We start from the raw sequence: 68,099 nt of genomic DNA on the forward strand, positions 1-68,099 counted from the left end.
GCTCGTTCGTTAAGAAACGAACACGAGCTTATTTCAAACAAACTAAATTTTAAACGAACCGAACACGAACACAAGCTTTGTTCGTTCGTGTTCGGTTCGTTTACACCTCTAGCTCCATCCTACTAAATGCTAGAGGTTAGAAACAAACATGTAGAACTCCAAGATAAGTAATGAGGTGTTTAGAACTTCTAGGGTGGTTGTTTCCATCACCAATACTCTAGGAATAGTCAACAAGAAAATCTTATGGCTAGATCTTAGGCTTCTAAGGAAGAAAGACTTGACCTCAACAAAAAGTGAGGTCAATAGTAATTATTACTCTCGACATCCCAAATCTGCTAAAAATATTTCTTTTTAAAAATTTTGCAATGCATTGAGCATCATAGCGAGGCAAAACTACCGCTTCTATCCACCTTGAAACATAGTCCACTACCATTAAAATGTATAAAATTCCGTAAGATGGTATAAATGGTCTCATAAAGTCCAAAGGCCAGATATTAAAAATTTCAACCTCTAAAGAAAAACTTAGGGGCATTTCATTTCTTCTAGACATTGTCTGCCCACTGACATCGATCACATGTTTTCATATAAGTGATACATCTTTAAATATTATAGGCCAATAAAATACAGATTGTAAAATCTTATATGTAGCTCTATTAAACCCAAAATGTCCCCCAAAATCAAGATCATGATATTTTTTAATAATTTGCTAAGTTTCTTCCATAGGTACACATCTCCTAATAATTTGGTTCTTATATTGTTTATATAAATATGGGTCATCCCAGAAGTAAGATTTTGCATCATGCATAAATTTCTTTTGTTGTGGGTATGTCAAACCATAGGGTAAAATATTATTAACTATGAAATTAACTTTGTTAGCATACCACGAAATACTCCGTTTAGTTACAATCTATAATTTTTCATCGGGAAAATGTTCATTGATTTCATTTTCAAGATTTACTGAATAATCCTGTTCAAGCATATATTAATGATCAGCTATTTGATTATTAGTTCATTTCTTATCTACAACTACAAAATCAAATTCTTGCATCAAAAGGACCTATTTGAGTAACATTGGTTTTGCATCCTTTTTCAACATCAGATATTTAATAGCAGAGTGATTTGTATCCACAATACATTTAGTTCCAATAAGATAAGATCTGAATTTATCAAAGACATATATAATTGCAAATAACTCTTTTTTCATTATAGTATAATTAATTTGAGTTTCATTAAGAGTCTTACTAGCATAGTGTATTACTTTGAAAATTTTATCATATTTTTGTCCTAAAACAACCTCAATAGCATAATCACTCGCGTAACATATCAACTCAAATGGTTTCCCCAATCGGGTGAAACAATAATATGAGCGATAATTAATTTTTATTTTAACAATTTGAAGACATTTATGCACTCTTGATTAAAATCAAAATAAAGCATTTTTTTTCTAAAAGTTGGCACAGAGGCTTAGTGATTTTTTGAAAAATCTCTAATGTATCGCCTGTAGAAACCAACATGACCTAAGAAACTCTTACCTCCTCTCACTATAGTAGGAAGTGGTAGTTTAACAATAACTTGAATTTTTGTCAGATCTACTTCCATACCATTTTCAAAAATTTTATGTCTAAGTATAATTCCTCATGCAACCATAAATTGTCATTTCTCTTAATTGAGAACTAAATTTATTTCTTTGCAAATTTTTAGTACTTTTTCTACATGATTTATACATGACTCAAATGATGTACTAAACACTGAAAAGTTGTCCATAAAAAACTTCAATTCCTTTCTTACGTCTCCGAAAAGGGACATCATGCACATTTGAAAAGTTGCAGATGCATTGCATAATCCAAAGGGCGTGCGTCTAAAAGTCTTGTAAGGACTAGTGAATGTGGTCTTTCTTGATCCTCAAGAGCTATAGGAAATTGGTGATAACCGGTATATCCATCTAAAAAGCAAAAATATTTGTACCTCGCTAGCCTGTCTAATATTTGATCCAGAAAAGGTAAGGAGAGTGACCTTTCCTTGTGTCTATATTCAATTTTCTATAATCAATGCAGATTTTTCACCTAGTGACTTGTCGAGTTAGAATTATTTCATTCCTTTAATAGATACAGTTACTCCTTTCTTAGGAACACAGTGGATCGGACTAACCCAAGCACTGTCTGAGATAGGATAAATAATTCCATCATCTTACCACTTTATAATTTCTTTCTTTACAACTTCTTTCATTATTGGGTTCAGTCTTCTTTGAGGATTAGCCATCGGCTTATGATTTTATTACATTAACACTTGGTGCATACAAATGGAAGGACTAATACTTTTAATGTCATATATCGTTCATCCAAAAGCTTTCTTATAATTTTCCAAAGTTTCCATTAATTTTTGTTCTTGATCTTCAATTAAGTCTGAGGATATTATAACAGGTAATGTAGATGAGTTCGCTAGAAAAACATACTTTAAATGCGCAGGTAGAACCTTTATCTCTAATTCACGAAGTTTATCAATTAAATGACTAAAAGATTTACCATTTTCACTAGTGTCCAACAACTCAAAATTTTCTGGAAAATGATTTGTTTTCTCATTAATTTTTTCAATTATTTTATCTTTCAGATCAGTATCTTCTTCGTACTCTAGTTCTGAAACATTCATCATCTCTTCCCATTGTTGGATATTTCATCGATTTTGATATATTAAATATAACTGCCTGATCATTGACTCTAATGATTAACTCACTTTTTTGGCACATCTATCATAGCTCTTCTAGTAGCAAGAAAATGTCTCCCTAAAATGATTGAAATTTCATTATCTTCCTCCATATCTAACACAGTGAAATCTACAGGAAAGATAAATTTATCTACTTTTACTAACACATCTTTTATAATTCCCTTCAGGTAAGTGATCGATCGACTAGCTAACTGAAGCGTTACAACCATGAGATAAATCTCTTCTCAACCTAACCTTCGGAAAATAGATAGAGGCATAATGTTAATGCTAGCCCCTAAATCGCATAGAGCTTTCCCGTAAATCTCTCATATTGCACACTTTTCACTAAGGGCAATGATCTTATTATCTTTAAACTTTCTTTTCTTATTAAGAATATCCTTCATAAACTTCACATAGCTCGAAATCTGCTCAAGGGCTTCAACAAACGGTATATTAATAGTTAGTTTCTTGATTATTTCCAGAAACTTTAAAAATTGTTTATTCAATTTCTATTATCGAAGTCTCTAAAGAAAAGGAGGTGGTGGTGGTTATAAATTGATCTTCATTGGAGAAATAAGTTTTTCTAAGTCTTGAGGAATATCTCATCTGACTTTTCAATTTATCTTCTTTCTCAACTTCAATCGCGTTTTGAACACTCGTCTCCAATTCTCTTCCACTTCATAGTTAAACAACTTTAACTTTCTCTTGGTTCTGGTCATTAGGATTAATTTATGTATTGCTAGGAAGAATTCCCTGAGGCCTATTACTAAGTGCGTTAGCAATTTGTCCTAATTGATTCTCAATATTTCCAATTGTAGCTCCTTGACTTTGTAATTGATTACCTATATGTAACATCACTTCTTCTATAGAAAACTTCTTTACCTTAAATTGTTGGTTACTATTAAATCTTGTAGAATAAGTTGGTCTATAGTTAGTACTACCCTGGTTGTTCCAATTTCCTAATGGGCTCGCTTGATTGTTCCTCCATTGTTGGTTAACACCACCAGAATTATTATTCCAGTTAAAGTTATGGTGGGTTTTCCAACCTGGGTTATAATAATTAGAATAAGGGTTAGTAGGTTTATTGTTAATTGCATTTAAAGTCTCAAATGTAGGAAGGTTAGAATCAATCATTTGTCCTAATGAATTTTCTTCAATTACTGGAGGTGTTTGAGATAAAATCATTCCCAATTGATCTATCTTTCTTGATATTGCAACTACTTGAGATGCTAACATAGAAATAACATCTGAATCATGAACATTTGCTATTCTTTTAGGATTTACCTTTTTAGAAAGTCATTGCAAATTATTAGTAGTCATTTCTTCAATTAAAGAATATGCTTCATCAAAAGGTTTGAACCACCAACAACAATATCGATAATAGATCTAAGAGGTTCTATTAACCCATTATAAAATGTTTGAATTAGTAACCAATCGGGCAAAGAATGATGTGGACACTTCCTAAGAAGTTCTTTAAAGTGTTCCTAAGCCTAGTATATTGATTCTCCTTCGCACTATCAAAAAGATGTAATATCATTTTTAAGCTTACAGTCTTTGAAGGTGGAAAATACTTAGCTGAGAATTTCAGTGTTAGGTCACTCCAAGTTCTAATAGATCCAGGTTCTAATGAATTCAACCACATTTTAGCTTTATCTCTTAAGGAAAAAGGAAGAAAACCTAAGTCTAATAGCATCTTTAAAGACACAATTATACTGAAATGTGACACAAAGTTCTAAAAAACTTGTAAGATGTAAGTTAGGATCTTCAGATGGAATTCCCTCAAATTGGTTATTCTATACCATCTGAATGATAATAGGTTTTAATTCAAATATGTGGGCTTCTACGACAGGAGTTTGAATACTACGATGAATTTCATCTGTCGTAGGGTTAGCATAATCTCTTAATATTTTTTGCATATTCTCATCAAATTGATTTTCTAAATTATTATGTAAAGTATTTACTATTTCTTGGAAATTATAAAGTTTTTTTTTTTGTTTTCTAATTTTTCTAATAGTTCGCTCTAACTCAGAATCTTAAAGCACTAATCCTTTAGATCTCGTACTACGCATACACCATTAAAGATAAATAACAAAAACCAGCAAAACACATAAATTAAAATAGTACACACACACACAAGCACGTATATGAACAACACTAGAGTTTTTCTATAATAATTCTATAGTACAAATAAAAATTTTCCCAAGTCAAAAGGTTTCATTGCTATCCTTGGTGACGACACCAAAAAACTTTACCCAACCAATTACGCAATTATTTAAGTCCTGAACGATGGCCAATAAGCTTGACCCAATTTATATTAAGGCTAATGAGCAAGATTAAATATTATATAAAATTAATAAAATGGTTCACACACTAGGGGTACTACACAAATATACGTAACGTTCAAGTAATATAGGGACCTAATGGAGTCATAAGTATCGATCCCACAGAGATAAGCAAAACTCTTGTAGGCTGACTTTAGTAAAACCCTCTTTAAACTGTAGTAAACTTACTTAGTAAATGATGAAGTTTTTTTGTGTATTAACTAATCCTACAAAATTTAAAAGGAATGCTAAGTAAGCTAAACAAATGCAGAATACAAATGCAAGACAATCTAAAAAAGCTAAAATGTAAAGTTACCATTAAGCAATTCTAAACTAACAAAGTACAAAAGAGTTCAAATTGCATAAAACATCATTCCCCTTGCAATGAGTTTATAATCAGTGTAAAAATCTAATAATTTTAACTAAAATTAATGTATTGTGTCAAATAAAAGCATAATTATACTTTACCCTCTCTTGAGTGCATAAAGAACATTGGCTAATCTGAAGTTAAGTCCCTGACCCCGTGGTTAGGCTGGGAAGATACCAGCTGTCACTCTAGAGTTCCCACGTACCCTTCACCTGAAGGCTAACATCTCTCTTTAGGTTCCAAACATCTGGATCAAATTAGAAATTTTAGTCTGTCCCTCTAAACTCTCCAATTTACACTCATCAAAACTTATTTCCCTATTTATTTGCACTTAATCTCATGGACTACATTTTCATCCATGAGACTAAATGTAATTCTTACTATGTTGAGGAAAGCATAACCCTTTTGGGTCATTATGTTTCACAACAAATTTTAACTAATCAATTGGTAAGATCAATAAGTAAATTAAGCATAGAGTTAAGCATAGAGTTTAAATCATGAGTTTAAATCATCACAATTTATGGAATTAAAAGCACTTCTACTAAACTTTATTCTTACACATAATTATTCTCTTTATAAGGAGAAAGACAAAAGAAACCACTTAAATCTTAAGAGGAAGACACAACAACACATGGATTTATAGATAAATATAAGTTTACAAAAACAAGATTAAGTAAAATAAATAAAATACAAAACTTCTATCAAACTCCTTTCCAAGAAATCATTTTAGTTCCTTTGAATCACCCACTCTCCTTAAAATTTCGCTCAAATCTCACTTAGAACTGTAGTGAAGAAGATATCTCTCACTTCTCTTTTCCTCCAAAGCTAAGCAAGCCACCAAGGAAATTCTTCAAGCCTCCAAGAACTTCCAAACCCTTCTCCCTCTCTCCCAAAAGCTCTTCCTCCAAAAAACTCTCTCTTGGACTCTTCAGAAGTCACTTTAAATAGAGCTCTCAAAATCATCAAGAGTCACTTCGCACCCCTTCAACATTTATTGAACCTTCTAGAAAACCGTTTCTGGTGCCTAGGTGCCAAACTCTGGCTCGTAGGGGTCAAATCCTAGCGCGTAGGCGTTAGGTCAACTTTGGTCTTTTTGCTTCCTTTGACTCCAAATTGCTTTATTTTCATTCCGTTTGCTCCAATTGCTCTATTTATTGTACTTGCAACCAAAAACATCAAAAATATCTTTCATTAAAGCGCAATATAATTAAAAATAAGAATTAAATGTGTAAATAAAAGTAATATATTTTAGCATGTCACTCACAGCTAATGCAACTCCCAACGTTGGTCTCTATAGACAACGAACGTTTACCACATTTCATGTAGCTACGAACTTCGACCTCTAAGACCTACGGGTGTGATCACATTTTATGTAGCTACTAACTTCGACCTTTGTGGCCTGTAAATATTATTGCGGCCTATGTGACAAACTATGACCTATGTGACTCCAAGCCCACATCTCTCAACTCCGGCCTCTGCGGCCTATGGACATTATTGCAAATCATCACTAACAACTATGACTTACATGACTCACAACTCATGACTCTCAACTCCAGCATTTGTGAACTACAAATATAATTACAACCTACCAATATGACATACATGACAAATTATGGCCTGCTTGACTCACAACTCATGCGTCTATAAACTCCGGCCTATGTGACATACAAACATTATCACAACTAATGCAACTCTCAACTCCGGCCTCTACATCCTATAGTGGTTATCATAGTTTATGCAGCTCCAAAATTTGGTCTCTGTGGTATACAAATGTCATTGCTTCTCCCCACTATGACCTATGTGACGAACTACAATCTACGTAGCTCACAGCTCACATAGCTCTCAACTCCGGCATCTACAGATTACGAATGTTAATGCAGCTCACAATCACGGCTTACGTGACCAACTATAGCTTGCATGGTTCATGTCTCATGTAGCTCTCAACTTCACTGCTCAGTACTATGACTTTCGTGGCCAACTACATCCAACGCGGCTCATAGCTCACACACTTATCAACTCCGGCCCCATCAACCTGCGATTGTTATCACACCTCTCCATTCCGAGCTACGTGACCAACTATAATCTAAATGGTACATGGCCTACACAACTCCCAACTTCGGTCTCTACAGCTTGTGGATGTCTTCACAACTCACCATTGCGGATTATGTGACCAATTACAATCTACACAGCTCATAACTTCTATAGCTCTCTATTACAATCTTTATGACCAACAGATAACCCAGAAGCAACCATCTACCGCCTACATGGCCAATCATTATCATAGCTTTCAACTACGGCCTTTACGACAAACTGGATCTACAATCACCATTTACAACATTCACGACGAACTCGTCTTCATAGTAATCGACTAGGACCTTCACTACTCGTTATGACTATTATTGCTAAAATATCATTGTACATTAATTTTATAATTCATCTTCCCTCACTCAGGAGCAGAGTGAGCATTTTTTTCTCACTATAAAAAAGTGAATTATTTTAGACCAAGCTCCAAGATTTTTTCTTTCCAAAATTTTCCACATAAAATGTAGATACATCTCCTCTTGCTACTCTTTTATTATCTTACTGTTTGCTAAACTTTCATATAACACTAAGACTCCAAATAATCACTCTACACCGGGAATCTTCTATCACACATCAACAAGCAATATTGAAACCTTACTAGAAATGCTTACAAGATCCTATATAATAGAGAACAAACAAAAATTTGAAGAATAAAAATAAAAGATTTATCTAGAGAACTTAATGCAGATTCCGAACGGTCTTCCTTGTGCAAACTAATTTTAACAATTTACTCATAAAATCTTTGAAGCTGCGTGAATAAAGTACCAAAAAAGATTAAAAATTACTTCACGAGACTCGTATATACGTGTGACTACTTATAAGATCCACTTGTATAATTGTCTTGACTTATTATTTAGCATAAGTCATGGCTAACCAACCATGATCAGTGATTTAGTAAAACCACCAATCTGATGGGTAAAATCACTGACTTGTGGGATAAAGGCACATGCTACAAAAAAAAATATTTAAATACTCTACATTTAGCATTTTAACTAACAAGTATTTGAAATATATTATTCCCATCATTAATTCATGTAAACGATGAACTTAAGGCCCAAAAAACTTAAAAAAAAAAACAAGGATAAACTTAAATAATTACCAGATGCAAAAGCCTTACATAATAATATCTACATGAGCCAGAATGGCAGTCATTTTAACCACATAGTTAAACCTCAACATCAAATTGTTTGAGCAGGCAGCCATGGCAGCCAAAACTAACCAGCTAAGCATAACTAAAACATCCAGACCACAAGACTACATCCCGAATTCTCAGTTCAGAAAGCTTAGCCAAACACCTCAAACCTCTGTTTCAAACTTAAGACAGATACCCATACTGAAAAGTTCCTGATATAAAAGTTTTGCACCATATGGAACATTGATTCTCACAATATTTTCTGCTGATTTGCAGAACACACAGTAAGGTCCTCTAATCTTCCGACCACCCAACACCGGCCTCTGTATGACGTTGGCAGCCCTCTTGCAGATCTGACATATGTGCATCTGAGAGAAATCGCTGAGTGTGAACATTCTCTCGTAGAGGTTTGCGGCTGCCCCATGGGCGAGCAAGCAATCACGCTCCATCTCCCCAAATTTAACACCGCCGAATCTCTTCCGGTCGGCCACCGGCTGCCGGGTGAGTGGATGGACCGGGCCGGTGTTCCGATACTTCACCTTATCCTCCGCCATGTGTATCAGTCTTTGGTAGAAGGTTGGGCCCATGAAGATCATACTCTGCATCAGTTCCCCTGTGCGGCCATTTATAACCTTTTCGCTTCCCCATCGACAAAACCCGGACCTGAATACAACAGGCGCCAAAGTCTAGCTATTTGTAATTAAGACGGGTGGAAACCTATACCTTAGAAGTTCAAACAAGGAAGACATACATACATGCCACTCAATTCTTATGTATTTACATATCTAGCACCTAAACTTTAATTTTTAGATATATTCCACTTTCTCAATACAGGAAAAGGTCCATTCACTTTTTAAAAGTTGAAAATGTGATGCTTTTGATTCGATATGAAAGATTTGAGTGGTAAAAGCGTAAAAGGTAAAGTTTGCATGCTATATATGTATGCAGGGCTGTCAACAAGCTCATTGTTCGCGAACAACTCGTGTTCGACTCGTTAAGTAGCTCATTTTTGAATTGTTCTTTAAATAAGTGAGCCGAATATGAATACTTTTTTTGAGCTTGAATTATAAATGAGCCGAACACAAACAACCCTTTGTTCCATCATGTTCGCCTCATTTTAGCTCAAAATAAAGAAATTATATATAGTATTTATATAATAATATATTATATATATTAATATCAATGTTTAAATCGCTGCAACTCTTGTGGCCATGTGATTGTGTTTTTTATCGCATAGAAATGGTGCAGATTTGAATCTAGCTCACTCTATCCATTTTTCTAATTAATTTAAACAAGTTAAATCGAGCCGAACATAAGCTGAAAACAAACACGAACATTTTTTTCGAACATTTTTTTGAGCCGAACATGAAAAAAATGTTTGTGAGCTATTTTGAACATGACCCACTTCAAATAAAAATTAATCAATGGCCCATTTACACCCATAATAGTATGCATGTAAATGGCCCTTCAAATAAATATACAACAAAGTAAATATAGGAAATCCATAAATCACAGGATCTACTTTTATTATGATTAAGGAATTTATCGAAAAATCGACATCATACCGTTGCAGCTGATCATATATGACATCAACGGAGGGGGTAGAGAAAGGAGTGGCATATGTTGTTGAACCTCCGCAAGCAATTCCTTTCCCAAGAGCAGCTTCAAGCAATTGACCTGGTGTTTGCCGGGTGGGGAAGGCGTGTGGGTTGATGACAATATCAGGTACTATGCCTTGACGAGTGAAAGGGAAGTTCTCCTGGTGCTCCAGTAGACCAATGACCCCTTTCTGGCCATGCATGCTTGAGAATTTGTCCCCCAAACGAGGAGAACGAACCTGCAACCATAAGAGAATGAGCTACAGTCATTGTATGATGAAAAGTTGAGGTTAATCAGAGCAATCGTAATCATTTGTATACTTTTCTTTAGCAATAACGTGCAAAATCTATTCATCTTCCAAATAAAAAATACAGAACTTTAATTTTCATTGTAAATGCTTTAAATAGCCTAAATGCGCTCCAGAAAATGATCTGACAAGGCCAAATGCCTTGGTTTTATATGATTTCTTAGCTAACGGTTTCACCACACCTTCGTCATGTTTGATTAACATGAACAAATAATCACTCACACGTGCGGATTTAAAACAGAAGACAACCCCTCCACCCTCGTAGTCATGTATACTCGAAATTTTCCTTAAAAAGAGGATAAAGCTTCAGCCATTTAAGGGCATGTAAGAAAAAAAAAAGATTCATGTAATTATTGATGCACGAGCTAACATATGTCAAGGCAATGTTCTTATGCTGAGTGATAGAAAGAAGAATTAAGGAATGTTAATAAAAGGAAGGAAAATTTACATAAATACCACACTATTCATATATATTACATATCTAACATTTAAAGTTTGATATTTACACTTATAACACCTTGATGTCATAAACCCATGCATGAAAAGATGCATCTCACTTTTTAAAAAGATAGTGATTGTGGTATTTTTTATGTGATATTAAAGATTTGAGTGGTATGCCTGTAAATATGGTGATTAGGTGTTATATATGTAAGACGCACGAATTGTGTGGTATGTATGTAAATACCCCTAAAAGGAAAAGCAAATTTATTTGGAACACCAAGGAAATTTTTATAAACGATTGTGAAACAAAAAGCATCTAACTTCGATTTTTCTTCCTAATCAAAGTTGCATTAATTTTAATTTTTACTTATAACCCCTCAAAACCTAACTTTATTCCATTAATATGACACAGCTGATGGCTTTGTTGGATATAATATCTTGCTCTTCACGGCACCTCTTTCATGCTCAGCTATCGGAAGCAAACAACTTCCCGTAAACGAGGACTTGAAACGAAAGACAACCGCCGTCCCTCTCTACATAACTATCAAATTACTCAACATGATTTAAAAACTGAAATAAATAAGAGATTTTCCTAAGATAGCCACATTATCCTACATTATTACTTGGAAAACAAAAATGCATTTCTCTGCCCTCCACTCCAGTAAATGTTATGGTGAAGATAAGGTTTAGAAGACATAAGGCACCGCATACCCAATGCAAAAGGCCAGAACAATGTTTATGGTGAGGAGTTTATATACATTGTTTTATGGAGGTAAGAGGACGAAAGAAGGGAGAATAAAAGAGAAACTTCACATTGTTTACCTCCAGAGACTTGGTGGAGCATTGACCCCTGATTAGTCTGCAGTACCGCAGATGACTCACCCAGACGCCTTGACTAAACAAGCATGGTTGTGCACAACCCAAAGCTTTATTGTATAGTGAATATATCCCTTTATTAAACAAGCATGGTTGTGCAACCCAAATGAGATTATAGATAAGACACTACCAAGATATTTAACACTCATTTTGTGAGGAGTTGTTTATATGAGGTTTGAGGTTTCTTATTAGCTCAAGGCCCTATGGTTAATTACCCATCTCGATAACAAGAGAGCAGTTTCGATTAATAGCAGGCGTTGATTACTCAGCGAATAATGGCAGCACTTCAGAGTTTTATGTTATGAAATTGGTTAAATTTTTAGATTATAAGAATTTATCATTTTGCGCTTAAAAGCATATTGTTAGGGGAATGATGTGAACCCGATCAAGATCTCATGACTCCATCTTGGGCTATTTTGAACCATGGTTTACTTAGTCCAAGGAGGTAATCAACCCAACCTGACCGAAGGATCCTAGTCAACAACAATGGGTTACTTTGTCCAAAAGCATCTTATAGACCAAGGGTAATGTTTATCTAAGAGGACTACTTTGAGTCAAGCTTGGATAATAGAAAGTTTTGTTTCATATCAAATATATCATATGATTCATGTCTCACAGAGCAGAGAGTCGTTGAAGAACCAACAAGCCACAACCGTGACCGTAATTTAATGATGTCATTTTTGACAACAACCAGATCAGAGGGAACAAGTCTTAATCAATTTTTGTGGAGCGAGCTCGCTAAGCCACGCAGACAGAAGGCACGGGCCACGTCCTTACTGGTGTTGATTGATTTGAGAGTAAATATAGTAGTATATTTAATATGATATTATCTCTATGTAAGCTGAGGTCAATCATAAATTTATCGTCATTGACAAACTAGTGCGGAGAGGATAAATTTTTATTTATTAAATTTTTATGGTTTTTTTTAATTTTAATATTTAATAATTTTTATGAATTTTAGAATTTTATTAATTTTTACCAGAGTTGAACCATGTCATATTGCTTGCAAAGGATTGGGTTTAGGATTGAGACATGATTGAATATGAACCTTATCAATTCTATCATGTTTACAAAGAATCAAGTTCACGAATTGAAATAATTGAATTTTAAATAGATTTTGAAGCTTACTTTGAAAAATTAACCCATTCGATTGAAATCTTCTATCAACTCTCTCATTATCAGGGAATTTATAAAATTTGAACATTGTCAACTTCATTTTTTCTTACGGAGGATTGGGTTCAATAATTTTGATGATTGAATTTCAAATAAAATTTGAACTTTGAAGCTTAATTTTAAAATTAACCCCTTCGATTGAAAGCATCTATCAACTTGGCCATCAATGGGAATTTTGAACATATTTGAATTGGACCTTTGATTTGATAGTTAACTCTGCCCTACTGATAGAATATTGGGTTCTAAATTGTGATAGTTAAATTTTAGTAGATATTTATTGTAAATTGATTTTGAAAATTATACCATTCCGGTTGAGATTTTATATCAACTTGACAGCAATCATTAAGAAGTGATTGATCATTTAATTTGAACCTTGTCGACTCTGTCCAACCCACAAAGAATCGGGTTCAAGAATTGTATGGATTGAATTCCTTTAAATGAATTTTGAAATTTAGCTTTGAGAGTAAACCCCTATAGTTGAAATTTTCAATCAACTCGATCATCATAGAATATTAATTGAAATTTGAACTTATCAACTCTGATCTGCTTATGAAGATTCATTTTAGAATTGATAATTTTATGTGAATTTAGAGATAAAATATCCACCCCATTTCTTATATAAACTAATGTTCAATTTCTATCCCTACGCCGAGAAGGATCAAAATGACTAAGTGTCACTCAGTCTCATGAACTTCAGTCCTTATTAGAAGAAAGATTAGACAGAGCCAGTGGGACTTAATGAACTTATCCTATGGACATGATGAATAGATCAAGAGCACGAATAATTTTATATTCAGATCTAATTTTGAAAAGAATTTTTTTTTCGTAAAATTTGCTTATTTGTAGGCTATTTAGAGCATAGGTAAAATGGATGTTTTAAGCATTCAAAACACTTTTTCAAAGTCAATGTTTTAATATTCAGTTTAATTTAAGCTAGTGCAGCATTCTCAAACCGTATGATTGAGCTTTCGGTACGATGGTCGGAGCACGAGGGAGTTAAGATGTCAAGTGCACATATTTTGATGTGTTTGTGTAAGCATATTAGCATGCATTTTGATTCATTTGCCTAATGTAATTGTCTAGACTTTGGTGCATTTGTATAGTGCACTTACACGCTAATTCAAATATTTCAGAAGTTTAGGGTTTAGGGTACACGTTTAATTTTTTGCATTAGAATCACAACAAAATATTTTGAATATTTAATAAAGAATTTTGAACGTGCTAGCGGGCGGGCTACGAATTCATTGTAGGTCTTGCTTATGTTTACTGCCGAGTGACTGAGTTTATTACAGGTTGTATTCGCCCTCGTAGGTGAGCTATCGAGTCCCTTGTAGGTTTTGATTAGCGTTCAAATTTCATTTTTAATTTTCAATTTGGAACTTTTTTTTTATTTTGGAATTGAATTTTAACTTAATTATCAGTTGAAGTATTTATTTTGTTCTTTTCAACTCATGTTTAGGTATTGTTTACGTTAAGGTTCCCTATCAGTCTGAATTTTGGCAACACTCCAACATCCTCTCTTCCAGTGGGGAGGTAAGATGAGTGATTGACCTTCCCACCTCGCTAAAAAGACATGTATGATAGGTATTGTAAGACACCTCGGCCAGAGGGTATTTTAACCCACAACCTAAAAGCGTGCATGGGTCTCTAGGTACCTGTGAAAAGCAAAACAGTGTTTCCCCGCCGAGATGGACACCCCAAACTGCTACTTCTAGAGTTGACCTTCAAGTACCTGCATAAATATCCAAAATAGGCTGAGGTTTTGTCATAGGGAGCAACATGTAGAGCTGATTTTGGCTGAAGGAAGTTCAACTGTCAAGGGAGATTGAGGTGTCGGGCTAGCTGCCGGCGAAACAAGCAGGTTGATGATTTGTTATTGTTATCAAGGAAAGCGGAGATCTCCTTGGATGGGTTTCGCACATTACAAGATGGTGAACAGGTACGGGAGTCACGTGAGATAGAAGAGAAGGAGGACGATTGGGGCTGCATGGGATTTGGTTTGCTGCTGTAATAGAGGTGAGATTAGCTTGAAGGACAGCAAACAAATTATTGTTTGAGCCATTCACAGTCTGGAGCAACAGCCAGCAGGTTGCATGCAGGTGAAAGAGGTGGACAGGCTGCTGCTTGGGTGAGAGAGAGAACGGGTTATTGTGGGTTTTCAGGAAAGCAGTGGGCGATGCCATTGAAAGAGTTTGGGCGTGCGCTGAGGAGAACAGCAGTGGGCTGCAGCTGTTTTTGCGGGATGGGAAAGATGCCGGTGTGAGCTGCGGGCTTCGTGTGAAAATTGGAAAGGGAGGCACAATGGCTGTTGGGGAGTTGGTTGCAGGTTCTGGTGATGGAGCATTGCGGCAATGAGGTGGATCTAACAAAAAAATTGCAGAAGAGTGGATGAAGGCATGAAGCTGTGGAGCTCGCCGAATTACAAAGATGGAGGTGGCAGGCTATAGTGTTGTTGGTTTCTTTTTTGCATGAGGATGAGGAGAAAATTGTTGTGTGAGTAAGAGAAGGGAGATCTGGCTCGGCTGATTGATTTTCAACACGAAGAATGGATCGTCGGAAAAAAGTGTTGTTGTGTGATAGCTCGCCGACCGGAGGGTTTCACACATGAAGAACTGCATGGGAGAGGCACAAGAGTTAGAATACTTACGGAAGCTCATCGACGGAAGAAAGGAGATGGCGGAGTTGGGGTGGTGATCGGCAGAGGGAAGAAGGCTTCTGTGGGAGAAGAAAGGCGGAGAGGGATTTTTTAATTTCTTTGCTTTTTTTTTTATAAATAATATAGAGCTTAGTATATATTAATAGACGTATTGTTAAATTATACATATATAATTATTTGATCATATATATAGATATATATATATATATATATATATATATATATGTCAAAAGGAAATTGATATTTGGTAGAGGCCCAATAATGAGAGCCCGCGTCATGTGCCTAATTATTCGAGAACTCTGCGCCAAAGGGGATCGAATTCGTGACCTAAGGGGACTTACAATGAACCTCGCCAACCAACAGGCTACGGCTTGCAGCATATATATATATATATATTGATACTCATCGCGGGAGGCTCTACTATGGTTTCGCCGCATGACGAACTCTGGCGTCTGCTTCGTTGATTCTCGCTTAGTCGTCAAAAGAGTTTGCGCCTCGACATCGTCTGCTTCGTCATCCTTCGTTTGTTTTGTCCTTCGTCGTGCTTGAAGAAGAAGAGTTCGCGCCTCATCGACTTCACTTGCTCGTTCAAGGATGATTTCCAACTTTTTCCACACTGAATCACCTGTTCCCTTTAGTCGTCTGCGCTCGAAGAAGAAAGGGTCTCCTCAGCTATTCGGTGTTTGCTCTCTCCTTGACTGCACTCTTCACTGTTCCTAACACCTCGCCTCTCCTTCAATTATCGCGAGCTTGCCTTGCACAGTGTCACGATCCTTTTTTTGTTGTGATCTTCCCGCACCGCTTGATCCCTGCTCTGCGGATCGAGCAGCAAAGAAAGCTTTAGGCTTTATACAACAACAACACGCACGAGAGCTCCGATAGAAGTCACGACTCAAACCCAGTAGCTACACGTTGTTCGACTCTCAGCTCTATGGCTTATGTTCCTCCTCAATCATTGGCTGCTTTAGTTTTATACCTTGGGAAGGCTTCTGTTGTTGATATGGTTGGCTCTGTGAGATCAACAGATAAGGTTTTCCCTCAAGTTTATCATGAACAATTTGAAGGCTAGGGGGATTGTAAGGCGAGTAGAAAGAGTGGCAAACTAGCTCTATTTTTCTCTGAGGTTGAAGTTTCCAACCTAGTTGATAAGCGCAAATTTTCCCTCATTGGGAAGTTCCAATTGGGACATACTAAAATGAAAATTGTTCAAAATGCTTTAGAAGATCTGAAACTATTGGAACATGTTGATCTCCTTTTTTAGAGACATGTGATGATACAATTATCTAAAGTAGAAAACTATGCCAAAATATATTTCAAGGAGTATATGACAATTAATGGAAAATTTATGAAATTGCTCAAGTGATCTTCTGAATTCAATCTTAGCCAAGAATCCCCTATAGTTTCAATATGGTTTAAACTACCTGGCCTAAAGTTGAACTACTTTAATTACCAAGTCCTCTATTCTATTGGAGGTGCATTAGAGAGACCTATGAAATTGGACAAGTATATGATAATTGATGGGAAATTTATGAAATTTCTCAAATGGTCTCCTAAATTTGATCCTAGCCAAGAACCCCCTATAGTTCCAATCTGATTTAAACTACCTGGCCTAAAGTTGCACTACTTTAATTATCAAGTCCTTTATTCTATTGAAGGTGCATTAAGGAGACCTATGAAATTGGACATACACACCTTCAACTTATCTAGGCCTTCGGTCGCAAGGATTCTTGTTGAAAGTGATATCACCCTCCCTAATGTGGAAGAAATATGGTTTGGTACTGCCCACAATGGGTATTGACAGTCAATTGTCGCAGAACAAATACCTATTACTGTAATCACTGTAAGCTGATTGAGCACACACCTGCCAAATGTTTCAGACTTCATCCACATTTGAGATCCAACCTTCTTGTGCAGTTAGATTCTGCAGTTTCTAATAACATCACCCAAGTGAAGGAAAATATAGCAGAAACTAAAGATCTTCCAGAAATGTTGAATGAAAATTTGTCTCATCAGGCTATTCCTCACTAACCAGATCTGCAGCTACTTCCCACTGCTATTGAGACAGTTCTTCCTCAGATCATAAATACTATGAATTTGGTTGTAGTAGATGTTAGCCAATGTGTTTTGGAATCATCTATCGCAAGAGAAGAGAGTAATCAAGCCCTGAAAGAGCGCCATGATCAAGGTGTGCTGCAGGCTGAGACGGCTCAGCAATTTATGAATCAACATACCCCCCAGAGTGAGCTCTCCATCGAAGATTCACAAATAGATCAGATGGGATAAACACTGGCAGATGAATGACAAGTTTACACATCTAGGAAGAAGAAAAAAGGAATGCTAGAACTCAAGAACTTTCAGGATAACTGTTTGATAATTTCGGGCGGAAGCCCACATCCCAGTTTGGTGTTGGACTCTCTCCCTAAAACCAGGGGGAGGGAAGTGGTAAATCCACCCACCATGAATAGGAGTATTTCGATTATTTTTTTTGGTATACGAGTATTTTAAAGTCTATTTTTGAGTGAGTTGTATTCCCTGTGAATGGGCTCTTTGTACCCACTCACTAAAACCTTTGTATATTCTATTTTACATCAATGAATTTACCTTCTATAATATATATATATATATATATATTTAAAGGAATGGCCAGAGGCTATTATACGAACCTATAGCCACCCCTAATGTGCCTAACAATTCGAGTACCACCTTCTTAAGACCAACTTGTGGATTCAAACCCTTGACCTGAGGGATCTTATACTGTGGATGCCAACCAATAGGTCGGAGTAAGCGGCACACACACACACACACACACATATATCGCATTTTGTGCTCACGCAGGACCCATAATATTTTTTTTTGTTGTTTCAACAAAAATCATTTCGCAAACTAACATTGACTGGGCAGACTTGTCATTGATCGAAATAATTTAGACTTGATATAGGAGCCGTCATTGTTGGTCGCCTCTATTATATATAACCCTTCGTAGAAATTTTTGGTATGATCGTTGTGTCATGAAAATTATATGGAGATCAACAGTTAAATATGGTACAACATGCAACATGATCGATAGCCAAATCTATCATTGTCATGAACGACATTATAAATAAGAAATAAAGCAAATACATGATTTAATCATCATTGGAGCATAGCAATCACATCAATCCCTCGTCAAATCAAGATAACAATACATAGGAATAAGAAAATATGAGACATCAAAATTTCATTTATAAAATCCGTTGAAAATCTATCAGAAATGTTTTAACAAACACATAAAAAATGTGAGGAATAAAAAAAACTGACCATTAAGGTAGAGAATTAGTGTCCTATATTTCAGCTGGAAAGACCCCTAACAAAATTGGCTTCGAATTAACCACTATGGCCTCTCTCTCTCTCTCCCTCACAAACACACACACACACACACACACACACACACACTAAAATGATGAAGGAAGAGCTCAAAGCCAACAGATAGAAAGGGGGAAATGGGATAAAACTTCAAGGAGGTTGAGAGAGAAATGGATGATGAGCAATCAATGTTCATTTCAATATAATGCGTAAAAATATTTAAAAATTATGTATAAACTAGTTCATAGGTGTACAACAATATAACAAAATTGGTGTCTAGAAAAAGACACCGAATAACTTTAAAAAGTGCAATCATACATGATCCATAATCATATTGTCTCATAATTCAATTGATCATACTACTCTCTACATGGATCGATCATCCATCCAATCTAAAGATTTTGGGTCTGTTTGGCGCGGCGGTGATGGTATGGCGCAACACCCCGTTGCAAATTCGGTCGTTTGTTTTGGAAGGCACGAGTGTTTTTTATTAAACGCTCCCAATAATCCCGACAACAAACTGCGCGGTACGCTTGCGCTTTTTCCGGTTCTCTATTACTCTCATGCACCCCCCCCCCCCCCCCCGCCCCTCCCCCCTGTCCCGTATTCGTTTTCCCTAAAGTATTTTATACTCTCGTCTTTTTCCTTCCTTCACCGACTCCTGTGACGAGGGTTTCATAGCGTTTGGTTCCTTCTTCCACTGGTATCTTCTACCCCTCATCTATTCTTGGTAACTTTGCTCTGTTAGGCATATGGTTTGCAAAGAGATTCTCATTTTGGGATTTTTACATACATAGCACCAGAGACATCTTTTTTTCTCCTTTTTCTGGAGGCTTTGTTTGGTTTATGCTTTGCGATTTCAAATTCGTTTTTGTCTGTTCAGTTTGTGGATTTACTTGTTCCTTTTAGTTTTATTGGGATAATTACATATCTAGCACCCAAAAGCATGGTTTGTGGTTTGCTCCACCCGATATCGTTTTGATATTTGGGTGGGAATTTGGAAATGGATACAAGTTGGTGTTGGTTTTGTGAATAGTAATGTTTCGGATGTTGTATATGTTATGAATATAGATTAAAATTTTATCATGAATTTTGATATTTGAGGGAGAATTTGAAAAGTGACTGAAAGATGGTGGTGGATTTGTTAACAACAATGTTTCAGATGTTATGTCATGAATATAGATTGAGATTTTATCATGAATTTTTATACTTGAGTGAGAAATTGAAAATTGGATGAAAGATGGCAGTGAATTTGTTAACAACAATATTTCAGATGTTGTATATGCTATGAATATGGATTGAAATTTTATCATGAATTTTAACATTTGAGTGAGAATTTGAAAAACATAATCATTGCCAGTTCACAAGCCCCGAATGTGAAAAGTTGAGGGTTGTGTTAGGTAGTCGACGACCAGCGTAAAATTTGTCGAAAAATCATGACATGAATCTTTTTTATCATTGTGTAAATACTATGGCGTCCCCTGAAAGCAACGCGTTGCACGACCTGAATACAATGAAAAGTGTGCAGGGTCGTTACACCGGCGTCCTGGTGTAGTGTCAAATAAGTAAAAATTCACACATTACAGACGAATGCGAGTAAAGAAGCTAGTCCATAAAACTAATATTAGGATAGAATCTTGAAATATAGGTACTCTCACAGGTGAATTCATAGAATTAGTTGATATTATGATTCATAGAAAGATGAATATCTTATGTATTTAAGAAATTAAAAGGGTTGGAGAAAATGCTACGGAGATCGAATTATTAATAGATGTGAACGCTTTAGACAACTCGAGTCCATTGTTCAAAGTCATGGTGATATAGATGGAGATGTTATTAGTAGAATTCAAGTTGTTTGGTTGAAGTTTTGGTTGAATTTGGTTGAAGTGGAGGAATGTTTCAGTCCTATTGTATGATAGGGAACTACCACTGAGACTGAAAGAAAAATTTTATAAGATGGTGGTGAGACCTGCAATGCTCTATGGCGCTGAATGTTGGCCTTTAAAAGAGAAGCACAAAAAAGAAGCCAAGATGAGAATGCTTAGGTGGATAAGTGGCTTTACATTTAGAAACAAAATGTGAAATGAATATATCTGTGATAGGGTTAGTGTAGCTCCAGTGGCGGACAAAATTAGAGAGGGTGGCCTTAGATTGTTTGGTAATACTAAACGTCGACCATCTGATGATCCGATTAGGAGAGTAGATGTTTTAGATTCGACTTATGTTAAGAAAGGCAGAGATATACCTAGAAAGACTTGAACATATTGTATAAAAAATGATTTTACTTTATTAGAATTAAATGAAAATATGACACTCAATAGGACGCAATGAAGAAAACAAATTATGTAGCTGAACCCACTTAGTGGGATAAAGGTTTGTTGCTGTTGAGTGAAAATTTGAAATATAGATGAAATATTATGGTGGATTTGTTAATAGCAATGTTTCCGGAGTTGTGTATATTTTGTTCTCATAAAAAATGGATAAAAGGTGGTATATTTTGTCGTGCAATAGCAATGTTTTGGTTGATGAGTACATTTTGCTGTGTAAAGGGGCTGAAATGTGATTTGTTCAGAAACAACTAAAACACAACAGTTTCAAAACTACAAAAAATAAACTGACAACCAGCTTCTGCACGGAAATTCTGCGCAGCAGATTTCTCTACAGTTGTTCTGCAACAACTTTTTAATAAGCTACAGTCGCCCCAAACAGACCTTTTATTTATGATAAGAAATTGTCATTAAAATGTCCAAAGAGTAAAGTCCCTGGATAAGCACTATTGCTTGCATAGGGTTATCACATCAATATATTAATAACATATAAAAAGTCAGCATTATAAGAGACATCATACGTATTCACGTCCATTCGAGCCCTATTTTACTCATTTTCTTTAGGCTATGACAAGTCCATTTATCTTGACTAAACTTAGTTTTATTGCACTGCATCAACAACCATATGTGCTATGGAGAGGGTAGATTTAAAGCTATGAAGCTTGATGGAGGCAACCTGCTCACTGCTTCAAACAGTCCCACTTGTAATAAGGACTAGAATATCCCAGACTCCGTGAGCAGGTTTATTTCAAATGCTAAAACAAATTTAATCCTAATACTACACAAATTTTCCAGAAATTATAAAGTCCTTAAGACTCCCTAGTAGTTCACATCCAAGCAGGATTACAACAACAACAAGAAGCTTTTGTCATTAAGTGAGGTCGGTCGAATGAATCATTTTGCTCCATCGATTGTGTCCTAGTGAGTGTCATACTTTCATTTAATGCTAAAAAATTAAGATCATTTTTTTACACTGTCATTGGTCCCAAGTCCTGAATGTGAAAAATAGAGAGTTGTATTAAGTTGTCAACAACAAACATAAAAATTGACAAAAAAAACTATGACATGAATACTTTAAATATAAGCAAGATTAAAAATATTAAAAAAATTCCCAGCGAAGGGTAGTACGACCAGATACCAAAAAAAAGAAAAAAAAACAAACCTGTCTCAATGTCACAACAGCAAAGTTCTTCCCCTCATCATTAGAAGAAAGCAGCACCTTTTGCACCACACCTTTCTCCGTGTGCTTCAGTTTTACACCATGATCTTCTCCAGATTCCGCAACCTTCCCTACAACAATATCTCCACTATTTAGATATGCACCAACATATGGCAGACCATCATCTTCAAGGCTGTCTACACGACCCCTTTTGCTTTGCATTTTACCAAAATCCACCTTGTCCTTGGGTTTAAGACGCAAGGAATTTTCTTTATTGTCAACATCAGCTTTGTAGCTCCTAAAATGTTCAGTACGGAACAACCCCCGTTGCACTGAAGCTTCATTCATAACCAATGAATCTTCCTGGTTATATCCCAGGTGAACATTTACTGCAACAATAGCATTTTGGCCATTGAAAAGTTCAGGTCTTACAATATGGCCCTTTCCAAAACGGTAATCAGACATACCCAGACACTCAGCTGTCATAGTTCTGAAAAGTGGCTTCTGTGGGTAGTACATCTGGTGGGTGAGAGTGTCCACTCTTATATCAGGATTGGTAGTTGAAAAGCCAATTGCTTGCTGAGAGTGTTTTTCTGCCTGGTAAAGGACCCTTCTTGCAAAATTATGGTTAGCAAATGGAATGATTCCACAGCTCAAAGCCAATAGAAATGAAAGATCCAATTCACAATGGGTATAATTAACGATAGGCTGTTTATCATCCTTCTTAAAAAGATACTTTACTCCCCACGCAGTTCGACAGTCCTCTTCCTCTTCCACACCTATGAGTTCAATAATTTTGGCATCCATAAGAGACTGGAAAGAGGCAAATCCTCCTTTATATTTGTTCACGTTCTTCAGGTTCTCAACAATAACTAGTGGCCTCAGGATTCTCCCAGCATCAGTAAATATGCGGACTTCTTTCTGGTGGTCATCCCTTTTAATTTCCACCTACGTTAAACAAACAGGATAAGAACTAAACAAAAATATTCTTTAAAAACCAATTAATCTAATCAAGTCAAGTAGATAGGATACTAACAAATTTTAAGATGAATTGTTTTCTTTTAATAACAAGAAACGTTCACGCATTCATGTAGACAGTATTGATAATACAAAAAACCATTCACCAGCATTGATCCTAAATCCAAATGAAATGGAACGCTTTAAGAATAGTCTTTTTGCACACAAAAATACCAGGACCAGACCTGATACGGGGGCCTGGAAGCCTCGCCCGCCACCAGGAATGACACGGGGCGTCAAAAAATTGGCGCAGCAAATGCCACTTACTCACCTGGACTGAACTGGTTCAGGAATTGGAGGGGTCGGCTGGCCCTCCTTTGGCCTGGGATGCTGCCAAGAGAAGTGTGGCCCTCCCTATTTATCATATTACCTATACTTTCTTTCAGGATGTTTTAGGGTTACTTTTTTTGTGTGCTTTGTATTGGGACAACTGCTCACTTTTTCCCTTCGAGGACCATATCCCAAGTTCGAGTGGTCTTCTGGCTATATCTATCCCGAGGTAGTAATTATCTTCTCTATTCCCTTCCACATCCTCCCCCCATCGCTCCGACCATCCCTTACCTACTGCAGCAGCCCGGAACAGCCTCTGCTTGCTGTTTTCCCACAGTTTCCTCACAGTCTCGCCATTTTCCTTGCCGCCGCCACCCAGGACAGCCCTCTTTTGCCTTCTGCAGTCCACCGCATTCCCCATTGCTGTACCAGCTGTCCATCATCGCTGCCATCACCGTTCCAGCCCTCCCCGTTCGCTTTTTCAACCCTCCATACCTGCTACAATCGCTGTTCCAGACCTCCATCTTGCTGCCCCCTGCCACAATCCCCTTTCCCTCGCTTACGTCACCTGGAACAGCCAGGCCGCTGCCTCCGGGCTCTCCCAGCCACCCTACACTCACAGTCGTCCCCAAAATAGTCCTCCGGAAGCCCCTACTTGCTGCAAACACCATCATCCAACCATTCCAGCCACCAGAACCCATCCCAATCCACCTAGCTGACGACTACCATCCCGGTAACATACTACAACTTGAGTTTGTGTGTCGTGTCTATGTTATTTCTATTTCCTTTTATGAGATTGTATTTTTCTATTTTGAATTATGCAATAATATTTGATTTCCTATTATTGCTTGGGTTAATTGTGGTATCCAGACCTCTCACTAAACAAAATCATATATAAAAAATAGATTGGTCCTTTCTCTGTTCATACAATCTCCAATGAAAACCTGACATTAGATGGAGCACTAAACAAGGATAATAAAGTAGGATTATTTCCAGAACAAATTTTTAGAAGGCAGATTAGATTTTAGATAAGGCAATATAATGTGAATTTACTCTCATTTTACGATAACTTTATGATATGGTTCTAGATTTCTCATAAATGCAATCCCCTATAAGTAATTACCTTCTTTAGTGAAAATAAATAAGTTTTGATTAAGTTCACTTCATAGGCATTGAATGCATAGCTTAAGATAGAAGAGTTTTAATTTCAGAATAGGAGAGATTTAGCATTAACAATATAGAAAGATTGGTGGAGTGAATGATGATAAATCCAATCAAGATTCGAAGGTTCTATCATCTCTACTTATTGCATGCTATAATTTTTTATTCATGGGAAGTAGTCGACCCAACCTGACCTAACTATCATTATAAGCAGTCATAGGTTATGTCATCCAAGAAGATTGTCAAAAAAAAAAAGAAAAATTTAATTTATCCCACACTAACAGAAAATTTTATGCCCTATCAAGTGCAGTTTATAATTCAACACATGAAGAACTTATAAGAAACTTGTATGCTTTGGCTGTGATCATGAGAAATTTGAATTTCATATTGGTCTTATGTGAGCTGAATTTACCCTTAATTTATCACCTAATCAAACCATGGCTAAGAAAAAATGACTAAACAAAGTCAATGATATGAAGAAAGGTGGTCAGAGCTACTAATCGACTTGACAATGAGGTGAGGTAATTGCTAGAACTGCAAGTTCTATACTTGAAAATATAAAACCAAAAATAATTAATTAACAACTAATAATAGGAGGGACAAAGACGAATGATATAAAAAGCATTGGAGTCAAAGCGTGGATGGCCAGCTAGTAATTTCATCATTATAAAGGAAGCGAAGCAATCAAAGTTGAATAATCTCTAGTGTGAAACCGAAGGGAGGATTGAGGAAGAGGGGGATTGAGAGTAGAGAGTGCAAGAGGCGGCTTAGGCTTAAGCCGATCAGACGCATGAGTGATTGAATGTGCAAAGGAGGAAGGCAACGTCACGAGCAAGCCGATCGTTGATCGAACGTGAGGCAAAACTTAATTGCAAACTCACGGGCACAGTAAATAGGCAAGAAAATTCTCACGTGCAAAGGGTCGAAGCAGTGAGGTTAGAATTTTTTTTTATTTTGATATCATTATTAATGAAAATTTATTAATGAGAAATGGTTGATAACTAAGATATTATATTTGCACACACACGCATGCGTGCATTTGAAAGATTAATTCAGAAGAAAAAATTTACATAAATTAATTAGAGAGTTAAATTAATATTTTATGCTTAATATTACTTTTAGTGAAAATAAAAAAATATGATTTTAATATAAATTTTTTATCAAAGTTAAAATAATAATAATTAAACTTTTAACTTTAAGAGTAAATTTAGAAGTTTAATAGTTTATTGATTACATTTATACGATAAATATATAGAGACATAATAATAGCCAAGATTTTGACTATTATTAGAGTTTTTTAATAATTATGAATGATTAATATTATTAAATAAAAATAAACCTAAATATATCTAAGATTTACAGATGAACTTGTCCTGGAACTAAAACTAAACATTATATATATAATGATCAAATTTTCAATTAAAATGACACTAAGTATTCAATAAAAGAGTCAGTAGTGGTGAATATAAGTCATGGATTTTTATGTTTATTTAAATAATTTAAATGTTTATTAGAAAAAAAGTACAATTAATTATGAGAGCAAAACAGAATAAATAGAAAACTAAATTAAGAAAGAGATAAGATATTGAAACCTTATGTTTATGTGCATGGTAACTTAGATATTTCTAATAAGGATCTGACGTTTTAAGAGAGAAAAGACAGTAAAAATTTAGAAATCAAAATGAGTATTCAAATTTTTAAACCATAGTAGCATGTTGCTTCTTCTAAACTAATTACATGGTAGTAATTGATATTTGTTAAATTAAATTGCATAATTTTATACTGTTTTATATGTTATTTTATAAATTAATTATTTTATTGTGAATGTTATAATTTTTTCAATAATATTAACTATTATGCATTATTTATAAGAAGTATATTATAAATTGAATTGAATGAAATAAAAATATGAAATATACATATTATATTGAATGCTTATACATGATTGAAGAGAGAAGTATCAAAATAATCCTGATTCTTTGAACGAAGTCAATTCAGTCGCAGAGTTTCAACAAGTATCAATTTAGTCCCTAGACTATTTTAGTGCGAGTTAAAATAAGCCCAACAAAGGATTATTGCAGCTACACTTTAAAAATTTTGGGGGCTAATTTGACACTTATAGACCCTAGGACTAAAATGACCCCATGTGAATAGCTAGGGATTATTTTGTGCTTTACTCCATGATTGGTTGATGAAGTGTATCCCCTTAGAGTATTAATTGGAGACGCTTAGAAATCTGTCCATGTAATTTAGAAAAAAAAATTGATATTGATGAATTTTAATTGGTAAAACTTGACAATGTTCCCATGACGGATATAAACAATAAGATATAACCTTAAATTATTAATTGAATAAGCAAATTGTCATTTATTTTTTATATTAATTTATTTTTGTTTAATCGATATGTATATTATTTTTCTTGCTCGTTATATTACTATAATTTAGAAATATCACTCTAATTGATAGCTCACTTTGATTATAAACAAACATTTCAGATTCAAGCTTCTGATTAGAAAATGAGTGACACTATGAAAAATGTTTATACAAGATGTAGCCAAGCTAAAGGAAGATATTATACTCACAATTTATTTACACGTATATTTTTAATCTTTATTGGATCTTTCAATTTATTTGAATGCTTTTTGTATTAATCAATGATAAAATTTGTATTTCATTGTCTGACTACTTGTTCTCACCATAAAAATTCTAAGCCTAAGGGTCAGGTTGTGACAATGAATGTGTGGTTTGCGGGCAACTGAGAAGTTGTCAAGGCGGTAGAAAGAAAGGCTCATTACTATTACAAGGAAATAAAAGGTTGTTGACAAGGTGTGGTGGTGAGTCAAAGTTATTAGAGGCAAAACAAAAGTGTTTAGATGGAGGACGTGACGGCCAATCAACAAGGATTGTGGTCTTATTTTAGTAAGGAAGACGATGAGTTCACGTCATGGTTGAGTGACAATGATTAGAGTGAGATTTGAGAACGAGCAACTAAGCTAGTGACAACTGCAAGCTCAGGGAAGTTGGCACAAGAGTTTGCTGACATGCGGCTGAGGCAAGGCAGAGAGAGACACAATGGCAGCTAGATGATCTAGAAGATCAATAGAGAGCTCATTTCACAAACTCATCTTCAACTTTAAAATTTGCTGGTCTTATCAGGGCCTCCTACACAGAAATCCCATCGCAAATTCCTAACTTCTTCACCATTGACTTCTTCAACACCTCTAAGAACAGGCTTTCTACAGTGAACTCACATCACAAATTCACGCCGGCTTCAATGTCGTTGACCATTTGCAGGCAATAGAGAGAGGATAAGAAGATGAGGGAGATGTGTGGCTGGGAACTAAAGTTTGTATGAAAGGGATTTGATGGCGGCAAGAATTTGATTTTGATTTTTTTACACTAAATTTAATTAACTAATTACCTCAATATGGTGGAGTTCATGTAACCATAACTATATAGAAAAAAGCATTATGCAAGAGGATAATTTATTACCGATGTTTCTTAATATCTCACCACAAAGATAAAGGTTACATGAATCCCATTTCAATATTTCACTATGTCTATTTGTAACAAACCTAATTGTCATAAAGATTCCTTAACAGAAAATCTGCTAATTTATGCTTGATCAGTGAACTGATAGAAAAAGTTTTGCTACTTAGAAAATATAACCAAAGTTTGTGTAATAAATTTATAGTTTATTTGTTGAAGCAACACGCAAGAAAAATCAAGTAGTAGGGACTATATATCCAATAATCTCACGATTGACACTAACCTGGGGATGGATTTGCCCGCCACGCCGTGATCGTTTAAATTTAGAGACAAATGACTCAGCATCCCGGCAGACTCCAATCCATTCCCCATTTAGTAATACCTTTACCCTTTTGCTCAACGAGGAGAGAGGAGCCCCTTCCAGTTTATCCATTCCACATGATATCAATACCTCCAGAATGGTTTCCGATAGCTTTGAGCTAACAAGAGCAGTGATAGCCAAATTTTTAACCAGCCCACAGTTCTCTCCATCTGGAGTAGACAGAAAACACAGCCTTCCAAAGTAAGAAGGATTCCTACAAGCAAATTTCTTTTAAGTTAAATAAAATTAATTCAAATAGTTAATCACAAATGGTATTCATTTGCATGTTAATAACAAAGTTGCAAATGAAAGCTATTCAAAGTTACAGAACTGCAAAGCAAATGACAACCACTCTAAAAACCAGAAAAAAATTATGATCTGCAAGTACACCATGGAAAGATATCCCATTTTGTCATAAGAAAGACTGGCGAAACAAAATCATGCCATAAAACAAACTTTGATTGAAGAAGAAACATAGAGATTTACTCGTTCTATTTAAACATATTCAACAACCAATAACTTTTTAAATGAATGAAAAGAAGAAAAGCAACTAACGGATATCTGGCATCTCCTGCTTTTCCTGCATATAAGACAGATTGACGTGTCTTTCTAAGATCTGATATTAACTGTAGAGGATTAGTTCTTCTTAGAGTAGCAACAATGCCTGCAGTCCTCTCCGTTCTCTTATAAGGATGACACCACTGCCCAGTGGAAAACGCCCTGTTTAAGCCATTGGTGATAATGGAAGAATCCAAATATCTTTCAGTAAACTGCAGTTCATCCCCATTCAAATCTCTCTGCATAGCTTTAACCATACGCCGCTCCGCATGTCTTATGTGAGACCACAGCTCTCTTGAAAGAAGCTTACCAGCCAATTCTAGCCTTTTATTCCTAAAATCATCCTTGTTATCACACTTTCTCTTTCCCATATACGATAAAAGAAGGCATTTTATCATGTATCCGAGGAAAAGAGCTTTCTGCCTCAATCCAGTGATGCCAGGAAACAGAAATTTATTAATGTATTCATCAAAAGATTCAGTTGGTGGGAACTTGGCATCTTTAATGAGTTTGTTTACAAAGTCACGAGCTTTACCTCCTCTACGAAAACCCTCACACATCCCATCAGCATCTCTAATGGTTGCCAATATCATGTTTACCACATCAGTGCTGGTGCCATCCAGATCGATCATCTCAAAAACTTCCTTGTCAGAAGACACCCCAAGGGCGAAGAACATAATCCAAATAGGCATTGTGGCATATAAGAAGTACAAACTGATCATTTTTACTCCACTATTACCTTCAGCTTTGGTTGATTCAAGCAGTTTAATATAGACTCTTCGCCTTTTTATCTCAGACATATACTGTACTGTCCAGCATGGTTTATCGGTAATCCAGAGTCTTGTTAGGCATCTCTGTTCTTGGGCGATGAAGGTCTGCAGGGTAGAAGCAGCATAATGATAATTTAATACAATAATTCAGGATTCAAATTTGAACTTATTTGAAAAAGCAGTCCTCTAGTAAAGTATTAAAGAAGCTCACAAATACAAATATTATTGAAAGATGCATTTGGTATCGATCCCAACCAAGTTGCATTCTTTCCACAATTTTGAAGAATATTACTCTTAGCCTTCATCTCTAACACTTTAGCCCTTTAAAACTAGAACTATCTCCTCCACTTACCAGAGTTATATGTCTGGCTAAAATCATAAGAAAAGGGCTGGAAATTTATATCTCATCCACACAAAACTTCATCAAGTGTACAGAATACGCACTAACATACACAAAATGCAAATGTAGAAAAAAAACTATGATTCTTCTCCATATTCTATAACTATAACTATAACTATGTATGTATATATGTATGTATGTGCGCGCGCGTGCAAACCCTAGCTCATTGGTAGCAGCCTTGCCGTAAGACCCTCGGGTCAGGGTTTGAATCATAGCCCTTTCGGGAGGATTTTAATAGCACACGGACTGGAAGGGGGGTCAACCCCTTGGTCAGTCCAATCTATAGGAGTTGATCGACGGTCTCCGACCGTCATCAATCATTTAATATATATTTCAAAGCATATGAAAATATTTTTCTCCTCCTAAAAGAGGGATGATTCCTCTCCTGATTTTACTTGTCTTCCATATGATATTCAAACCCAAACTAAGCGTCATAGTCTTGATTATCACCTACAACATTATATATATATTAAATTCTAGTTCGTAGTAATTCGACCATTCATATTTATAACATATTAAATCAAAAGGATGGCCAAATGAAATCTACAAGCCCAATTAAAAAGTTTAAAATTACCTAAATATCTCAACAATGAAAATCATGAGATACCCTTCAAACATATTCATAGCCTATACATTTAATTTTAAGCAATTTTAACACTCGAAACACTGAAAAACCGAATCATCCTATCATGTAATTAAAATAACCGACTGAAAAATTTTATCCATCAAATTCACAATCATATGACCATGAAAATCCTCAAAAGTTATATGTATCACTAGTTTTAATATTCAACTACATGCGCGCACATGTGCACACGCACAACAACAATAACAAGTCTTTATCTTGCTAAGTGGGGTAAGCTATATGAAACCTTTTTCTTCATTTTGTTCTATTGAGTGACATATTTTCACACACACACCCCATCGAACGCCTAAAGTTTGATATTGATATTTACATTTGTAACACATGTTCATAATCACATTAGAGCCTATGCATGAAAATATGTATAATAGTGGTATTATTATGAGATGTTAAAGATTTGGCTCTTAAATAAGTATACATATACATGTTTATATAGACATATGTATGTGTGTGCTATATATATATTTATCAAATGTCGGTGGAACTGCTCTGCTAGGGTTTCGCCCGGATGCTAAACCTTAGTTTGAATCTTCAGCTTTCAATTCGTGCCCGACAAAACGAAGTTCTTGTACTCGACGACAAAGGACTTTGCGCTCGTCAATCTCCTCTGCGATCGTCGTCACGCCCAGCGACGCAAGGCTTCGAATTTGCTGTCGTCTCCTCCTTCACGCCCAGCGACGAAACCACGACGTCTTCTAGCTTCTGGGGTTTCATCGTCTCCTCCGCGCCATTTCTGTGCTTCGTGTTTTCTACCTTGTTGAGCTTTGGTTTGTTGAGACTGCCGCGGCGGTTTCAACATCTGGTTCGTGTCTGCTGTGCAGCTTCGCCCCGACCTCTTCTGCTCGTCGTTTTTGCCCTCAGCCCGACTTGGCAGAGCTTCTCCTTGTTGTTGTGATAGTGCTTCCTTCTTCTTCGGTGGAACCTGACACTGTCTCCTTTGCCCACGTGGTGGGTAATCCTCAGGGGGAGACGACGGTTGTCTTCCCCTCAAATTATAAGGAGTATCGTGAGGGTACAGGTGATTGTCCCTTTATTAAGAATGCAAGCAGGAAAAATGAGAAGACAACACTTTTTTTCTTTGAGTTAGAAATTTCAACCCTAACTGACAAATTCAAGTTTGATCTTATTGAAAAATTTCAGTGGGGACAATCATCTATAGAAGTTATCAGGAAAAGTTTTGATGATTTCAAATTAGCAAGAAAGTAGAAGGTAGAGCTCATGGATGGGAGACATGTATTGATTCAGTTAACAGTGTCTGAAGACTACACTCGAATTTTCTCTTAAAAATATCTTAACATTGCTGGTAAACTAATGAAGCTGCTCAAGTGGTCTCTGAATTAGACCTCAATCATGAATCTCTTACTGTATCAGTATGGTTTAGTCTGCCTGGTCTCAAGCTTCACTTTTTTCATCATCAGGTTTTTTACTCTATTGGTGTCATACATGGGGACCCTATGAAGCTAGATCTATCCACTTTTAACCTTACCGGACCTTTTATGGCAAGAATACTTATGGAAAAAGATATTACTTTACCTGATGTTATTGAAGTCTGGTTGGGCACAACTCATAATGGATATTGACAACAAATCGTCATGGAGCATAGACCTCCTTATCGTTGTCATTGTAAGATATTTGGGTACACCCTTGATAAATATCATAAGCTTCATCCTAATTTAAAATCTAAAGATCAAGTGAATAAGGATGGATCTAAGGATAAATTCGTTCCACCTAGAGAGAAAACTACCACGGAACAGGATTTGGTGTCTGATTCTATCGCCCTTGTGGACCCTCCCCTTGAAAATGTTGTTTCTGCGATCGATGAGAAGCTGGATGGCTCTGCAGAGCAACATACACTTTCAAACCCTATTGAAAATAATATTGATGGACCCCTACCTACACGAACTGATAATCAAGAGAACATTGCAGCTCCCCATCTTCAGGAAGTATCAGGGGTAGAGGCGACAACTCTTACCTTACATACATTTGAACCTCTTGTGGGCACAACTGTTGGCAATCTTTCTATTGCAGCATCACCATCTCATCCGAATGAGCAGCAATCTTCGGATGAGGAATGACAGGTCTACACTTCCAGGAGGAAGAAGAAGAATAGAGATTTACTTGAGCTAGGGAATCTAATGGATATACTTTGGTTACTTCGGGAAATGGTACGCATCTCACCAACTTGTTAGTTGGTTACCTTCCGACAACTAGAGGCAGAGGCAGAACTAAATTGGGTCGACCCGACTAATCTTATATGTACCATCTTCTTTAGGGTTTTTAATATTTCTTTTTTCTTTTTGTGATTGTTGTACAATGTGGGTTGGGTGTCTATTTAGACCCACTCATACAACCTATTTGTACCCATTTCTCTTTAATATAATTGCCCTTGAGCTTTAAATATATATATATATATATTACGTAACGCGAAGCGAAGCATCTGACAACCGCTTCACTTCATTGTCGTGCCTTATTTGCGAGGAAGTGCCCTTCAAAGCGTTGAAAGAGAAATGAATTATGAGAATGAAATCGATGCCAACTACAACATTAATTAATTGTTTTTATTAAACTTGAGGCTATATTAATTTATTTATGCTTAAAATTTTAGATTTTTCTTTGATTAACAAGATTTATTTTGCAAATTTTTGGTTTTTAGTTATTACAATAAATTATTAAAAATTGCTTGAAATTTTGATCTTTCATATTCGCCATCAATATTTACCTTCAAGTTATAAATTATACCATACTCTTTTCAATTTTATATCAACTTTTAAATCATATAATAAATATTTTATCTTTAATAATTGCTCGTGAATGTATTTAGACAATAATAGTTTAATATAACCTATTAGCGTTTTGATTAATAAGTGTTGCTTTGCTCTATGCTTTGACTTTAAAGCAAAAATAAAATCTTGCGCAACGTATTGTGCCTTACACTTTAAAGCAAAAATAATGCCCTGTGCATCACAGTGTGCATTACGATTTGATAACATTGGTTTTGCATATTTGTGCGTGCACACAAGCACATATAAAATATACATTTCTCCTCCGATGATTCTTCTCTTGATTTTTATTTGTGTATTATGTATAATCAACAAACTCAATATCACAATGTTGCTTATCAGTTACAGAATTCTTTTATATTTCATAGTAATTTAGCCATTCACATTCATCAAGCACATTAAATTAAAATGACAGCCAAATGGAATATAGAATCCCATTTAAAAAATTATAGACTTATCCAATGAAAGTCATCAAATACCATTCAAATATCAACAATAAGCTATGCATTTAATTTCAAGCAATTCAAAAGACTATCTATTGAAAATCCAAATTATCAAGTCAAGCATCTGAAATAAACCATTAAGGTTTTTGATACATCAAATTAACGATCACATGATCTTAAAAATTCTTAACGGATGTTTTGTTCTCATGCTTCATTTGCTAGTAATATTGAAATTTACGTGGAAGGAGAGTAACCATTTTGCTTCAAGTAAAGAATACCATCACAATTTAAATTCTATGTTGCATCAATCTACAAATAATGCCCCTGTTGAATTTCTAATCCAATGATAACACGAAACTTCAAGGAAAAAAGATCGAGGCACTATACACACATGGATTGAGGCTTTGTATCGTTAGATCAAAGTACACGAATCAAGGCTCTACATCATCAGATCAAGGAACACGGATTGAGACTCTGCACCATTAGATTTTTGTCTATAAGACCCTTGAATTGTAATCCGTGTGCTTTCCTACAGGATCACCGACCCCTAATTATTTTTCCCTTATTTTTAGATTTATTCCTATTTGACAATACCTCTGGGAGTTGTTTATATACCTTCCCTCTAGTACACAAAAGAGAATAAAAAATGCTTGAGAGTTTTTATCATTACTTATTTTCTATTACTCATTTTCTATGTGGTATTAAAGCGAGATTGGGGTGTTTGTTCGACATTTGTTCTTACTCTCTTTTAACCTTTATTCTTATTCTATAATGTTAAGGTCTCCAATTTCAACCTTATCTATCTTGTCAAATTCTCTTCTTTTCATGATGTGTGGGTTATTTGACTTCCCATCATAGGAATCAGCAATGATTAATGGTTAAAATTAGAACAAAGGAGAACTTCAAGAGTTTCAAGCATCTTATCGCTAGAATGAGAAAAATTATCTTAAATGGTCCCAAATTGTGATAAAATTTCTAAAGAAAAAGAGAAAAATGTGCCACCTTGTGGATCTATCTCCAGAGCCCAAAAATCCAAAGTTTTTACTTTTGGAAGGAACTGATTTCATGATCATGAAATAGTTGTGGAACATGCTACCAGAGATTAGTGGACATTCTATATTTCTCTCCACCTCAAAAGAGGTTTGGGATACAGTTAAACAAACCTACTCAAACGAGAAAGATGTTGCACTCATCTATGAAATAAAGACAAAACTCACTACTATAAAACAAGGTAATATTTTTGTCATTGAATACTTTAACACCATGAAGGCTTACTGGTAAGAGTTGGACAACTACAAAGGTCTCAAGATGTCTTGCTATAAAGATGTGGCGATCCTTACAAAATTTGTCGAGTGGGAGAGGACCTTTGAGTTTTTGCCAAGGCTCATGACCAAATTCAAATTCAAGTCTTAAGCAAGGAAATCTCCTTTCTCTGAATGAAGTATTCTCGCTCGCTCAAGCAGAATAAGAAAGAAGAACAGTGAGCCTTTAAGATATTTATCATGACAAATTTTGAATTCCAAGTGGATTTCTGGAACAACTTCCTCCAAAAAAAGGACAATTTCCTCCTTTCAAAGGAAATCTCTGATGCCACACTACAAAAAGAAAACGCGCAAGAAGAAATGCTAGAAAATTCACGAAAATCACCTAGACCATGGAGAAAGCAAAGTCAAAAAAAAAGTATGCGCCTATCCAGTATAGTCAAAAGGATTCAAGTAAAAAGGAATCGACAAACTAAGGAATTTTCTCTATTCCCTAGAAAAACCATCAGGAACTTGTTCTCTTACCCAGGATGATATGATTTCTAATTTTTATGCTCTTAGAGACTATATTAGTTCTTCCCCTTTATGGACCATAGATTCAGGGGCCACTGCCCATATGACAAACATGACCAATATATTTCAAACATATAAACTCTATCCTAGCTATAAAAAAATAGAAGTTGTAGATGAATCTTTAAGAAAAGTTATAGGATAGGGACATATCTTAATTTCTCCCCAAATTAACCCTCACTAACGTACATGTCCCACACCTTGTAGTTGAACTTTTATCTATTCACAGCCTTATCCAAATACCACAACTGCAAAATCATTTTTTTTATTGATTATTGTATTTTTTTTAATATCGCACTACATGGAAGATAATTGGAGAAGCTAGAAAAAATGATGAGTGGGTCATAATTTTTTGAAGATCAAGTCAACTATCCTATTCTTCCACCTCTCATGCTACCGACAATATCTAGACCCATCATTATAAATCAGAAAATTCTTCTTTTAAAAATCTGTTGTGCATGTTTCATTTGCTTTTATTAAATACAAGTATTAAAGATTTTTATTGTGAAACTTACAAAATTGTTAAATATCATGATGTTTCCTTTCTTGAAAGTAATCCAGATCTTCTAGTAATTTTGTATGAATTCACTCTAATATCTAGGAACCATTTAAAATCCTCAATATCTTTGAAGACACTAGTTTTATAATGTTTATTGACGACTGCACTCAAATGATATGAGTATTTAATAAAAAAAATATCCGATACTAGTTAAATACTTCCTATATTCATTGTCGTGAAAAAAACTCAATTACACTCCAAAATTAAATTTTATCAAGCTAATACCGCTCTTGATTATTTCATCACACATTAGCAGCTTTCTGTCAAAAAAGAGTATTGGTCACCAATCTTCCTGCACTGGCACCCCCAGCAAAATAAAGTGGTAGAATAGAAAAATTGTCACCTTTTGGAGGCAAGTAGGATATTTCTCCTACACAATCAAATACAAAAATAATATTGGAGAGAAGCTGTTTTAAAAGCTGCCAATTAAATTAATAGAACAACCTTAATAGTAATTGATTTCAAAGGCACATTAAATTACTTATAAAATTCTTTACTATGAATTACTTATCAAACATCCCTCCAAAAATTTTTGGATGCATTGCCTATCTTCAGATCCATAAACATAGAGGAAATTTGATCCAGGAGCTCTCAAACACATACTTATCAGATATTTTACCACACAAAAAGGGTACAAATACTATCATCCATCACAAAAAAAATTCTTCACTTAAATGGATCTCACATTTGATGAAACTCATAGCTTCTTCACTCAAACTGATCTTCAGAAAGAGAATTCTCATCTTGATAAATTTGATAATATCTTTCATCTTGGCATTCTTGTAACAAAAAATCCTTTAAATACAAATCTTGCACCACCAACCCCTCTTTAGGTATAAAAAAGAAGAAATAAGTCCAATCAAGATCTCCAGCAAGTCCAAGACTCAGAACCATTACTAGGTAACACTAAACACATTACCACTCATTTATATCATTTCTCAATACAACTCATTTCATAAATTCTCTCAATCTCAAGTTTTTCTAACCAACATTAACATCAATCATAGTTCTATTCCAAAAACTCTATTTGAGGCACTTGAAAATAAAAATTGGAAGGAAGCTATAAGAGGAGATGAACATCTTAAGGGAAATTCATACATGAGAAAACTGAATTACCAAAAGGAAAGAAGTTAACAGGAGCAAATGAATTTTCTTAGTGAAATACAATACAGATAGGAGCCTAGAAAGATATAAAGCAAAATTAGTAAAAGAATAATATACTCAATCACATGGTATTGATTATCAACAAATTTTTGCTTCTGTTGAAAAAATGAATATGATTCGTATTCTTGTATCCCTAGTAGCCAATTATGAGTGGCCTATACAACTGTATGATATAAAAAAAAATTTCTTACATGGTGATGTCGAAGAAGAGATTTACATAGATCAACCACCAGAACTTGATAACTCTTTTAAAAAAAATTAGATATGTAGATTGAGAAAGACCTAATATCGACTAAAACAACACCAATAGCTTGGTTTGACATATTTACAAAGGCTATGAAAGCAGCAAGATACAAATAAATTCAACTAGATCATACTCTTTTCATAAACACTCTCGTGATGATAAAATCTCAATCCTTATTGTGTACATTGAAAATAGGATTGTTACAAGGGATGACAATCAAGAGAAAGAAACTCTAAAAACAAAAAGACATGTTAATAATTTGAAATTAAAGAGTTTCAAAAACTCAAAAACTTCTAAAAAATATAATATCTTATAGATCTGATGAAAGAGAATACAAGATGATATGCTGCAATTCACGTGAAACTCTAACTAAACCATGACAAAAGCTGGAACTTAATGAAGGAGCTAAAGTATTTATAGGACAATATCAAAGGTTATTGGGAAAGTTAAACTACTCTTCTCACACTCATCATAACATCGCATTTGTATTAAGTCTAGTTACTCAATTTATGCCCAGATGAAAAGAGGCGAACCTTCATGCCACTTATACAATCATCAGATATCTCAAATCAAGCCATGAAAAATAAATTTTATACAAAAGATATGATATCCTACAAATTGAATGATACACAGATGCAGAATATACCAGATCACCAGTTGATAGATAGAAGGTCTACTTAGAATATTATACATTTATAGGAGAAAATCCTATAACTTAGAGAAGCAATAAACAATTTGTGATTTCAAAATCAAGTGTTGTAGTCGACCCATTGTGCAAGGATTTGTGAGCTTCTATGAGTTAAAATTATATTAGAGAATTTAAAATTCAAATGAAAAAGCCTATGGAATATATTGTGATAAATCAACCATCAATATTGCACACAATCCTATAAAACATGATCATAACAAATATGATGAGGTTGACAGTCACTTTATAAAAGAGTTATTGGAAGTGATTTAATTTACACATCATATATATATATACAGGAAATCAAGCGACTAACATATTCACCAAAAAACTCTGCAACCCAACATTTTAAAATATCACAAGCAAACTTGAAATGATAGATTTCTACCATCGGGGCTTGAAGGGGAGTGATACTAGAATTTAATTCAAATCACAAAACAGAGAGAAATTAGTTTTCAAAACAAATTAAATTACAATCGAGAATAAAAATAAAACTAGAAAACATAATAACATCAATATTCGGCTAGGGTCAAGTATGAAGATCTGAGGACAATGATGGTGTTGGTGTGGTGGTCAAGGGCTAAAGGGGGAGAGGGTAAGCATTAGGAAGGGGGGGCGAAGGGGGAAGGAGGGTGCTGGGGTAGCTGGTAGTTGCATCTAGAAGGGGGGCAAGAGGAGGCCGGTGGCTAGAATTAGGGAGGAAGGCTATAGGGTGATCAGGGGCTGGAACAGGAAAGAGGGGCTTAGGGCGGGTGGAGAATGGATCAAGGAGGGGAGTCGACGGCTAGGGGCAGGGAGAAGGAGAAGTGGAGGGAATCGGGGAGTTAATCAGCACCTCAGAACAGGATACAGTTAAAGTACCATCTGTCCTCGGATACAGCCATAAAACAAACCAAGAATAAATCCTAACTCAGCAAGCACACATATTTATAACAGATAGATAGAAGCGAAGGGGGAAACAGGGTTGTAATTCCTACCCAAGAGCTGGCCTACCGGTTCAATTGACTCCCCTAATGTTGAACCACACAATTCAGCTCATGCCCCACATCAGTCTCCAAGGTTAAGGAAGCTTCAACTTCATCCGTCCAAGCATCTAGGTCTTCGTAGTACAGTGTTAGGCCTACGATATTGAACATGGCGGAAACATTATGGTTCCCTAGTAGATCAATCTTATAGATATTATCATTCAGCTTTCAAAGTATTATGAAAGGTCAGTCTGCTCTGAGCTTGAGTTTTTCGAATGTTCCTATTGGGAATCTCTTTCTTCAGTCAGGATCCACACTAGGTCTCTTTCTTTAAATGTCAAATCATTCCTTAACTTGTTTGCCTGTGTCTGGTACTTGTGATTCTACTTAGTGATCTATTTTTCAACATCCTCATGGAGCTTCTAAATTTATGCACCCATTCTTTTGCATCCTCACTAATATCTGATGTCGATAAAAGTGGTGTCGATTAGAGTGTAGTGAGCTGGTTGTATCTATACATGATCTCAAATTAGGTGTAGCACGTAGTCTGACTCATGAATCTATTGTAAGCAAACTCGAAACTGAGCTAGTGTCGAATCTCACTGCTTGATATTATTCCAAATAAAGCATCTCAGCAAATTTTCAAGGCTCTTGTTTACTACATCTGTCTAACTGTCCGTCTGAGGGTGAGCTGCAAAATTGAATTGAAGCTTAGTGCCAAGTTTTCCACATAAAGTACTCCAGAAGTAACTCAAAAACTTGACATCACAGTCTCAAGTGATAGTCATGGGTATCCCGCACAATCTCACAATCTCCCTAAAAAACAAGTCGATAACATGTGTTGCATCCAGTGTCAGGTGGCACGATACGAAATGTGTCATCTTCGAGAATCGATCCACCACGACCATGACTGAATCACTGTTCAGCTATGCTCGCAAAAGTCCCACATAAAATCAATGCTAAAATCCACTCACGGTGCCTCTAGTACTGGTAATGGGGTGTAAAACCCTACATTATACCTCCTTGATTTTGCCATATGAAAAATTTTGCATTGCCTAAAGTGCCGCTCTACATCTCTTGATAGTTAGGGCCAAAAGAAGTGTTTTCTCATGAGTGTGAGTTTTGACCCTACCAAAATGCCTTGTGGGTCTTCCACGATGGCTTTCCTGAATAATGGACTACCTCAGCGAACATCAAGAAATGCACAACTTACTTTGATATAACAAGTATTAATCAGCTCTGTAGTACTGCTCGATAGACTTCTCCTAACACTGCTGCTAGATTTTTCCAAAATCCTCTTCTGACTCGTATAGCTCATTCACAACCTCAAAACCCATTACTCAAGCCTACATCGCAATGATCAGAAAATGATGGCAGCTCAATGCATCTCTTACTTGATTCTGACTCTCTGCCTTGTGCTTAGGCACGAACTGAAATGATGCTAAGAACTCCACCCAAGTTACGTGTCGGCCCTTCAGTTTGCTCTTGTTGTTTAAGAATTTCAAGGCTTCGTAGTCCGTGAATAACGTGAACTTGCTCGTCAATAGGTAATGGCTCCAGTACTCAAACCCTGTCACAATAGCATAAAACTCATTGTCGTATGTCAAGTATTTCCTCCTGAAATCATTCATCTTCTCAGTGAAAAAGACGATGGGGTGACCTCCCTGTGCTAAACATTGCTCCTAACCCCAGGTTAGATACATCACACTCTACCTTGAATAGTTGATTGAAATATGATAATGTCAAAACTGGTGGCAGGGTCAACTTCTCCTTGAGTGCATTGAAGCTATTCTGAGTTGTCTTTGTCTATTGGAATTTTTCTTCATTTAAAAGCTCTGTCAGAAGGCAGTGATGGTACTAGAGCTCCTAATGGCATCGCCTGTAAAACGATGCTAGTCCCATACACCGCCATAACCCGGTGAAGAACTGCAGTGTGCCCCAGCTTACAATGGCCTCGATCTTTGTAGGATTCATCTGAATGTCAGCACTAAACACTATGTAACCCAAAAAACATACTTTGGCTATCACAAAGTAGCACTTCTTTGGATGGGCATATGCTCCTCTGCTTGTAATACCACGAATGCCCCCTCAGATGTTATAAGTGCACTCCTCAGATCGGATGTATACCAAAATGTCGTCAAAGTATACCACCACAAATTTCTCAAAGTGGGCCTGGAATATTTGATTCTTCAACCTCATAAAAGTGATGGCGCGTTTAGCGATTCGAAGGGCATAAATGTCACATTCGTATAAACTAATGTCTTGAACGCGGTCTTTCACTCGTTTGGCATCATCGGGATCTGGTGAGACCCACTGCATAAGTCGATCATGAAAAAAATGGTGACTAAGTGCAATTGGTCCAAGAGTTCGTCCAGACGAAGTATAGGAAACCGGTACTTGATGGTGTTCTTGTTGATGCCCCTGTAGTTAATGCACATCCGCCACAAACTGTCCTTGGGTATCAAGATGAGGACAACACACTGACTAATACTCTCTCTAACCATCCCTCTCGTGACGAGATCTTGTACCCGTCGCTGCAACTCATACTCTGCAGTCTCAATCTATAAACAAACTGATTTGACAACACTGATCCCGGTATGAGATACATGGCGTGCTGAATATCTCTCAGTGGCCCTCTAGAAGATTGTTGGTCATCACATCTTAGAAGTCATGTAATAGTGGTTTTTGCGGTACTAGTATCTCATTCTACTTCTCAGTTCCCTATAGTAGGACAAATGTTAGTGCCACTGAAGCATCTCGAACTGGCTGCATGAAAATGGTTCTTGAAATTAATGCCTCATATGTGTCGCCTACACCTCTCGCGTCCTTAAAAAGTATCCATACAATGCATTTTCCAACCCTTTTAAAAGAGTAAATATTCTTGAAACCATCGTGCTAAGTCTTGCGGTCGAACTACTAAGGCCTCCCCAACAAAATCTGGCACGTGTCCTTTGGAACCAGGTCACACCAAACATGCTCCTGTTAATAATCCCCAATTGAAAATTCAACCAAGCATTATTAATCCACGCGTATCTCGTTTCTCTTTTTCAGCCAAGGGAATAGGACTGAGGATGTTTCTGCATGGGCAATTACAATTTCTTCTAGATCATCATAGACACCACATTTGCGCAACTCCCAGCATCGATAATCAAGCTGCAAACCTTTCCCTTTATCGTACAGTTGGTGCGAAAGATAATGTGCCTCAGCCATGATTGGTCTCTTTCCCGCTCTGACTATAAAACTCTCTATGTTACTAACATCTCTCCATTGTCACCCTCGAGCTAAAGTTTTTCCTTTGAACTATCCTCTAACTCCTTGTCCTCCAACCCCTCAATGAAGCCTTGATCTGCGAATGAGACGACTCGTGGGACAGTTGGAGGTTGTGTCCGTAGCCGTGGCGCTTGAAACACCTCCTAACAGGCACTGTGCTCGAAGATTTGGACATCGACCGCAGAAAAACATCAATCATGATAGAGGTCTCCCATAAAAGCACTAAAAATAAGCGGTGGAATTTAGGATAGGCAATGCACACCAAGTACTAGAGGGTAAGGGTGAGCATCATTTAGTCAAAATAGAAAATTGAAACAAACCGTTCTCATTTCGTTATTTCAGTTCGGCTGTTAAATTATTCATAAACTTATTGAATGTAATTTTGAATTTCTTTAATTTTTGGAATATTAGCTTAGTTTTTACTTTTACAGAACCTATCAAAACAAAAAAAATTAAATTGTGTTAATTTTTTCAAATCTTGAGTTAATAAAGATAAATAAACAGGTAGCACAAAGATCAATATAGATTATTTTTATTCAGCATGCCAAAATTATAAAATTTTAAAAAGATTATTGATATTCTTCTTAAGCTATGCAATTTAAGCTACATATAATATATTAAGGTTCATTATTAAAGTAAAATACATTTCAGTTCATCCAAAATTAAACCGAACTCATCAAAGTAAAGTTCAATTTGATTTAGGGAATTTTAGAAAATAAATTGATAGGTTCCCCTTCTGAAATTTTGCTTCTAAAATTAACAGGTTTAGTTAATTCATAAGCCAAATCATTTGAACCAGCCAAATGCACACTCCTACTAGAAGCTGTTAGAGAGCTCAATGAATAATTTGATGCTCTACTCAAGCTCGCTGAGAAGAGTGTTGTCAAGGCATGAAGTCGTGCGAGATCGTTGTTATGCCAAATATCATGAGTGTTAGGGTATGCGAGGACATTGCAAGCACCAAGGCAATCACTTTGTGAACTCTGGAATTTAGAATTCACTTAATTTGGGCAAATTTCAACTTCCTCAAAAATATCTTAAAAAATTACTCTAAATTTATTTTCACTCCACCAAATGGACAAAAATGTAAATCAGCCAAAAAATTTCTAAAGGTGAAATGGCATGCAAAATGTGGATAGATCTCATCTATTTCTCTCAATTAAGAATGCAACATAAAGTTCAGGAAGTACTTTTTCCCGAAGTAAAACTAATCTCAGTTAAGATTCTCTAGTATTTTTTTTTAATTAAAAATGACGTGTAACAATTTGGCTCATCATTTTCAAACAAATAGTTATAACAGCCTTCATGCTTAAGTAATGGATATCAAAATTCTTCCGACCAAGTTTACAATGATTTTGAATTATATGACATTAAAACACTTCGATTCTTTAATGGATGAGTTTGCATTACAAAACTAACCTCATCACAATGCAAGTGTAAAACTGCACACATCAAACCTACCCAAACTCTGCATCAGTGGAAGTTATATGCTTGATATGCCCTTTCATAGTTACTATTTCATAATTAAACAAGAGTATAAATAAATAAGTTCGGATAAAAAAGTTTACACAAACTCAAACGTGAGGTCAACCAACTCTCTCTCCCACTCCTACCTTGACTAAACTTAACTACTAAGGCCTTTTCCCAATTATTTAAGTGATATATTAAGATTGATTCCCATCACAAACCTCGTATAGATACAAACATAGCTGCAAAAGAACATAAAAATACAAAAACTACATCTACCTTCTCCATGCCTTTTATCAAGAAGTAACCACCAGGATCAAAAAAGCAGTCATTTTTATCTTGGGAGGGAAGCCAACAAAGATCTGACCTAACCATCACAGGTAATCTCCCCAAAACAATCTCACTTTCTTTATCATCCACCAGCATCTTATGGACACCTGCGTCTTGGCCAGTCTTGGCTTTGTCACTTACGCGATGTACATAAACCTGTTATAGGCAAAATGGTCAGCAGTTACAATGAATATGTACAGACCAAAAAAAAATAATGCTTACAAAAAAATAAGGGCATTTACATACATACCACCCAATTCCATTGTATTTACATGAAACACCTAAACTTTACATTTTAAATTTATACCACCCAAATATCTTTCATATCACATCAAAAATACCATGATTTTAACTTTTAAAAAGTAATTTACACCTTTTCATGCATAGTTAAGATGGCATGTATGTAACAATTTACGTTTAGGTGTTAGATATGTAAATACATAATAATTGAATGATATACATGTAATCTTCCAAAGATGATTGGATTGTATACAGAAGCCCTTTTAAATATCAGCTTTAATCCATATATTTTACTAAAAAAACATCGAACACACTTTGATATATCATCAACAATTTGATTTCAAGCCATTTGAAGCTTCCTAAACTTCAAAATCTAAATTATCTTCTGATGAAATCAAAGTCATGCATTGTAAAAAATTTTATGCATACGATGGACGACCACAATCTTAAAATATTTTTGAAATCACACATGCGATTGATTTTAATGATGCTAAAAAAATGGATGATTTTGATGTTGCATTTTAAAGACCAGAACATCAAACTCTAATTGTGTGGAAAATGCTAATTATCCTCCTAGGAAGAAAAAATTTAATCTACATATAAAATTATGGACAAATATATGCATGTATGTATGCATGTGACATATCCATAAAACCAAAAACATATTCAAACATGCAGAAGCTTACTCACATGTACTAAAGATTTAACTTGAATTTCCTGTGTTGTAGCCTACATGTTTTAGCAACAATCTAAAAGCATCTATTCGAGATCATGCATGTCTACGCAAGCGAGAGGACATATTTGAAATCATGTGTAACCAACCAACAAAAATAATTTGGATGAGGCTAATGATGATCATGATAATATTTGTATGTAATAAGTAGCACAGAAATGCAATATTTTTTTTTACCTGTACTCTAACTTTAACTTTCATTTGAGCCGAATATGTCATGTTTTGTAGTCTAGCATGTTTTGGTGTTAGTTTGAGTTCTTGTTCATCGAGATCATTTTTTTCTACCCAAAAAACCGGCTTCTCTAATCTGACCTTCCCAAATGTGACTGTCGCATGTTTCCATGAGCCATCATTCTTAGCATCCTGTGGGTTATAGTCGGGTTCCACTGCAACTGCCCCAAGCGAATCAAAAAGCTCTTGAAGTCCATTTTTAATAAATTCATTATATGAGTTTATCTGGTGACTGACGAGGCCATATTCATTAAAAAAAGCCCTTGAAGCACCTTTGAAGAATTTTTCTAGCATTTCCAAGCTCATGTCAAGTTGTTCATCATGTTCAATAGGGGAATCAACACTCATTGAATCATAACTATGATCCTTCCCTTTTAAATTATTTTCCAGTATAGAGTCAGCTTCGACATCAAGCACATCTAGTGACTGTCCCTCTTCCTACAAATTAAGTAAAAAAGTGTGTAAGAATACTTAAGTGAAATTTCCTCAATTAGAATAATAAATAACAAGAAAAAAAAACATCTCATAATTCAAGAAACACCGGTTTACTTCTGAAGCAACTTGCCTTTCTGGAGAGGAGGCAAAAATCAAAGTTGTGGCTGTCAAAATTAATCAGCAGATTCAACACCTATGTAATAGCAATTCAACAGTACAAGCATTGATGCAAAATTTATATTTCAGAAGGACAATTAAGCATAAGCTGTTCACTAGAACATATCAGCCAAACCAACAACCCAATGTATGGTAATGTCAAAAAGATAGCCTAACATAACTAGGGTAAGCGGAGAACCAAGATATTCATGAGAATCTGCATAAGAAAAGAGCCAGCAAAAGTGGAAACGTAATAAGATTAGCAGCAAATAGAGAGCACTGGGACAAAATTATCACAACACTATTTAAAACCACTGCTCACTTCTATTTTACTACAACTTTTTTTGATATTTTTCAGAAATTCTATCATGAAAAATAGCTTTTCAAAATCAAATATTTTAGGGTGCAGAAAATCTTTAACTTTCTAATGAAATTTCCACTTTAAATTTTACAGTCATCCCAAATGGACCCTAAGCATTTCACTTTAACAATCATGATATGTAACCCTCAAATATTCTATAATCTTAAAACATGGAATCAAATATCATATAAGAAAAACGTAAGAGTATCGTGCATTGTACAAGTTTGATTAAACCATAAACCTACTGGCAAATGCATGTTAAACAACAAGAAGGATCGTTTAGGGTAACGTGTCATGCTACCAATATACTAAGAAAATAACCCGATCTTCCTCCCATCAGCATTGAACGCTAACACTAGAAATCAATTACTGATGTAAGTTCCAAACATGAATACAAGCCAATGCACCCTGCAGCTCTGCTTCCTCCCCATAATTCACACAACTCAAACCAGGATCAATCTACACCAAAATGACTAGGGAGAAGCCGGGGTTAATGAAAGGCAAAATATAAAGGGAACCAAAAATAAATATAGGGGAAATGGACATGGTACAGCATTATACATCCGTTAACGCTGCCGGCTCCGCCGATACGTCAACGACCGGTGTTGCAGGGGATTCCACCTCCATTGGTTCCGCGGCTCGTAGACACCAACGGCAAGAGGAGAGAGAGAGAGAGAGAGGGTTGGGAGATATCTTTCCTTCTTCACTTCACTGCGACGCGACGCCAAAAAAGCACGCTTGTGCTACTGTGATCACAGACGATTGCGGAGTGGCTCGGTGGTGCCGAATCAGTTCTCGCATGGAATTTGGGTCTGATCCGATTGTAAGTCTACGTCTTGGACATTTACTTATTGGAAGCCCCCCACACTCTCCAATATCTCATAGGACCATTAATGGGTGAGTTATCTGTGGGAGTATAGTGATGCATCGTCTGTCTCTCCCTGTCAGACTGATCTCATCCTGGTGTCAGAAACTCCTTATCTGCAAACTAGACAAAAGCAATCGACCAACATAACCAAGCTAATCGGTGGAACCAAGCCGATCAATGGAATCAAACTGACAGATTCAAGTTTCGTCGAACTGAGAATCATCAAGAGCCGACTGGCAACCCAACTCAGCGTATGCAGGAGAACAAGCCTCGTTGAACAAACACCTATCGATTCTAGTTAGTCGAATGCCAGGGTAGCTGAGCTATAAGCTAATTTATGTAAATACCTAAAATACCTTGTAATGCCTCACAATAATTATACGCATTGAACCACCTCTCTAATAAACAGAGGCTAATTTATTCAGTAAAGACTAATCAATAAAAATTCCCTCATTCTAATATTCATTATTGTGCTCTCTCTCTCTCTTATTATGTGCTCTATTCCTTAGGGTGTGATTCACAGAATAGATTCAGATTCAATATCCTAAAGGGTACAATGAGTGTGGATTATGCTAGCAACAAGAAGAGGAGCACATAAAGGAGAAGAGACCCACCAAAGAGACACTACTGACATGGAGTGCACTAGGTAGTTCATACAAAAAATAAAGATCTAAAAGCTAAAAGACCAGATAATGGGTTAGATGTTGAAGGACATCCAAGAAGCAGTAGCAAAGGGTAGAGAGGAGAAACCTCGAAAAGAAGTGCCAACGCACAATGCCTAAAGGGTAACTCCATTCCCTGAAAGAGTAAGAGATTCTTAGTGCCATGACAATGATGGGTTTGCACGAATGGATCTACGCTGATTTCAGAGTATGGATGTGCCCTGTCAACTAGATAATGCGTTCTTTCGGCAAATTTTTTATGATGAGCCCATAGATAAATTCAAAACCCCTTTGTTGGAATCCTACAAGCCTTAGACTGGCCCGAACGACCATATTGCCTCTTTCGAGTCAAACATTTGTTTATTAAGGATTACTGATGCTCTGAAGTGTCACCTGTTCTTCACCAAATCAAGGAAATCAGCTCTAAAGTGCTTCAATGGACTGCTAGCTGGAGTGATCACCTCCTTTGCCGACTTCAAGAGAATATTTATGGCACAGTTTGATAGCACCCAAAAGCCGCAAAAAAAATTACAAGCTCTGCTACATATCATGCTAATACAAAACAAGAGCATCTGCTCATTTATCACTCGCTTCCAGAAAGAGTTGATAGAAGTGCAGGACCTATAACCCATAGTTGTACATGGCGTCCTAGCTCAAAGGCTGAAGGAGCGACACTTTCAGTATGCTATGGGTCTCCAGAGATTGAAGACCTTAGCCAAATTGTTCGAGTTGGCCAACAATCATATTTTGGGCAAAGAGTACGACTCCACCTTACATCTGCAATGGCAGAATCAACCACCATCATTTGTATAAGAGGGCCCCCATAGATGACAGATAGAGACCAAAGGAAGACTTGCGTCCTTCTGCTCAGCCATGATATGAAGAAAATTAGCCATTCTAGGACCACAAGGGGCCAACAAAAACCTCAACCAATAAGGTAAGGCACAATACTCTAATTAATAGTTGGCTCGTTACAATAAGCAACAGTTGAATGAACATAAAAATTTGAAATCCACTCTACAGAGAGTCTCAATGAAGGAGTTAGTAGAAACAATCTAAAATAAGGAAACTTCAAAAAGGCGCCATAGGTGAGATTCAAAGCTTTTATTCAGGACATAATGAAGTATTGTGTCTATCACAAGGACCATGGTCATGACACGTAGAAATGCAAACACTTGTGGAGCCTAGTCAGAGAATTAATAAGAGTTGGAAAGCTCTAGGAATTTGTGGCTCCGTAAGCAATGGTCAAAGGCAAAGGAAGGCTCTGGAAGAAGAAATCTTGGATGAGCCTGTTTGAACAAATGTTATCCACATTACTGGATTTATACAAGCTATTTTTTGGAGGTGGAGAATCATCTTGACGAGCCAATTGGTAGAGGCTATGTTCGAGAAAATAGTGTGCAGTTGCCTTTGCTCTAAAGCGTTAGACATAACCACCTATCACTTTGACCGATGAAAATTTTCCCTCAGAGGATAACCCTTACAATGATGTTATCGTTGTCACAACAATGAAAGATAACTACTTGAAAGGTAGTATTTTGTTCTACACTAGAAGTTCTATGAACATCCTGCCTAGGTCAGTGTTTCATAAATGAGCCTTCCAACCGACTGGGCTACTTTTATGGCTTCTCTTATGAGAGGAAGGAGGATTTGAGAGTAATTGTGTTTCTAGTCACTTAAGGAGATTGTGAGAAATAATTAATCTCAATTAATCTGCATGGAGAACTTTCTGATGGTAGATTCACTGCTGGCCTAGATTGTCAGCTTTGTCCAGCCTCTGTTGAATTACTACAAGGTTGTGGTCTTGATGTACCATGTAGCGATGAAGTTTCTAGAAAATGCAGAGATTATCACCATTTTGGGAAACTTAGAATAGTCTCATAGCTGCTACCTCCTAATGGTTAGAAGTGCAGAGCAGAAGCCACTCAACTTACAACACCGACGCGAGAGGGCCTTGAGACCAACGAGACCAATCTTGAAATCCCTACAACTAATGGATAACCCGACAAGTCTTTTGTTATAAGTGAAAATTTTGATGCAGCATATAAACATTTATTGATCAAGACCCTCTAGAAGCATCGTGATGTCCTTTTTTGGTCAACAATAGAGATGTCAAGGATACTTGTCAATATCACTTGCCACCAACTGAACATGAACATAAACATTGATATGTCCTAAAGCATGTTTAATTTACTTAGTATTTTATATTTATTTTTTATAAACATTCACTTTACAGAAATGTATTCTTGTGTTTTTTGTGCAGGTATAATAGGTTGAAAACTTGAAGCAAAGCAGGATGGAAAAGTAGAGAACAGAAGCTGAATGGAGCAAACTGGGAGTTCACATAATTGTTGCCTAGGAGTCCAGAAGTTGGCGCCAAGGACCTTGAATGGAGCGCCTTGGCTCCCAAAATCTGACTCCTAGGAGCCAACTCTTTACGCATCAAACCGAGAAGGCGACGCCTAGGTGCCAGTTCTAGGCGCCAAGGCACAATAATTTTTCTGCAGTTACTCAACCATGAATTTGGAGTTATTTTGGTCTTTTTAAGCCATTCAAAAAAGGATTTCACAAGGGGGTCAAAGTAAAAATGGAAAGGAACAACTAGAAAGTGTTGGGAGAAGCCAGGAAGGTGCAGAGAAGATTAGAGTTTGTATTTTTACCATTTTTCTTGAGTGTTTGGTGAGAATCTTGAGAGAAGAATGTAAAGGGGAAGTATTACATCAGAGCAAGAAAGATTTAAATCCATTATTGGAAGAAAAGCTAAGTATTGCTTTTACATTTATCTTGTACTTGGTTTTGACACATACTCAGTGGTTTTGTTTTGTGATTTGATGATGGTTTACATGTTCTTCTTCATGCTTAGTGAGTAGGTTTCCGTTACTTTTCTCTTGTGATGCATGTGTAAGTTATGTAGAATACAAAGATACTTATATAATCAATCTTACAATCCTAATGTGATGGTGTTTTACTTCATGCTTTATTTACTAATCAATTTGTCCAATTTGTGTGTTAAAACTTATTGCGAACACATAATGATCTGGGAGGACTATGGCTTTATCAACTTGGAAAACCACATTGAACTTATTGGTGAAGGAAAAGTAGTCCATAAAACAATGCAATTCGATAGGGATATAAGTTTTGAGGGGATTCAACTTTGAAGTTTCTAGGGTGACAGACTGAAACATTTATTGAGTTAAACTAAACTTCTTTACACACTCGGAAAAGGATAATCTAGATTCAAGCTCTTATTGTCACTAGCCACATTAGATTATTAGTATCCTAAGTTACATATCCACATATTCACTCACAAGATATTGGTACCTTTCATATCTTTATATTCACCAACTCAATTAAAATAGTTAGAATAGTTAGAAGTAGCCTTTTCAACTTAGCACAGTAAGTTGGGAGTAATTGTTAGAAAGACCACTTTAAATTACATTCTAAACTAAGACCCTTACTGTAGTATACACGAAATCATTTGATTAAAACTATTACCATCTTCCCTATGGGATTGATATCTAGACTCAATTAGAGACCTTTATTACTGAAATGATAAGTATACTTGCGTGTGAAACCCCAGGGTGAAAGAATATTTAACTTTAAGGACTTAATCAATCTACCAAGGAGTGGATCAAGCTTCTGGTGAAAATATTAGGACTTATATCATTGTGACATAGGCACGTTGTGGGCATATCAAATGCTCAACCAATAAAGTAAAAAATTAGGTCATCGATGATGACTCTGGCCAGAGTGATTCGAGAGGAGGCGCAGAAGTTAAAAGAAGCAGACTGCATCTAAAAGGTGAAATACCTGACATGAGCCTCCAACATGGTGATGGTATAGAAAGTAAACATTGAGTAGAATATGTGTGTGCACTTCACCAGCCTTAACACTGCCTACCCAAAAGGACAACTACCCATTATTGAGGATCGATGCGTTGGTGGACTCAACGGTCAACCACTCTGATTGAGCTTCTTGGCACTTTTTTGAGCTATCACTAGATAAAGATTTAACCAGATGATACAGAGAAGAATACCTATATAACATGTGAGGGTGTATATTGCTATAATGTAATGCCCTTCAGGCTTAAAAAATGCTGGAGATACCTACCGACATCTTATTGATGTACTTGCTTCAAAATAAAAGGAGAAAAATATTGAAGTATATGTCGATGATATGTTATTTAATATTGAACAGACCAAAATACACATAAATGATTTTAAAAAAAATGTTCAATACCCTTCAAAAATATAATATTAGATTAAATTCACTAAAGTGCACCTTTTAGGCGTCAACAAGAAAATTCTACAGTTATCTCCTAACCCCCGAAGGCATAAAAGCCAATGTAGGGAATGTGTAAGAATTTTTTAACATGTCTTCACCTCAGAATATAAAAGAGATGCAAAATTTGATCGATTAGATGGTAGGTCTTAGTTGATTCATTCCAAATTCAGATGATAAATGTGCAACAGTAGTCAAAATGCTTAGGAAGGTAAAGAACTTCAAATGGTCGATTTAGTGTGAGCAAGCATTTATGATGTTGAAAGATTCCTTAGCATCATGCTCACTCCTCTAAAGCTCAAAACCAAATGAAGAACTCTTTTTGTATTTAGGAGTTGGACCTGAAGCCATAAGCTCAATATTGGTTTGAGAGGAGTTGGGAAAGTAATTTCCAGACTACTACACCAGCCACGTCCTTAGAGGCACTGAGATTAGGTACCTAATTATAGAAATTCTAACTTTTCTTTGACTGTTTTCACTTGCAAGCTCTATCCGTACTTCCAGATGCATTTTATCTATGTCATCACTGATTACCCACTGAATTCCATTTCACTCGGTTGGAGCATTCCATTCGTCTCCTCAAATGGTCGGCGAAGCTAAGCAAATTTGATATTTCCTACAAGGCCCAAATAACAATCAAGGTGCATGCAATAGTGAACTTTTTGAAAGATTTTTTTGAGTCATGCAAGATGAATGAAGGATCCAGGACCAACAACAAAATCAGGTTCTTAGTGGAGCCTCCAGCTAAATGGAGGCGAGGATTGGACTTGCTCTTAGTAGTCCGACCGGAGAGCACATATACCATTCAGTCACCATAGAATTCAAAGTCACAAATAATAAGGTGGAGTTTGAAGCCTTAATTCTTAGCCTGCATCTAACTTATAAAATGAGCATCTGACATCTCCATGTGAAGTTAGACTCCTAGTTTGTGGTGAATTAGGTGAAAGAAGAATTTAAAGACAAAGATGAGATGGTGGCCAAATACCTCAGAAAAGATAAAACAGAGATCTGGAGGTTTGCCAACATCAAAATCAAACACATCGTCACAGAAGTTAATCATGTGGTCAATCTTCTATTCAAGTGCATTCACTTGGGGGAGGGAACACCTTATACACTATTTTGACTGACAATTGAAGAACCTAAATCAATGGAGATGGAAACTGAAGGAGTAAAAGCTGAATGGATCCCTATATTTCCTTGAGATCTAAAAGATTTTAGAAGAGGTCACATAACCTAGGAGGTTTAAATGCAAAGTGGCTCAATACTTACTGATAGAGGACAAGCTTTTCTAAATCTCAGCTACATTTCTTGAGATGCATTGTAGAGAATAAAAAAGAAGATGACCTCTGAGACATACACTACGAAGAGTGCGAGTCACTCTAGAGAAAAAAAAACATATAATCCAATGATAAGGGAACTTCTGGCTTGCGCTCTTGAAAGACATATATGAGTTCTCAAGAAGATGTAAGCAATGCCAAAAGTGCAAACCATTAGAACGCGAGCTGAACTAAAGTCTTTAGCTAGTCGCCAGCGCTTGACATAAGGCCTGTGGGTCATTGAATTGGGTTTTAAAAAAATAAAATTTGATTTAACTTAATATATACAATTTTGATTTGAAAAATAATATTTTATTTTTTAAAATACAGAGTAACAAGATCTCATACATTTTAATAGTTTAAATAACCGAGTACAATACTACAAGCAGTACACCATCCTGAGAGATGGCATACTACTTGATAGTGGGCTCAATCATATAAACTAAAGAAACTTATAATCCATTTTTGTCTGAGAACCTTTTATGTATAGAACGATAAGTTCCCTTAGATAATATTGAAGATTAAGTAGGGTTTATATTACTTGGGTTCTTTAGTTCCCCATAGAGGTAATCCCCTATAGTTAATTACATCATAAATAATAGAAGTCACTTAAGAAAACTCTTGATGATGATTAGAGGTATTTGTCTTCGAGATTTCAATGTTTAAGGCTTCAAGGTTGGACATGGAAAAGTTGAGTGATAATGAATCAAGTAGGAATAATTTTTTTTAATCCAAAGAAAGAAAGGTAGGGACTTCATAAATCTAGAGGTGAACCTCAGTGACTTTCCAAGCTATCTTATTATTTGGCTTTAATTTAGAATATGATAATTAATATTTCATCCTACCAATTTTATTATTTAAGGCTTATAATTGCATAATACCTATTTATGCAAATAACTTGGAAGATAGGAGGATTTACGCCGAACTGAATGACGACCTTGAAACCCTAAGTGAGTTAGGACTTATATTGCTCGACATGGTTGTGCAAAAGCCTAAAGATAGAATGAGGATGTATGTCGTGCAAGAAGAACTACCTTGAAGTCCTATGGATTATGTTATTTTGGCTAAAGAAAGTTTCGATGAAGTAGATCTGCCTTACTGTATAATGTTGACCACTTTCTGAAGTTAACCTCCATTCCCTTGCAGCTTGTTCCAAGATCCTTATCATAGTAGCAGTTCCAGGTTTAGGATTTTGTATTTTATGTTTTAATTTTGATTATTTTTGTTAAAATGAGAGGATGTGTCTGCTTATGTGTTATAATGATTCATCCTAAGCTACCAGACTACTATTCTCTATCCTAAAGGTCTGCAGGGTATGTAAAAACAACATACATGAACAAAAGGATAATAAAAGTGTAGTAAAATGTGTACAGTAAAAGAAAATAAAACACAAAATTGCATACATTGACCTCTGCTACTGCTGCAAAAGGGTTAGTACATTAAACATAATATGATAACGTGCAGGAAATTTAAGCAAGTCGTAAGAAAATCCGGCATGAGAAAAACTTAAGTGAAATGTGGGAAAACACAAATCGAGTAAAACAAAACTCGTTGTCCCATATAGAAGATCAACGCAAAATATAAGAATTTGGTAAAGGAGGGGGCTCAGTGCTGGACTGTGTGCTTTATAATCCCAACCTTGGACAAGAGCTACCAACCAAGCAACTTAAGGATGACAATTCCTGACTTCAATCAAAATGATTAACAAGTGAACTTTTATAAAGTAACATCCAAAGAATTCTTTAATTCTTCATGCATGTAGAACTTATTTAGCAGTCAAAAGTAGTGTTCTCAGAGGAAAAGATATTTTTTGTTATGTTATATATATATATATATAGTGTGTGTGTGTGTGTGTGTGTGTGTGTGTGTGTGTGTGTGTGTGTGTATGTATGTAAATGTTTTGACAAAATTAGATAGTCCACAAGTTAATCATTTTGATCGGACTAGAACTACCGACAACCTAAGAAAATAAGGGTTAACTTCTTACCAAAAGTTGGGGAATAGTATCATTGGCCATATCCCCTCCTCGCAGATTGTTGAGGTAGGATATATTATCATAATGTCCCACTCTTTGCACACATAAGCATTATTGTCATCATCCTCGCCACCCAAACCCTTAACTTACACAAGCCCGATGATCCATATGTGGCATTAAAATATTCACAGTTGCTCACAAGGGTTTGAATACCATATCCAAGACTCATATCATTGAGCATTGTGTTATTATTTTAAGATAAGTAGTATTAGGGTATTTTTATTTGATGTGTATTAGCGGGCCCTGAGTCATATCTTAGTGGGTCTTTAGAGGTTTCATGCTTGTTTAGTTTGACTTTAATGATTGTTGTGTTTTATGGATGATTTCATTTAGCAAAGTATAGTAAACCCAAATGTCCTATAAAATAACCAATATCTCTCAAAGGTATTCAAGATGTGATTCTAAAACACTTTTAAGATTTCTTGGGTCACTCTTAGTTCATTTGGTCTTACTATGTTTTTAAAACAATCAACCCATATTGAATTATATTATTCTTTAAACTCTGCTTAATGTTTTATGTTTTAATTAACTCATGAGTAGGACAGGTAGTCACTTCTTTGATTGTGTTTGAGATTTGTACGGGTGGTCACCCTTAGGGGTAGGTTTAATCACTTAAGGTATTTTTACTCTTGCTTTCTTAATTCACTTTGACCCTGTAGTGTTCATGATAAGTTATATTCTTTCTTTTCTAATCCCTTAAATGATTTAGATCAAGCCTAGCTCACTACCAAGCTCTTTGATCCTTTAATGATAAATTTGTAATTTAAAAAAAAATTCATGAAATGTGTTTGATTCTTTATTGAAAGATTGAATTATGCTTAACCATTGGTTTGGGGCATCAAATCAGTAAATTATGTCTTCCTAAATCTTGCCCTTCACATTAGGATCATCCAAACTTAATAACCTTTCGAATCATGACAATTTAATTAATTACAATTTACCTTTTTTATAGAAAATCAAGTGAATCGGTTCCTACCTTTTAACCCTTTGTGTTTCAATCATTTCAGAGACTTATTTAGGATTAATATTACCCTTTGACCCTCTTATTTGAAATAAATCTTAATTAAGGTATGAAATTTCAAAATAATCATTTTACTCCTAGGATTTTTTGCTCTATAATTCCAAAGATTTCAAAATTTTGTTGTTACCCTACTTAGGGGTCAAGTTATACATCAGAGAAAAATTTATATCATTCTAATTTTTATTTAATTTTGAATAATTATATTAGTATGAAATAGGAATTTTCAAAGTTAATTAATTTAATTAACTAAAACATACTTTCTATTCTCTAAAAATTTTTAAGAGGTTCACCTAGGTCAGAGGACCACTTGGAATAATTTTCATGAATTGTTTATATTTTCATTTTTATAAAATTTTTAATTGATTTTAATGAATAAATAAATAGAAAATATATTTTATTTCAAGAATTCATTTTTATTTTTTTTCATTGAGCTCCATAACTTCAGAGAACTAAGCGAAATGAATTTCATATTCTTATGATTTTTATTTTATTTTGTATAATTATTTTATCCAAAAAATGGAGAAAAATACATTTAAGTACTTAAAAATATATTTTTACACTTATAAAATTTACAAAAGCATTTTTTAGTTTTTTTCTATAATTAGGGTGAATTTTGATGACATTTTGAAGTATATTTATATTTTCTGATTTTTTGATATTTTTGATTATTTTTAAATTAGAAAATGCCTAATATTTAACTTTTTATTATAACTTCAATTTTATTTTTCCTAAGTGCCTTTGATTTTAAGGAACCCTCCAAATTAATTTTCCAAATTTTTTTTTTATTTTTATTATATTTTTTATAATTATTCTAAGCCAAAATTCTTGTTTACTTAGAAAATATATTTTTGCATTAAAGATAATTTTTTATGACTTTCAAATCTTCATAGAGGCTTTCTAAAATCAATCTCTCCAATTTGAGTCATTTTAATGATTTTTTGAATTATTCTATATTTTTTTTAATTTTTTAATAATTTTTATTAATTTTAAAATAAAAAATACATTTTAACTTTTTGAATTTGATTTTAATTTTTTTCAGGTCCTCTAACCATAGTGAACCTACCAAACCAGTTTAATATTTTTTTTGGCTTTTATTTTATTTTTTTTATAACTTCTTTAATTATATAATTCTAATAATCCTATAAAATTAGGCCTTTCGATGGTAGGGGTGCTCACTAACTTCGAAAATATCAGAGGACTCTCCTAAGATCAATAAGAATAAAACCATAAAATTTCACTTAAGTTGGATAATTATTTAACTAATTATGATTTAATTACTCTTTTGAGTATTTAATTAATTTAAAATAAAATACTTAATAAATATTTTAAATTTTTAGTTCAATAAATTTACCTTTTTTCACTGAGTACAGGAGTATTTTTATGTTATTTTTTTTTATTTTTCTACACTAAGATATGAATTTTTAAAGTTTTTGAATTAAATTAAGAGAAAATACCCCTATTTATCTACTTAACCGAGTCAGCGCCAACACAACTTCGATGGCTCCGAAGTCCTACTCATCATCCCGTGATTCACAACGCTTTACACATCAGCCATTGACTCAGCCCGCTGTTCACATTCCATCCCCTCGTTTGACTCCATCTCTGCAGTTCGTCCGATACACACACCAACGGATGTCATCCGTTCATCGTCCCCGATTTTCCTAACTCGAGAACCATTCGCATTCAAACCCTAAGATATCACTTAATACTCAACCAAATTACATGGGGTTTGTTCCTACACCTTCATCTAAGTGAGACAAATACATCCATATGGCTAGCTTCACATGAAATTAAAGTTCTTTCACAAAGGTCCAAATTAAGGCAAAAATTAGAGATTATGGGTTATACCTTCATCCAAGAGGTGAGACCTCAATTAGGTTTGTTCAAAAGCTTTGCCTTGAGTCGAACGTCCTCAAAGTGCCAATTTGCTCTGTGATTGGACCTAGGTATGGACTTGATGAAAAGGTGGATCATGTGTGGTCTTGAGCTAGGTTAGAGGGCTCAGGATGATGGGGCTCTGATTGGAGAAGTGGGCTTAAGTTGTTGTGAAGCTTTTGAAAGGGTCAATTTGGAGTTTTGATGAGGTTAATTCTAAGGCCAAGAAATGGTCTAAATTTGAGCCTCAAATTTAGGGTTTTATGGTGGGAGATAGTGGCTTAGAATGGTGGGATTTAACTTAGGACAAGTGTGAGAAGCTTTGGAAGCAGTTGGGCAGAGTTTCCCTTAGATTTTGTGCATTCTCCTTATTTGGTCATGGGGTGCTGGTGGCTTTATAGGCACGACCATGGTGGCAAAGTGGGCAAGTTGAGGTGGAAAACGGTGCTTAGGTAGAGGGAAGAAGAAGGAAATAATCCAATGAGAGCGAGCCACATTGAATGTGTGGAATTTGGAGTGTTGGCCATGGGTCGCCTCTCGGGTTTGGTGTTTTCTAGTGACTAGGGTGGTTGGTCAGGCCATGGGTGGTGGTTAGGTGGCTCAGGGAGGTCAAGTATGGGAGAAGGTGAAGTCAATTGGGTCATTCCAAGTAACTATGGGTAGATCAAAGTGAAATAAGGTTTGTCTACTCTTGGGTTTGACTTGGGTTTAGCACTTGGAAATGGCTAGTGTGGTCTTCTTGTTCTTGGGGTTTAGTCTAAGAAATCACATCTAAGGGGCTAGGGTTTGAATTTAGGTTTAGCATGAAGCATGGGAGGGTGAAGCAAATTTTAGGGGACTTGAAAACATGTCCTCCTTTTGCCACTTAGGTTAAGTGATGAACTAAAATAATATGCTATTTTATGTGTATATTTCAGGCTTATTTTGGTGATATTACACTTTAAAGAAGGGTATTTTCATGTTTTTGTTGCAGGTATATCCATTTTAGGCATTTGGAGCAATAAGTAGTGAAAAGGAGGAAATTTAGAGCCAAAATGGAGAATTTCATGATTTTGGCACCAAAGACGTCATTTTTCTGAGAGTTGGAGCAAGGAGTGCCAGAAATAGCGCCAGAGGCGCCATTTTACAGAGAAGCAACGTCAGAGGTGCCTGATTGGCCTCTGAAAAGCCAAAATTCAGAAACAATGCAGACTTCATTAAGCGGCGCCAGAAGCGCCAGAATCTAGAGAACAATGCTAACTTCATTAAACTAGCCGCATAGGTGCCAGAGACGAATTAAGATAGAGTAAGTCAATTCGTGGCTATTTTTGAGTGGATTTTGAAGGCTCCAAACATTTAAAACATCCCATGGAGTGATTCAATGCATCTAGACACTTTGGAAGGCTCTCTAATGAAGATATATGTCTCTTAGATGAGGGGACTTATCTCTTGGTGCAAAAAGGTGTGACTTTTGGGGGCAAAAAATTGGAGGAAATTTTGAATTCCTTTTGGGCCATAATTAAAAGAGGAGAGTCTAGAGAAGAGGAAGAGGGGAGCATGAGATAGAGAGAGAGAGAGAGTTTGGAGTGAGAGAGAAGGGAAGGATTTTCTTCTAGGGTAGTAAGAGGAGGGGGAAGGTGCGAGATTTCTTCTTCATTATATTTCTAAGATAGAATTGAGTGTGATTGTAAATAGAGAATTAATTGTGATTGTAAAGAGAGAAAGTGCTTAAATGAAACTTCTAAGGATCTACTTGGGAAGGAGTGTGGGATAAGTTGTGTTCTTTTCTTTATTTATTTTGTAAACTTATTTTTTTATATGAAATCTGTGTTTCGTCATATCCTTCTCATAAATTCTGAGTAGTCTTCTTTATCTTTCTCCCTACAATGACATATAGTTTTGTGAAGAATTAGTTTTGTTGTATAATCTTTTAAATGTCAATAAATTGTGATGATTCAAACTCTGATCTACATTTACTTTTCAATCTGACCAGTTGAAATGTTAAAATTTATTGAGAAACATATGATCTGGCCGTAGACGAAATGACTATGTTTTCTACAACAAGGTATGGGTCACATTCAATTTCATGGGTGAGAATTTAATTCATGGGGTTGCGTGCAAATAAATAGAGAAATATACTTTGATTGACACAAAATTGACACAAAATTGGAGATTTTAAGGTGACAGATTAAAGTCATGACACAAAATTGGAGGTTTTAAGGTGACAGATTAAAGTCCCAGTTTGGTCTAGTTACTTGGAAACTAAAGCAAGATTGTTAGACCTCAAGAGAGGGAAAAGTGAGAGCCAGTAACATCTCAACCTAACCACGGATTTAGGGACCAAACTCGAGATTAGTCAATGTTCTTTATCCACTCTAAGATAGTAAAGAATAGGATTACTCCTATTTAGCACATACAAAGGTCCAAACTGAGGAAAAAATTAGAGATTTTGGGCTATACCTTCGTCCAAGAGGTGATATCTCAATTGGGTTTGTTCAAAAGCTTTTCCTTGGGTCGAACGTCCTCCAAGTGCCGATTTGCTCTGTGATTGGACCTAGTTATGGACTTGATGAAAGGTGGATCATGTGTCGTCTTGAGCTAGGTTACAGGGCTCAAGATGAAGGGGCTCTGATTGGAGAAGTGGTTTTAAGTTGTTGTGAAGCTTTTGAAAGGGTCAATTTGGAGTTTTGATGAGGTTAATTCTAAGGCCAAGAAATGGTCTAAATTTGAGCCTCAAATTTAGGGTTTTATGGTGGGAGATAGTGGCTTAGAATGGTGGGATTTAACTTAGGACAAGTGTGAGAAGCTTTGGAAGCAGTTGGGCAGAGTTTCCCTTAGGTTTTGTGCATTCTCCTCATTTGTTCATGCGGTGGTGGTGGCTTTATAGGCACGACCATGGTGGCCAAGTGGGCAAGTTGAGGTGGAAAGCGATGCTTAGGTGGAGGGATGAAGAAGGAAATAATCCAATGGGAGCAAGCCACATTGGATGGGTGGAATTTGGAGTTTTGGCCATGGGTGGCCTCTTGGGTTTGGTGTTTTCTAGTGACTAGGGTGGCTGGTCAGGCCAAGGGTGGTGGTTAGGTGGCTTAGGGAGGTCAAGTATGGGAGAAGGTGAAGTCAATTGGGTCATTCCAAATAACTATGGGTGGATCAAAGTGAAATAGGGTTTGTGCTACTTTTGGGTTTGACTTGGGTTTAGCACTTGGAAATGGCTAGTGTGGTCTTCTTGGTCTTCAGTTTTAGTCCAAGAAATCACATCTAAGGGGTTAGGGTTTGAATTTATGATTAACATGGCTAGAGGTGCTTGATTGGCGCCTGAAGCACCAAAATTTAGAAATGATGCAGAATTCATTAAGCGGCGCCAGAAGCACCATAATACAAAAAACAACGTGGACATCATTAAAGTGGCGCCAGAAGTGCCAGAGACGAATTAAAATGGAGTAAGTCAATTTGAGGCTATTTTTGAGCGGATTTTGAAGTCTCCAAATATTTAAAACGTCCCATGGAGTGGTTCAATACATCTAGACACTATGGAAGGCTCTCTAATGACAAGATATGTGTCCTGGATGAGGGGCTTATCTCTTGGTGCAAAAAGGTGTGACTTTTAGGGGGAAAAATTGGAGGGAATTTTTAATTTCTTTTGGGCCCTAATTAAAAGAGGAGAGTCTAGAGAAGAGGAAGAAGGGAGCATGAGATAGAGAGAGAGTTTGGCGTGAGAGAGAAGGAAAGGATTTTCTTCTAGGGTTGTAAGAGGAGAGGGAAGGTGAGAGATTTCTTCTTCATTACACTTATAAGAGAGAATTGAGTGTGATTGTAAATAGATAATTGATTGTGATTGTAAAGAGAGAAAGTGCTTAAAGGAAACTTCTAAGGATCTACTTGGGGAGGAGTGTGGGATAAGTTGTGTTCTTTTCATAATTTTTTTTGTAAACTTATTTTTTTATATGAAATCTGTGTTTCTTCGTATCCTTCTCATGAATTTTGAGTAGTCTTCTTTATCTTTCTCCCTACAATGAGATATGATTTTGTGAAGAATTAGTTTTGTTTTATAAGCTTTTAAATGTCAATAAATTGAGATGATTCGAACTATGATCTTTATTTACTTTTCAATCCGGCCAATTGAAAGATTAAAATTTATTGAGAAACATATGATCCGAAAGGGTTGTGCTTTCTACAACAAGGTAAGAGTCACATTCAATTTCATGGGTGAGAATTTAATCCATGGTTTTGCGTAAAAATAAATAGGAAAATATACTTTGATTGTCATAGAATTGGAGATTTTAAGGTGACACATTAAAATCCCCAGTTTGGTCTAGTTGCTTAGAAACTAAAGCAAGATTGTTAGACCCCAGGCGAGGGAGAAGTGAGAGCCAATATCCTCTCAACCTAACCATAGATTTAGGGACCAAACTCTGAATTAGTCAATATTCTTTATGCACTCTAAGACGACAAAGAATATGATTACTCCTATTTGGCACAATGCAATTTCAAATGTGTTTAAATAATTTTAATTTCTTCACATTCCATAAACTCATTGTAAGGGAAAGGATGCTTTCTTAAATTTGAACTCTTCATTTCAAAACTTTGTTTACTCTTTATAAGTTTACTTTTGAAGTTTAGCAATTAATTTAGTTAACTTAGCTCTTTCAACTGCATTTCATTTAACACACATTAAATTTACTTTAGATTTGATTTACGTATTTAAGTTTTATAGTTTAAATAGTGTGTTTGACATTAAAACTATAAGAATTTCCAACTCATTGTAGGATCAATACTTATGACTCTATTAGAGCCCTTTATTACTTAAGCGATGTCTATACTTGTGTTATTATTGCGAGTTTGGCAGCTTAGAGATTTTAAAAGATCAAATTATTTTATTGAATTTATTTTTATTGGGATTGAACTGCATATTATTATTAGTGCTAGCTAACTACCGCATTAAGTGTTTGGCGCCATTGCCGGGGAGTAACGGTAAATTACTTTATAATTGAGAACATTTTAGTTGAACTAAAAAACTATTTGTAGTTTAATTAAATATTTTTATATTTTATTGTGTTTGCTTATTTTTATTACTTATTGTGTTTCTTTATGTGTAGTTTAAGATCAGTAGGTTTAATACCTTATGATTAGGAATTAGAAAGAACACTCAGAAAAATTTGAAAACAACAAAAAAGGAGATAATTTGAACATAATGGCTAGTAACTCAACTAATTCTAGAAATGAAAATGAACATCATCAGAGACTATTAAGAATCATGTTAATCCTACTGCAGATGAAATTCATTTGAGTATACAAAACTCTGCTATAGCTGCCAATTTATTTGAGTTTAAACCTGCTACTATCCAAATGGTACAAATTAATCAATTTGGGAGAACACGGTCTAAAAATCCTAACTTACACATACCTAGTTCTCTAAAATTGTGTGCTACATGTAAATATGATAGAGTGTCGTATGATGCCTTCAGACTTAGGATTTTTCTTTTTCATTAAGGGGTAATACTAAGATATGGTTAAACTCGTTAGCACCTTGATCTATCAGAACTTGGGGAGACTTATCACAAATATTTTTATCTAAATATTTCCCACCATCGAAAACTGCTAAGCTTAGAAATGATATTACATCTTTTTATCAGTTTGAAGAGGAATCAATTTACGAAGCTTGGAAAAGATTTAACGATCTGCTTAGGAAGTGTCCACACCATGCGTTGCCAGATTGGTTAATAATTCAAACTTTTTATAATAGACTGGGTGGATCTCTTAGATCAATAATTGATGTTGCTACTGGTAGATCATTAATGTCAAAACCATTTGATGAAGCGTATTATTTAAATGAAGAGATGACTACTAATAATTTTCAATGGCCTTCTGAAAGGGTAAACCCAAAAAAAGTAGCTAGTATTCATGATTTTGATGCAATATTCAAATTGACACAATATCAAAGAAGATAGAACAATATGGAATAAATTATTCTCAGCCACCTCCTAAGCTTAAGGAAAATTCACAGAGACATATGATGATCTCAATTTTTGTATGTGACTTTAAATGCAATAAACAACCGATCTAATAATCCTTATTCCAATTATTATAATCCTGGTTGGAAAAAATCACCCAAATTTCAGTTTAAGTAACAATAACTCAAATGTTGTAAATTCGCAATGAGGAAACAATGCTGCCAACCCATTGAGAAACTCTAACAATTAAGAGAATTCTAACTATAAACCTTATTACCCTCCAGGTTTCAATAACAATTTGTAGAGTAAGGAGAAGAAATTGTCAATGGAAGTGTTAATATTGCAAATGGGAAGTTAATTACAAAGTCAAGGAGCTGCTATTATAAATATGGAAAATCAATTTGGATTATTGCTACTGCACTTAACAATAGATCTTCAGAAACATTGCCTAGTAATGTTGAAGTAAATCCTAAAGATCAGAATAAAGAGCAATTAAGGCTATTCAATTAAGAAGTGGAAAAAAATTGGAAACAAAAGTTAAAGAAGAAGTTGAAGTTTAAGTTAAAAAACATCATGAAGATTTTAATTTTGAGTCATAATGTCCTATCAAACTAATGAAAATTACTGTAGAAAGACCACCACCTCCATTTCCTCAAAGATTGAAGCAGAAAAATAAAGATAATCAATATACAAAATTTTTGGAAATATTGAAGAAATTGACAATAAACATTCCATTTGATGAAGCCCTTGAACAAATGCCAAGATATGTGAATTTCGTGAAGGATATACTTAATAAAAAAATGAAGTTTATAGATAATGAGACTGTTGCACTAGTGAGGAGTGCAGCTCTATAATTCAGAAAGGGCTTCCTTAAAAACTTAATGATCCTGTTAGTTTTACTCTTCCTTGTGCTATTGACAAAAGATTTTTTGGAAAAGCTTTATGTGATTTGGGAGCCAGTATTAATTTGATGCTTCTATCAATTTTCAGAAGGTTGGGTGTAGGAGAAATTTCACCTACTACTATAACTCTTCAGTTAGCTGATCGTTTGATTACTTATCCTAAAGGAGTTATAGAAGATGTTTTGGTAAAGATTGATAAATTTATCTTTTTTGTGGATTTTATTGTGCTAGATATGGTTCTATCATTTTAGGAAGACCATTTTTTGCCACTAGAAGAGCTTTTATAGATGTGCAGAAAGGAGAATTGACGATGCTAGTTAGCGATCAAGAAGTCACATTTAATATTGTAAAGTCAATGAGATATCCAACAAAAGGAAGAGAAGATGAATGCTTCAGAATGGAAATTAATGACTAATTACGCAATGAATATTTCACGAATACATTTGAAAAGAAAACTGAAAAAGAAAATTTGGAGTATGAAGATGAGGATATAATTCAAGATGAATCTATGGAAGTGAGTAATGAAGAATTGGATTATGCTCAGGGACAATTTAAATTATTAGATCCTACAGATGATAGTAAAAATTTAATTTCATCAATTGAGAAATCTCTTGAACTAGAAATTAAAACACTTCCTTCACATTTAAAATATGCCATTTTAGGAGATTTATGTACATTATATGTTATTGCATCCTCAAAGTTAACTGAAGCACAAAAATAAAAGTTGTTGGAAACTTGAAGAAGATATAAGAAAGCCTTTGAATGGACATTATCTGATATTAAAGGAATCAATCCTTCATGTTGTATGCATAAAATTTTATTAGAAGATCATCATGAACCAAAAGCTGATCCTCTAAGTAGATTAAACCCGATGATGAAGGAAGTTGTTAAAAAAGTGATTTTAAAATGGTTAGACGAGAATAATATATCATATTTCAGATAGTGCTTGGGTGAGTCTAATTAACTGTGTTCCAAAGAAAGGAGGCGTGACTGTTGTGACTAATGAGAATAATGAAATAATACCAATAAGACAAGTCACTGGATGACAAATCTGCATAGATTATAGAAAATTAAATTCGTCCACCAGGAAAGATCACTTTCCTTTACCCTTTTTGAAAAAAGATGTTAAATAAACTAGCTGTGCACTAATATTTTTGTTTTTTAGATGGATATACCAGCTATCATCAACTACTAATTACTTTTGAGGATGAAGAGAAGACAACATTTACTATCCTTGTGGTACTTTTGTTAGTCGATGAATGCCATTTGGTTTATGTAATGAGCCTGCGACATTTCAAAGATGTATGATATCGATTTTCAGTGATTTATTTGAAAAAGTGATAGAAGCCTTTATGGATGATTTTTCTATGTTTAAAACTTCATTTGAAATATGTCTAAATCATTTAGAGAAAGTTCTAGAATGTTGTTAAAAGATGAATCTAGTATTAAACTAGGAAAAAAGTATTAAACTAGGAAAAATGTCTAGGAAAAATGTCAATTCATGGTTGTAGTAGGAATTGTGCTTGAGCATAAAATTTCAAAAAATGACATAGAAGTAGATCTGACAAAAATTCAAGTAATCTCTAACCTACTGATCCCGACTCAATGGCCTATGCACAGTATAACAATTGTTCTGATGGTATTTTTCACTTATATTTTCTTATTTTGAAACAAAACCAAAAACTTGATCCTGAAGAAAAATAACAATTTAACTTTTTGATTTATATATGTTTATATTGGGATACTATGCAAGTATACGTATCATTATCAAGTAATATAGGACATTTTTATTAAGACCAGAATATCGAACCCACAGGGAAGATTATGCAATATGCACTTTTTAGAAAATTTTTCTAATTTTAAAAAGATAATTACTTAAACTAAAAATAATTTTTGCAGGAATTTAAAGTTTAAATAATTTTCGTATTTTTGATATTTTAACGAAGCAGTAAAAAGATAACTAAAGTTTTTGTAGAAGAAACACACTTAATATATGAAAATATCTTTCTTCTTATCATGAATCATTAATAAGTATAGGAATTCTGTTATGGAAGTATGCAAATTGTGTTGTGCCAAAAAGGAGCAATAATATTCTTTACCCTTACTAGAGATGCTATAAAAAACATTGGTTAATTTAAAGTTTGAATAGTTCTGAAGACC

General features: G+C 35.3%; 1 protein-coding gene across 2 annotated transcripts; it reads right to left on the reverse strand.

Moving 5' to 3' along the window:
• Positions 1-8,528: 8,528 nt before the first annotated feature.
• LOC110033567 (DNA-directed RNA polymerases IV and V subunit 2-like) lies at positions 8,529-47,881 on the reverse strand. Of its 2 annotated transcripts, none has more exons than XM_020737597.1 (8): positions 47,611-47,881; positions 46,044-46,535; positions 44,843-45,049; positions 29,336-30,213; positions 28,703-28,994; positions 22,486-23,430; positions 10,168-10,439; positions 8,529-9,265 (listed from the first exon to the last, which is right to left on the reverse strand). In XM_020737597.1, the coding sequence occupies exons 1-8, from the start codon at positions 47,674-47,676 to the stop codon at positions 8,767-8,769; spliced, it is 3,651 nt and encodes a 1,216-aa protein (XP_020593256.1). In that variant the 5' UTR covers positions 47,677-47,881; the 3' UTR covers positions 8,529-8,766. The 2 variants fall into 2 exon arrangements, with proteins under 2 accessions (XP_020593256.1, XP_020593257.1); XM_020737598.1 differs by having other exon boundaries at positions 47,601-47,648.
• Positions 47,882-68,099: the final 20,218 nt, after the last annotated feature.

This window comes from Phalaenopsis equestris, unplaced genomic scaffold (assembly GCF_001263595.1).
Source record: "Phalaenopsis equestris unplaced genomic scaffold, ASM126359v1 Scaffold001225, whole genome shotgun sequence".
NCBI lineage: Eukaryota > Viridiplantae > Streptophyta > Magnoliopsida > Asparagales > Orchidaceae > Phalaenopsis > Phalaenopsis equestris.

Bases quoted from the DNA above. Each gene is read 5' to 3' on its own strand.
- LOC110033567 (XM_020737597.1), bottom strand. From the start codon at position 47,676: ATGGAGGTGGAATCCCCTGCAACACCGGTCGTTGACGTATCGGCGGAG. The intron at 30,214-44,842 runs GTAGATGTAGTT...TCTACCCTGCAG, and splicing joins TGATAAAAGGCATGGAGAAG to ACCTTCATCGCCCAAGAACA. The intron at 28,995-29,335 runs GTTAGTTGCTTT...ATTTGCTTGTAG, and splicing joins GCAGGAGATGCCAGATATCC to GAATCCTTCTTACTTTGGAA.